This window comes from Nestor notabilis, unplaced genomic scaffold (genome assembly GCF_000696875.1).
Source record: "Nestor notabilis isolate BGI_N333 unplaced genomic scaffold, ASM69687v1 scaffold23641, whole genome shotgun sequence".
Lineage (NCBI taxonomy): Eukaryota > Metazoa > Chordata > Aves > Psittaciformes > Psittacidae > Nestor > Nestor notabilis.
The window spans coordinates 28,415-89,587 of NW_009916397.1; the positions used below are offsets into that span (position 1 = coordinate 28,415).

Genomic DNA, 61,173 nt, shown 5'->3' on the forward strand with positions numbered 1-61,173 from the left:
CTCCTACCTGCCATATCCTGCTGCCTCCATGGAGCAGTTAAGACTCATACAGCAAACTTCATACACAAGTTATGCAAACAGCGTAACAGTAGTGGACAAGACAAAAAAAGTGCAAAACATTTAGAGTCTGGTAGGGCACCAGCAGCTTAGAAAATTCTTTTTGCTTTACCCCTCTTGCTGCAATTGGATGAGTACTTTTTAACACAATCTTTATCACACCTTATTAATGAAAACATAAACACTTTTACTGAAGCAAAATAGTACCATTTCCTAGGATTTCACACCGATTCCTGTTCTAAGTGTGCAAATGCAGATATGCTGAGTTTTGAAGGACCCAGAAGATTCTACTAAATACCCACTAAATAGCCTTTCTTCAGGAAAGGGCTATATGTAGATATAAGGACCACTGAAAGAGTCTGGAAAACACAGACTGTATCCTGAGGCAGTGATGCTTCAAACATGTGCTGAAGCCCATAAAAATAAGTTAAAGGCTGTGTTGACAGACAGGATGAAGGGAAAATCTGTTTCTGGGATTAGTAGTTACAAAAGGTCTTCCAGATTCTGGAGTAATCACAGGATGAGATTTCCAGATGGCTAACCAGGATCTTAGGAAGACCAGGGAAGAGACACACATCCCTAAAGTTACCAGGCACAGCAAGTCTTTTGGATAAATGCTATCTCAGGGGCGCTCCTGAGAATTGTCACATGAAGGTGGCACCCAAAACCTTCTCCATACTGGACAAAATCTCCTCACCTTCCTAGAAGCAGAAGTGAAAACTGCTTTCTTGCCCTGTGTGTCTGACAGGACACCAGCCCCTACCCCTGGGCAGACCCACGTCAATGGATGGGCATGCTGAGCCCTCTGGGGAGGATTTGTCTGGGGCACTGCTGTGACAGACAGTCCCGGTCCCAGCGAGGAGCTGGCGTATGTTTGTGAGATGCCCCAAACCATCTCACTTCTGTCCCCACGCCAGCCGGGCTCACCTGCTTCTGTAAAAGCTGCTGGTTTGGGATGAGGGTGAAGACACTTGATAAGCTCAAAATAAGGCGTGAAGTGCCATCAGGGAGTTACCTCTCTCACAGAGGAGCTGAAAAGACAGAACATCTTCAGATGTGGTTTTACCCAGGTGTTAGTGTGAGACTCAGACATTAGAGCAAGTGAAACATGGCAGAAGCCGTAAGAAGCAAGTTGGTGGCCTCCTCCAAACCACCTTGGCAGCACCAGAGGCCTTCACATCAGGCAGAAAGGTCAGTCCATGAGCATTCCCCCACTCCAGGTCACAACTTGGCAGCCCTGCGAGTGGCAACAGGAAAAGGCAACAGCGAGATGAGAGAAATCAGGAATCCGACCCGAAAGTTTGCTGAGCCAGCCCTGGCTTAGAGCCAGGGAGAAGCGGCAACAGCCACTGCATGAGAAAGGTCTGGAAAACGTTCTGCCCCTGGAATAATGTGACATTTGTCTTCATTGACAGAGGAAACAATTCGGAGAGTACAACAGGTACACAGGCTTAGGACACGGCTGGGGGCCATGTGGACCATGGCAGTCCTGGTCTGTGTGCCAGCACGGTTACGCTGCACAGCTTATCTGGCTGACAGGGCTCCTGCTCCTCAGCAGCAGCAGCATCGAGCAAAGTCCTGTGTCGAGGAGGGAAGGGCCCTGAGGCTGGAGCTGAGGGGTGGCAGAAGAGCTTTGTGCTAAGCTCCACAAAGGAGAAAGGTAAAGGCAGCGGCTTAAGGCTGAATGAGCCTCTCCCCAGGCTCTCCTGGCTCTGCACTGGAACACTGGCCCTCCACAGGTTTGAAAACAAACTCACTGAAAACAATCACTAATGTTTGCTAAACACTTTTCTTTTTTAAAACCCAAATAAACAAACAAACCCAAACAACTTCCATGTCCTTGCATGACTAGCACAGATGAAGTTCCTTACTTCAGGAGAGGCACACTGAGCCCACATCCCTGCACGAAGGCAGGTGCTAGGAAATGGGAAGTATCTGTCTATTTTCCTCATGGCAATTCACTACAGGACCAATTCTTTTCAGTAACCTGGCATACAAAATCCAGGTGAGGAGAAAACAGGGTTTTCTCTCTCCAGCCGGCAGCAGACAGCAGCGTGTTGCTGCCAGCGTGCAGCTCACGCAGAGATGGAGCCTGCCAGTCTGCGGCTTTCCCCTTCAGAGCAAGTTATCTCCCATTCAGGTACAAAACAGATGCAAGAACCCAGCCGGGCCAATGCTCTTGGCTGCTCACAGGACAGCTTTAAAAGCTGAATGACAAGCTGAGGAGCAGATGTTCACCCTTGGCAGCAATGACAGCCATACTGTGGTGTATCATTTTGCTTCTTCAGCTCTGGCCAAAAAGGATGCACATTTCCTCCACGCTGTGTTATGCAGAAGAGACTGAACCTGAATGGGGTGGTATTTGCTAATAGACATCAGCAAACTCCTCCGGTAGGAAACCAAGCACTTTACTGGCAGCTCATCAGTGCCCCGAACACCACCACTCAATGACTAACACATTGAATCCCAGAAATGAGACAGCGGTTACTGTTACTTTATGGTTCAAGCATCATTTACAAAAGGCTTTTGGAAGAGTGCAAAAGCAGATTTCTGGAAGAAGCTGGAAGGGGACAAAAGAGCTGCCTGTGCTTCCCCAGCGCTCCCCAGGCAGGCTGCAAGCAGCAATTTTCACATAGTTTAAAAGAAGAAGAAAAAAAAGTGAGTATTTTTTGCTAATAAACTACAGTTTGAAAAGGAGTAAAGTCAGATTCACAGAGCTGATTTGGCTCAGGATACAGTGTCTTTCTTAAATATACAAACTTGAAGATGAATCACATATGTCTCATAAGGACACTGTTCCTAAAATTTGCTCTCCCATAACCGTTTAAGGTTCCTGCTCTGCAATGAAAGATGATGTCATTATTTATATTAATAAACATAATGGTGCTTACTTCAAACCTAGGGAGCCAGTCTCTTCCCTCTTTAAGTTTAGTAACCATGCTAACTTTCTTACTAGGTCAGAGAGTGTAAGGACTGGCCGGGGTATAAACAGAAAAACAGAAAGATGAAAAAGGTGCAAAAAGTGACCCAAACACATACTTGACGCATATTTCTGTTGTTCTTAGAAAACTGGCTAAGTTAAAAGTGATGTAGTTCTCAATACTCTCACTCTGTCCACATTAGGGAGATTAAACTTCCGCACAGGAGAGCTGCAACTGAAAAGTATTGCCATTATACTAAGCACAAATAGCTTTTTCTTGAACACCGAGCATGCACGTGGCCTCCCCTCTCCCCCCCAGCTTACATTTTATGAGATTTTGGACAGTCAGAGAAAACTCTCCTTCCATATGTTCAGGATGTTAAGATTTCAACCTCCTTGCAGCGGGAAAATAAAGTCATCTTCTTTGTAATGCCACAGCACTGAGCACACACACACACAGTAATGCATGAACTGATCTCTGCCATTGCGGAAAACTGCAGGGATCCCGTAGCAGGTCTTGTTCCTGTCATGTCTGCAGATGCTCTGTTAAGGACTCCAGGGACATAGAGCAATTACTAGGGTTTGTTTCTGCTTTCCAGGAGCAGTTCTGTTTAGGAGAGAATAGAAAGGGATTATTTTTACCTTATAGTTTGGACTTACAGGGTGTGAACTGAATTTTTCTTCCCACAGAGATACAGTGCTGTAATAACTAAGTATTCTAGTTCCTTGCAATGGGGGTTCCTTCTGAGCAGTGTACCAATCCCAAGGGCTAAGGAGGGTGAAAAGCAGGGCCCAATTAGCAGCACAGCTGGGGCTGCAGAGTTGAAAGGACTGATGCATTTAGGCCACACACTGAGGGCTGCCTAAAGGGTTTTCTTCTTTTGTTTTTGGGGGGCTTTGTTGGTTTGTGGGTTTTTTTGCTCTTAGTCTGCTATACTTGACATCTGCTTCTGGTAAAATTAACTCTCTCATTTTATTTAACATTAAACATAGATTAAAACAGTACTGTGAACTGCATTGTCTGAATCTGCAGGCCTGTAGGAAGTACCTACGAAGCATTTTCCACTTGCATGTGTACAGAGAACAAAACATTTAAGTGAAGATAATTTTTTCCATATATATTATGTACATTATTATATACAAGAGAGAATAAGACGAAACAAAACTAGAACAAAGATTCTTTGAAGTTTCAAAAGAATCTTTGTCTAACTTAGCCATAGGGATGGCTAAAGCAAAGCTCCATGGATGAGGCAACAAATGAGGCGACAGATGCATCAAAGGCATCTCACTCATAATACACAAATCAGCCAAAGCAGTACTAAGACCGCACAGAGGATGTGCTGACACCAACATCATTCTTCCTACAGCAGAAGAGGTCCACAGATCTTACCTTCTCCTGACGTAGTCAGGCACAGGTCCACCCTCGACCGTGCTCTACAGCAAGTTCTGCCACTTCGAGCAGTGGAGCTGCTGTAGCAAGGGCCGCGCTCACACCTGCAGTGGCACCAGCCACCACGCAGTGTACTCAGTTGTACTCTGCAAGATCATCTCCACCAAACCTCACCCCCACAAGGTTTCCTGCAGCGGTGACTGCCAGGACAAAAGTCTTTGCTTCCTGGAGACTTCAGCAAGTAAAAAGGTCTAATTACCCCCCCACACCCTGACATAACTTAACTGGCAGTTTTCTTTATTGTTCACCTGCTCTATGCTGTACACAAAGGTTGCAATAACTTGTGTTGTTGCAAAAAGCAGAAGTCTTCTGCACTTGGACAGAGGGAAGCCCCTGGAGCCAGTTCTCACACAGCGGTGGAAGGTGCTGGCTTTGCATGGGCAACAGGAAGCTGCGGGTCACAGCAGACCCACAAGTCAATGCCAGGAAGGGAAAAAGAATGGAGCAGCCTTCCCATGATGTTCAGGCATAGTGCAAGAAGGCAGATACCATCTCTAAGGCCCCCCTCTTGCACAGTGCATCACAGAGCACCTTCCACCTCGCTGCATCCAAAGTCACACAGGGCACGCTCCTCCCTGCCCCAGGCAGCTGGAGGCTCGAGGCTATCCACCACCATGCTGGCTGAGGGAGGAAGGCAGTAGAGCAGCAGACGGGAACAGAGAAGATGGGGATGCTCTCTCAAGGCCTGAAGAGTACTTTTCCCCTCTGAGGTACAACTCAGGAACACCCCCATCCTTCCTGGATCTGCTCACTTTGCCCTTCCCTTCCTGATTACCCCCCATGCCATGCCTCTCCTTTTGCATTGCGTGGGAACTTTCCCCAAAACACAGTGTTTTCCCCTCATTTCCTTCCTCTCAAGACACCTGGAACTTCCTTCTGCCACCCCTCATGGTGACACGGGCCAGGCCACACTTCTCAGGGCAGCAGCTTATTGCCCATGAAACCAAACAATCACGCACAGAGCACAGGGCTGCTGGGTGCACACTCGGAGACAACTCAACTACACGCATGAGGGCTTTTACATATTGAGGATGACAAGTAACTTATTTCAGCAAAAAATAGCCTGACGTATTTGAGGAAAAACAGAAGCAGCAACTACCAACAAGGACTCCCTCCAGAAGGCTACAGGAGAAGGATTTTCCATAATGCAGCGTGTGCTGAAATGTGTGCTGGAAATTTTGTGTTTTGACATCTCAAGCTGTTAGGAGAAGCTCTTTGCTCAAAAGTCAGTTTTGCACGCACTAAGCTATGCAGCACACTTACAAAAGAAACAAAAAATCCCTTCCAGCTTCAACATCAGTTTAAAAGTTACTGGGAGGCAGCCAGTGTATCTGGAGAAGGTTTTTGAACTCCCTCTTGCAAACTAAGAGATGCCTCAGCAGAGATGCGTGCACACAGCAAACACCATGTATCTCAACTCCAACCTCACCCTTCCAACAGGCTGAAATTTAAAAGCTTGAAATAGTTTCACCTAAATCTATCCCACTAAAATTGTATTGAGAAGCACAAAGCTTATCCCACTAAGACAGACTGTGGAGGTAAGTTGAGTTTTATGCAATGCTCTGCTACCCCAACTTGTTCCTGCTACAGAGTTCACTAGAATCAAGAAGCTATGCAAAACGAGAACTTATCATTGAATGTGTAGTGGCAAAGTAGAAGTTGCATAAATACACTCAACATAAATGCTGGACTCCAGCTGAAAGCCACTCCAAAGGCAGACTGTAGTATAGTGAGATGCAAGAGCAAGACAGTGCTTTCCACTGATGGGCAAGGGTTCAAAGCATTTTCACGTGGTTACTGCTGACTACTGGGGTTCAGACCTCCCACCCTGGACACTTGCACATGCTGGAGCAAGTGCAGTCATGTTTAATGAAACCCACTTCTCCAACTCACCAGAACCCACATCACAGCAGATCATCTCAGCCTGTGTGATTGCAGAGAAAACCACAGAGTTACAACCTGGATGCAAGGAAGGGCATTATACGTGCATGAGCCTGTAGACAGCTGTCACTCAGTGATGGGGCAACAACAGCTACAACCAGATAGCAGTCCATTTGAATCCAAAACCTCCACAGATGCAGCACTGAGCTTGAGCTACTTTTGAACAGGTAAGCTACCTGCACAGAAGATTTACATAGCCACAGGTCTCTGAAGGGTTGGCTTTCCCTTTTTCACATTACAAGGGTCCACTTTCTACCTCCATTAGTCAGAACCAGGAAAGACGAAGCAGTGGTGTCCCTAACCAGCATTAACAGGATGTGACTCTGCCCTGAGTCATCATCCTCTTTCTCAAGTGGAGATAGCTGCTCACACCTGGATCACTGGGCACTTACGGTAATACTCAAAACAAACAGACTGCTCTTCCAAGTTTGCTCTTCAGAGGCTACAGGAAGCAACCTTCACATTAAAGAGTTAGAACTTTACACTTTCACAGTATCTTCACAACCAAAAGGACTGACGACCTCCAGTATGCACTCAAAATCTAAAGAGTAATACAGCAGTTTTCTGATGAAGTCCCTGGGCCAGCAGGACCCAGCTGAAGCCCTACTTACAGTCCAAGAAATTAAAATATACAACCCATACAGCTGTGAAGTATGATTAAATACCCAGGTATTGTTCTTTACTTTGGAATAAAAAACTTACCATGTTTTAGTAATCTCCAGTGAAAGGTATTTCATGGGAACCGGGGACCATTTAGACTACATGAATGAAATGAACACCACTGTTAGATGAGTCCATGTGCATGTGAGCAGAACTGAGATGCCTCAGTTGAGAAAGATCTCTGCCAGTACAGTAGTCTCATCTTCCATCTTGATACGTGTTACATCAAAGCTTCACTGATAAGTCTCCTTGCCCATCTAAGGACTGTCAGTAGCAGACACCCAGCAGACCCACATTCCAAGCAGATGCAACATCCTACGCATCTGACAAAGCAATTCCGTTCTCACCAAAGAAATATCCCAGAAGTAGTCATTCTGCTGGAATTATTTCAGTATTTGTTTCTTAATTACCAGCGGAAGCATCAGTTTGGGGCAAATGATTTTTTACCACTCCTTCTAGATTCTAAATGAGAAGCACCATGTAAGACACTAGGGATTTATTTTTTTTTTTACTATTTGCCTACCAGGTCTCCTCCTGAACAGGGGCACAGATGTGCCAAGGAATGCCCTCACTCACACTGCCAAAGCAGTCTTCCATGGTAAAGTAATAACGGGAGACTGACCATAATTTGTTATTGGCTGGGACATGATTAAGGAATGTTATAACATGATACTACCCTGCAGGTGCACCATGGCAGCAACTTCGAATTTACTGTTTAAACAGATGAAGAGAGCCCTTCACATCTGAAAGTACTGCAAATTAAGGAAGGGTTATAATTCAGAGAAGTCTGCAGAGGAAGGAGGTACTACTGCTGCTTCATGTAGTGCAGACACCCCAACACCAGGCTGGAAGTGCAATTACAAAAACTCACTGTGAAGTTGCTGCAGGCAATGTTTTCACTTATGTGCCATTACAAGAATTACGAAGTGGAAAAAACCTGAGCAATGAATGTCTATTACAATGCCCAGCTACGGCTGATCACAGAGAAGTTCTGCATCAGAAAAACTGCCAATCCACTGTGACTGCTACAGACAGCAGCAAAACCAAAGGTCTTTAGAATCACAGCCAAAGAGCCTGATCACACCCAATCACACCCTACTGACACTGAACCTTTAAAAATGAGCAATGTTATTACCGCCTTTCACCTATAACATTGCTCAGAAACAAACTAATTCAGTGTTTGTCTCCTCAGTCTAAGAAAGAGCACTCTGCACTGGCATTTGGGAGACAGGAATTCAAGCTGAAGTTACTGGTAGATGTTAGGTGCTACCAATTGTATCCCACGAAAAGCAGCCAAACGGACATATTTAACACTTTTTAAAGGCTTTGTTATTTTTCCCCTCCAAAACCACCCAAACTCTAATGCATCTGGTAGAATTTTTTAATGTCAACTCTGATTTTAACTTTTTAAGCAGAGAAATAGCAGCAAGTTACCTAGGCTCTTACACCAGGACTTGCCAGAGCCTGGAGCGGAACCATGCTTAAACTACACCCAAGGGTGGATCCAAACCACACAGCAAACAGGCAGGAGACTTCCCTTCCTTAAACTTGCCGAAATCTTGCTGAAAACTATGTAACTGACTCAGTAATGTCCCTCTCCTGAGTCAGCACTGAAGCAGAGCTCCGGAATTGCATGTGATTGCAGGATTGTTGGTTTTCTTAAAGGATGATCTGTGAATCATAGCCTGAGGGTGTCTGGTCACCAAACATGTAACCCTTGCATGAACTCATCCTCTGTGTTCCAACCCTCCTCTCCCTGGGTTTGCATGCAGACCTGTTGGAGCACGGCTTTACCACCTTACACAGAGGAGGGGAGGTCACGTAGCTGTGAAATCCATTTGTACAAAGTAAACAGGTAAAGAGATTCCAATTTTAAAGTAAGTTTTAATGGCTTTCATCAACTATTAACTTGTCGTCTATTGCAACAAGCAGAGTGCAGCAGGCTGTTCCGAAGTGGAGTGCTGGAATTTGGAGTAAGGCTGAATGAAAGACTAGGTACAATACAAATCAGCTTTCTGTTGTGTTGTAGATTTATTCTCATTTTTTACCATTTATTCATCCCAAAAGACATATTGCATATTTGGAACATTTTGAAGTACGAGCCACTGAATTATTCAAGACAAGTAGTTTTGTCACATCGAAACTGATGACATACCCAAAGTATTTTCCAGAGCAAGAACTCCTTACAAGGAATATAAATAGATTATAAACTTCATAAATGATCTAGCATGAAAATATTAAAATACTAAATCCATTCCATACTGAAGGCAGCACTTTATCACTCATAGTATGTGTGTGGTGTTGCCAAAAAAATAAAGAAATCAAACAAACCCCAATTTCCTAACAGAAGGTACTGAAACAAATACAGGCTCGCTTCTGGATAAACTCTATTCCAATAGAACAGAACAAATTGATCACTTAACCCACTTCTCTTAAATTACAGATTAATATGATCAGGTAAGAAAAAGTTACTTTTAGTTTATCCTAAGGTTTGGATGCGTTCATCAGATACAGCGAAGCGATGATGTTCCTGGAAGCACATCCACATTTTCAATATGTCGCCTGATGTGACAGAACTATTATATCTCCATACTAACATCTCCATTCCCACAGGTGGGAATTGGGAGTCTCAGTTACATCCCCAGCCTCATGGCTAAATGCAAGTCATGATCAATTTCACCACATGCAAGTGCAATCTCAGAACAGCAATGTTTACACATGCACACACACCCTGGTGTGTTAGAACTGTTACATTTCCAGCACTGGGAATAACGCTGAGCCGAACAGTCCCATCAATAATTTAGAATTAGACACGCCTTACACAGGGAAGTGGCAGTAATGGGCAACAGCATGATTGGGCTAAGGGAAGAGAGTAGAATGTATGATCCTGAGAAAAGGGCTGGTTTTGCTTCACAGGAAGGTCTAAGCAAATCAGAGAGTAAACTATGGGAAGCAGTCAGAACTAAACTCAAGAATGTAGAATGATTTTTGCCTGTCAAAGCACTTTGAAAATAAAATTCCATATTTATAAGCTTTAAAAAACTTGATTGCTGTTAATTAAACCAAGAATTCTGCAAATAATTTGACTCTTATTGAAAAGTGATCACTACTAGCACTTTAACTAATAATCCAGATTAAAAACCAGATGACAGACAGCAAAACCTAAGAGAATGAATTATTCTATGTATATTTTTCCTGCTGTACTGCAGGGATCTGGTTTTGGCTCACTACTGTTGAACAGTGTATGATCAATAATCTAGAAAAGTTTCAGCAGTCATCCCTGTTAAAATCCAAAGGGGAAAAAACCCATGGATGAAGTACTGAACAGTAATGGGAACGGGTTGTTGCCTTGGACTGCTTGCCTACAGTGGCTGTTACTGAAAAGTACTGCACAGTCAGATACCACGGGGCTGAGGCGATGCAAGGAATGCACAGATTTGATTCACAAGATTAAAACCCACGTGCTAGAAGTCAGTGAATCCCAAAAAGGGTTTTGTAGACAGCCAAATACCAAAGCTGCATATAAATCTTCTTATCTATCTATATGATGTAAGGAAATTACTGTAAGGACACGTTCTGTTCTGGCATCTACTCTTCAGAAAAGAACATTCAAGAAAAAGCTGACAAAAAACTAGAGGGCTGAAGAAAAAAAATTAAATTCAGTCCATATAAAGTAAGATTGGAAGATATTTGGATCACAGTATGTCAAATCCCTGGATCACAACATTTGCAGTAGTAGAACATCCTCCAAGAGAGATACATTGAATCCAATGGTTGGGAGCCAAGGCAAGACGAACTCAAACATAGGGTTGGGTTTTGGTTTGTGGGTTTGAGAATACAGTAGTTGCTCAAGTAACACTCAAGGACACTTACCTACAGAGGTGACTGATTCTTTTTCTGAAGTTCTTAATGCAAGAATTCTTTTTCTAAAATACGTGCTTAACTTCTTGACATTATGGTCTGATGTTGAAGCAGCCAGTGAAGTTTTATGACTGTGATACCTACAAAAACGGTCAGATACAAGTTCCCTCCACCTTTACCAACAAATGGAAATTTGAGCCTCCAATGGCCCTTACCCCCAAAACCTTTGTTTCAGTTACTGGTTTGCCTTCTACTTCTGGGAGCCTTGAAGCAAATACTGGTGACACCCAGTTTCTAAAGCAGTAGCGGGTGCATCCCTTTCTCCAAGCAGAAGAAGTTGGCTGCGTGGGCAAACCTTTGTTTGTCAATTTGAACATCTGGTACAAACTAAAAACCCAGGAAGGCAGGAAGAACTGGGAGACCCATGCTGGAGCCCCATTTCCCACCAGAGGAGAACGAAAGGAATTTTGTGTCCAGAAGCATACGCAAAGAGGGACTGGGATGAGTAAACCAGCTGGATCTGGGGAATTCAATGCAGCTGTTGGCTGGAAGCAATCACCATTCAAACAGAGATAGAAGCACAGGAGAGAATATGGCTTTTAATTCTTCCATATGATCAATTGCTATATTAATAGAGACTCAAAAACCTGAGACAGTTGCTAATGAAATAGTAATGGTGCATGAAAAGCCAGAGAGAAAAAAGGCCCCTCGTGGAAACCGGCCAGGCCCAGCTGCAGACCTAACGCAAACTACGATGGCTTCCCAAAAGCTGTTGTGGTGATCTGGTGGTTTAAAGCACTCAGATGCTGCTGGTGGAATGAATTTGGCAGTGGATTTGTCATGGAGAAGATTCAAGTTGAATAAATGATTCTTGCAAGTGGTAGAACCCTACAGATTAAGGCATGAGACATTCAAAATCTAATGTAAAGCACTGAAAATTTGAACAGGTAACATCCTTCAGAAGACTTGATTACAAAAAGAAAAGTAACTTGGGAATATACCCCACAAACACATGCACAGATGATTACCTTTGCTTCAGCCATCAGGCATTTGATACTAAGTCCAACTAAGAGTCTTTTATGAGAAAATTCTGCAATGTATTGTGCAGGATCACAATATTGTGCAATAAGTGTGCAGGGTCCATTTAGCACCAAAAGATTTCCAGAGATTCTGCAAGCAGGATGAAGCTAAGACTCTGGAAGAACATATTTAATTCAGCAACGAGGAACAGGGAAATTACGCTGTATTTTTTATATATTGTACATTTATATTTTTTAAATAAAAGGCCTGCTGCTGTAGCCCCCAAGTAGGCAGAATTCTTTCAGAGTTTAAAAGGAGGTGCCTCAGTCAGGACATTAGGACAAAACTGAAGTGTTCAGATATTTTATTATATTAAGTCTTCCAAACCGAACTAGCAACTGATAAAACTTCTCAGACTATTTTTTCTAAGAGGAACCTTCTTAAAACCTCGAACTTCAGTGCAAGCTCAGAGCACTTGTTTTACAAGTAGAGCATCTTACACATTTGTGAAAAGCTGCTCATCTTACAGTAACTCCAGGGCTTAGCTAACCAAGCCTCAGAACTAAAAAAGAACGAACCTAAATAAGAGTGTAGAAGACCACACACATTTACCATAAACAAACACAATGAAACACTAGAAAGGTTTGTGCATAGAGTGCTTGCAAAATAACTCCACTAGCTGCTTTAGTATCAAAGCACTGAAGAACAGCAGCTTCCCAGTTATCCAATCCTTCTCCAGGGATTCTCACAACAAAAAAAAAAAAGTGAACTGTGCATTTTAGCTCATTCCTGATTATTTTGAACATGCAAGTATCAAGAATTCCTGGGAAAGGCACTGAATTAGAGATCCATGGGTACACTTGTAAGCACAAACCCCCATGCAATGTGTACTATGCACCTGTGTATATAATATAAATACGCACACATGCACATAATTAAATTAGAAATCTTTCTCCTTTAATACAACCATGTTGGGTCTCAAATTGCAGCTCTCTGATGCTCTAAAGATTTCTGAAAACACAGTATTTGCTTTTAATACAAGAACACACTTATGCCACAGGCAGCGTTACTCAGTATGGGGCACCCACTGCACTGCAGGCTGGCACTGAGGCTGGTCCCAGGGAACGCAGCTCCTTCCCTGCTGCCAGCCAGGAGGGACCACTGTGCCACCAGGCTTCACTCCACCTCCTCACACCATGGCTACATGCTACTGGCAGGGAGGAGGGAACAGGATCCATAGGTAAAGACACAGTAGCTGAAAGAGGGACAAATGGGGAGATAAAGATGCTAAAAGAGAGAGGAGGCAGCATCAGGCTCCCTTCCCCTCAAAGGGCTTTCCACTATCACCCCACTATCTGCAGCCAATGCTCCTCCAATCTCACAACCCCTGCCACAGGCACTATCCACCCCTCAGCTGTGAACACCATTTTTTCCCACATGTCAATATGCTCCCAAGCCTTCCATGGCTCTCTCCTCCCCCCTTTCTTTCTGAAAACCACAGACAGGAGAGAGATCAGCTAGACAAAATCTTAAACCAGTGCAAGTGTGAAACACAAGGTAAAAAAAAGTCTTTTGCTATTATTACTGGACATGCTGCAGACATTGTGCCTAGTAACTGTAGCAATACCTAGTGCAAAAGAAACTTAGCATGAATCTTTTGTTTTCAAATGACATTCAACTCAAACATGCATAGGGAGAGTAAAGTTATTTTATTAAATCATGCACATCACGTGTGTTAGTGCAAATAGTTTAATCTGTACTCCAGAAATTCTATTGTATTTTTATATCTTTACAAAATAGATTTAAAACAATTATTTACTTTAAAAAATGTAATTCTGAAGTTAAGCATTTCAGAACAATATTTGCAATAACCTATATACAAGAGGTACTAAGTACCACTGGCATACGAGTGTTCTGCGGTTGGGTGGCTTCCTGCAACTGAAAAGGATGAAATGAATGAACTAAATGACAATATATAATTTCTACAAGTCACTTGCGGACTTTTTTTCCAACTAATAATCCTCCCATTAGTAAATCCCATTTAACTTAAGACAGAACCTTTAATTAAAGGACAATGACCCTTAAAACCTCACGAAGGAAATTATATGCTATATTTCTATTTAAATATTTAAACTATCTGTAGATTGCCATAACATTCTTTAAAGCCAATTGAATTGCTGAGATTACCTCCCTATTTTGAAGTTTCCTTTAGCAGAGCCATTTTACTTTACCATTCTTTAGCATATTATTTAAGTCTTTAATAAACTTTTTTGACAGAACTGTTGAGCTGAACAAGACAACTACAGTCTACATTTAATTCAGCACTAACTACAGTGATTCCCACCAAAAGTCAGCAAGTAGCAATAGTTATAGTACTTAGATAAGGAAAATAAACTTTGTAATGGGGACCACTGCATCATACTTACAGCCATGTGATGAGGATGCACAAAATTTTACTACCAAATTAAAATCATCTTCACCTGACAACACTTTGTCAGGTACATGATTCTAATTTTGTAGTATTTTATGTATCTTAGATTTTTTCAGCTAATCACAGACGTACTGTAGCAGTTCTCTTAATAAAGTTACGTCAACAAAAGCTTATCTAAAGAGCATCTCCAGCTCAAGTCAGAAAGTATCAAATGACTGAAAAAATAAACTGATACATGTGATATGTGAGAAAGTATTCATACTTTTAAAGAACTTATCTCTTTAAATATATGAAATTTAATAAATTACATTCAAACTAAAGTTAACGTAAGTTGAATCACTGCACTATGTCCATCAAATGACCAAGTACTTGCTCCCAGGAATACCTTAGTTCACTCAAGAACACACACATGCTTACACTCGCACACGCGCACACTAAATACTTTAGGCTGATCTTCACCATCAATCTCTCTATCTTTTTAAGGCTGGACATGAATTGTGTTTATTCCCAAAAATTATTAATAAAGCAATCCTTATTAAAGAAAATACACTTCCTTCAAAAGGTGTGATAAGAGACGTCTTCTTAAGTCTTGTTCCCAACAGCTCAGTGACTTAACAGCAAGTAAAATGGTATACTAGTTTGTATAAAAAAAAATAATCAAAAAAATCAGACTGGAAGGCACTGAGCACACTGCATCTGTTTACCAAGTATCTGCAAAGTAACTTGGCTCGGGTGTCCAAATCAGAAAGGTATTTTTCCTCTTAAATCTGGCAATCAGATTCTAAAGTAAGTGTCCACAACCCTAGCCATTATAAATAATTTGGTACCGAGAAGCCTACTTTAGGCCACCATTATAGTATTCAGAATCCCAACATACTATTTTAAAACTTGCATGAAATTGTAAGCAAAAATATTGCTCACAGTATGATGAATCACAATTTTATTCCCTCTTTATAGACAGATACATTTTATACAGTTTAAAGCAAATGACCCTACTGCTGTTCTCACGCAGAGCTGTGCTGTATTAAGAGGTAAAAAGGAAGAGAATTAATCTGTTTTCCCTCAGTATATGAATGTTGCCAGCTTCTAAAGGGAGGACGGTGTATGGATTCAACAACAGTTCTCATGGAGAAGCTCTGGTTAGGCCTGGGTACAGCACCACGGCTGTTACAGCAACCAAAGCTGCCATCACAGGCATCCAAGGCCATTGTCTCTGTGTGGAGAGAAAAAAAAAATCAATATCATATTTGTTCTAATTCACACTAATCAGTTTACCCCGTGGTTCCTGAAAGTCCTGAGTTCCTGTTGATAGGCATCGCTAAAATGTTACTCATGAAGCTACTGAAGGCTCATCCTGACTTAGAGCATCACAGTAAACTGTGTTTCTCTAGCAAAGGGAACTCCACAACTCTTCACGACTGAAGATCATCAGGAGAACTTTTGGCAGTTCCGTACTTCCAGCTTCATTACTGTATGCACCTCAAAGAGATCTGCTATTAAACATGTGAGGGCTTAAGATGTTTAAAACGTTGCTTGTGCCAAGTAATCGCTAGATACAGGTTTGTGCAGTACTGACATATTTAACTTAGCTTTTCAGTGTTTAAATCCAGATCTGTAAGTTTGTTTGCAGCAAATCCTAACAACAGCATTTCTAATGGACTGTCACAACATTTCAAGACAAACAGCACTTTAAGGAGGACACACTGAGAGACATTAGAGAGAATGCAAGCTGAGAGGTCAGAATACAAACCAACCACCTATTTATCATCTTGTCTTTTTTCCTCATCTTCTTCATAGCAATAGTGAGAAAAAAATAAAGTGTTTAGAGCCAGAGAGGAATTTCTTAGTCCATAAATAGGATCCAAAGCTGTTCACTTTTATTATTAGAGGCAAACTCTTCATTTTTCATAGTTAATTAAGCAATTAAGTTTTCTTACAGGCCCTAGCATATAGCAGTATTGTGCAAAAGGTAGCCCATTTGCTAAAGACAATCCAAGACCAAGTTAGAAGCAGCACATTCAGAACCAGTTAGAATGAAATTCATTGTTAGAATTAAGGGAATCACACAGATGTTAAATGATAAGTTGATTGCTCCGCTCGTCAGTATCAACAGAATGGCATATTAAATGAAGGGTTTGCTTCAGGTAAAGAAATACCTGTGTATTTCACCATGCACTATTTTATACAGAAATGGCACAAACAGGTGAGAGGGACAAACATACATTGACTGAACAGTAGTGCTTGTACCTTTCGCTACCACAATGGGCCGTAACACCAATACAGGAAAGCCAGGATTAGGCCGATGAATACGGCTGGGACGGGTTGTAATATGGAAGGCTAAAGAAGGGAAGGGATATTAAAAATCACTTTGTGCTATAAATCAATCAGGTAAAGATGATTTAGAGAGGGGAAAATAAGTCAGTGAGTTTTGTTTTAATTGAAATGTATTAAAGACATCTAACACAATACAGCATTACCTAATGTGGTATACAAAGTTAGTACACCATTCTACTCAAATGAACAGGGATGTTTAAAAATAAAGGGAAGTAAGCAGAAAATGTTCTAAGAAACCTCTTGTCACAACTTAAGAATTTAGCACTTAAAACCAACACAAATCTTAAAGCGATTTGCCTGTATCCTATTTCTAGGTGGTTTTAGTTTTTCTAAGTGACAGGAAATCCCATCTGGATTTCTTAAGGTACAAAGACTTACACCAGATATTGAATTTTTCAGCTACTTCTTCATTCCTTGCTACTTAGCCTTTCCCATTTTCTATCACCAGCCTCCAGGAAAAACAATCCTTTTCCTCTAGTAGTGAATCAATCACAACTCTGTCCACAGGCAAACCCAGTAGCTCAGACATTTCTGTGAGATTATAATGTGACTGTATAAACATCACTAAGTTACTATAAAGGAGGGAAGTACATCTTGATTAGAGATACCACCAAGATCAGCATCTCTGGCAGGTCAGCAGCCTTGTGACCAAATGCAATTCTGAAAATTGATCAAATGTTGGAGCTGGGCCAAGCTACCAGCTGGCATGATTGCAGGGCTCACTTAGCTTATGGCCTCATTAGAACCATCTACACATTCTCTCAGCTACATTCAATTAACTGTGAACTACTTCACATTCTGAAGGGACAGCCTCCATCCTCAACATGAGAAAGTAAAAGCAAAATTTGACCTAAATGCTTTTTAAGCTGTCCTTGAAGACATCTGCTTTCTCTGTATCCTAGCCTATGTATTTGTGCACACACAAAGACACACAGAGGTTAAGTTCAAACCATGCCAAATATTAAGAACTTTTTTGTGCTGAAGCCACCTTGATTTTGTTCAAATAACTAAATAATAAATTAACGTTTGAAGAATTTCTAAAAACCTGTGATTCATAAAAAAATTGCATCCTGTCATGAATTTGCGGAAGTCACTTAATCATAGAACCTCTAATATGGTTCAAAACACAGGAATCTTAGAAGGTATTCTAGTCTCTGCCATTCCATTCAGATTTGTTTTAATCAAGGCAAATATTTAATAGCAAAATTATGTGTAACTATCAAAGTAATTTTCATGCAGGATTATTTTTGCGTCATTGGTGCCACAAATCAGAGTGCCACCTTCCCACAGAAAGCATGTTGGTAGAAATAATCACAGCAGTGTTCAGAAAAGTGCCAGAAGTTTAAGTCAACCAGAGCAGCTAATGTTCTCAAACCATTCCCATCAATAAATCTGTCACATAAAGCACAACAGGAAATAATCAGTGACTACAAGCATGCAAGCACAAGTAGTACACCACACTGCTAAGCATTTTAGAACACAACACTGCAACTTATTTTAAAAGTCAAACTTAAATATAAAACCTTAATATTTAAATGATATCCCAAATGGAGCACAGAAGCCTTGTCTTTTCTAACGTTTGTTAGTTCATTGAACAATTCCATGGATTTTTCTATTATTATTGGGGTTTTTTAATTATACACATTCATGGCTGTGGCATCTTGGCAAATGAAGCAGATGATAAACATCCACCACATTCAATGAAATTGCCTCAAAACAACTAAATTTTCCCCCTCATGAACTTAGCAATATTTAAACAACTCTCCTTATTGTTGAGAAGCATTTAACGATGTGCTTCACCAAAAATGTGCATCTTCTATCAGAATATGAAGATACGCAAACTCAGATACAGATGAGCTGGAAAAAGGAACAAATCCCACAGTGGGAAGTCCCTTTGTGAGTCACTGTTCTCAGACACGAAGTAGCAGATAATGATTCCGGGATAAGGGGACAATGGTACTTGAAAAATTTACCTTGGAATGCAGTCAGTACCAGTGATGCTTCAAATAATCCACAAGATAGAGATATGTTTTATATTGCTGATTGTGAGCAATGCTTGCTTGAACAGCAAGTTTGTACTGCAAGTTCTTAAATGGCTGGATGCTCTTCATCATACCCTGACCTCCAGGTTTCAACTGTCATAACTAACTCCTCCTCTGGAAACATAATCGGCAACTGCTGCGGTTCCTGATTTCATCTCAATACTCACCTTAATCTGCTACCAAAATTTCCCTTACTTTCTAAGCTCTTCCACTTTTATCATATGCTCCAATTCCCTTCATAGTATTTCTTTCCCTTTACTATCCACCTGTTTCCACTGACCACTTTAATACTGAGGTTAATGCTTTTAACATAGCAGAAAATCTCACATTCACAATTGTTTATTCAATGTGATCCCTCCTATTAAAATGGGTGGAGTTTTGGTTGGTTGTTTTTGACTTCTGCCTACTTTAGTGACCCAATATTATGTGAGCACTGCAGAAGAATTCTAAGCAGGAAGCAGGTTCCGAGAGAATTCCAACATCGTATTCCTAAAGAGATGGCTTTGCATTCTTTAAATCCTTGACAGCTCTACTATGTTAGAGGTTTACATTTGGTAATTGGCTATGGCAAGAGTATTCATACAAACTCTGGGCATCTAGCAGCTAGCTGATTTTAGAGGAGAGCCCCTGTAAAACTTTCTTTGTAGTCAGAGAAACGTTTTCTAAAAGGCTATTACAGATCATCCGTTATCCTCCTGTTTTGTACTATCCACTGTAGGAGTTGTTCATGCTGCACTGATCATAGATGCCATACAGAGGTAATATAAACCAGCCATCCCATGGTAATAAGGTATCTAAAATAAGGCTATGATCTTATAATGTGTCTGCCACACCCTTAACATTTGGAGGATTGCAGAAGTCTCAGTATAAAAAAAGTAAAAATAAATTGTCCTTAGCTGTAAACTGAATTCTAACGATACAACCTCTCCAATTAATTGCAATAGAAAAGAATATTTTCATTAGTGAATAGAAAGGACAGTTCAACTGCACTGTTCAACGCACGAGCCAGTCAGGGATAACCACTGTTAAGAAGCATGAGCAAGAGTAAGGAGGGAACACCCATTGTAATAAATACTAATAAAAAAAATGTTGAAAACTATTGCTTAATTCATATGGATACAGATTTCTCACCTTTTACTTGTATCATTCTCTGAAATTAACAAGTTTTACTTAGTTCTGGTTCACTAGTATTTAAGCCAGATGTTTTCAAGAGAGCAGATATCTAAGGCCGTATTTAAAACTGTCACACATCTGTAAATTTAACTTGCATATTTAGTTGTAACAGTGTAATGACCTGCAAATTTGCACAGATAGTACCAGAATGGAATTTTGCACATATGGTTCACAGCCTTTTTTTTCCTAGTCCTTTTCTATTTGACACTTGTATATTCCCTCAATCAACAGAAATGCCAGTGTCATAACCCAACTTCCCCACATTATTTTGTACAGACTTACGTTGTTTCCTTTTTCTTGTAGCAGCTTCAAGTTTTCTTTACATTGTCTGAGCTCTTCTGTGAGTGACTGGTTTTCTTGTTCAGCCATCTCATACTTCGCCTTTAGCTCCGAGAGCACGGTCTGTGTTCTTTCATACTAAAGACAAAGAGAAAAGAGTCTGCGGACCCCTGGACACCCAACACATGCTTACATTTGCTTAAAGCACATTTCCTTTCCTGTCATCTGCCTAGAGTAACTTGCCTTGTATCAGCACACTCTCTTTTCATAAAAGCAGGGTAGAAAAATCCTAGTTTAGATTTCCTTTTTTTTCAAATGAAGATTTTTGTTCCTGATACTGAAGGACTAGGATTACTAAGTACAAGCAAATATGAAGTAAATGCGAGTCCTTAATTCATCTCTCGTACCAAACTACTCATTATGATATTGGAAAGAAGTGTAATAACTATGAAGACAAAATAAGAAATAGGGGAACAAGGAGTCCTTTATGTTTAAATAGTGGTTTTAAAATCTAGTCTGTAGCTTAAATATCTATGCCAATCAAACGGGTGCAAAAAACAACATTCTACATGAAGTAAATCAAACCCTCTTCCCACACAGCATAAGAAAGTCATTAAAAAAAAATCATGCCTTATCACTAACATACCATAATCCTTGGTGTGGGTCAAGTACAAACTATACTGGGTGAATGTGTCCCATGTTCCTACCGTATGAGCAGCTTCTCCTTTTTCAAACTCATAACAATTTTTTCTATAGATGGCAAGCTTTCTAATACTCATGATAGGGATTAATAAGGACAGGACCAATGACTTTCAGTAGTGGCATTTACCACAAATTTAAAAGATTAGGCATCTTACAAATACATCTGATTACAGACCCACAGGCTAACAAGACTGGGTTTTTCCAATTCTGAAAATGGTAAGGAATGTGACATGGATGAATTAATGACAAAACAAAGAAAAGGACTGCAAAAGAAATTAAAAGCAGTGACTGGGGAAAACCTCCCTCAAAATGCTCTTAAGAGAAAGCAAGGAACTGCTGGAGACTATGACCTTCCAGACATAATCTTTAGAGTCTGGGCAGATGAAATATATGCTGAAAATGTCAGCTTTTCCTTATGCACTTGCTAATGATCTTCAGCAGCCTAGTGATCCAGTAAGATGAAAGGAGACCTTTGAAAAAATATGTAGTCCTGTTGTCAAATACAAGAGCTTAAACCTAAATAGGAAGAATACACTGACTAAAAAGATTTGATTTTGACTCGTAACAGCTAATGAAACTGTATTCCACAACATTCAGGAAGACTCTGAGTAAGGGTTTACCTATCTGAACAGCTTAAAAATAAATTCACAAAGGTAATGTATGGAAGTAAACTTTAGGAAGTTCCCCAAACACATACAAGTCATTTTATCTGAAAACTTTCTTTTCAGATGTAACCTCCAGTTTATATATTGTTAGCCACCAGAAAAATAAAAGCATGAAAAGATTTAATTACTGGGAATGGTGTTTCTTTCCTTTTCTTTTAGTTTTGAATTCAAAGTCACTGAGCATTATATTCTCTCACAACAGAGATAATGTTCTATGTTACCTCTTTCTGAACATCTTTTGCTTGACTCTCAGCTTCACTGAGTTGGCTTTTTAGACTGGCTGCATCCCGTTGATGCTTTTCTCTCAAAGACCCCATCTGATTTTCAAGTTCCTTTCGAGACATTTCAAGAACACTTATATCGCTGGTTAGCGCTAAACTCTGCTTCTGAGAGCTGAAAAACAAAATTCAGTTGATTCCTCATGTGTTTTAAATGCAAACAAACAAGGTATTTTTAAAGCACTTTTCATCCTCCAAAGCTTCACACATTATTTTTATTTAATATGGAAATAGCTTAGAGCAATCATAGAAGTAGATAATCGTCACTGCCACCCTATACAAAGTACTGACAAAAGGCTGGCCATAGTCTTGCTTTTAAATATATGTGTACATCTTAGTGTCTGTAATTAATCATATAATTTAAATAATTTATTATTCACAATTTTAGCTTCTTACTTTACTTTTTGTTAATCATCACATATTTATGACATACTCAAAAGTATTTTGAAGCAAATTTATAATAAGTCTGCCCTAGGCTGTCAGAGGTAAGTTACTTATTTGCACACACGCTTCTGCTTACTCCAGTTGCATAAGCTAATAGCTAGTATCTTCTTGAAATGTTTAGTACAATTGTGTAATAGTCATGAGCCATTACAAACTTCAGTGTAATAACCGAGTGGTGTTAATTTGTGCCTGTGCAAGACAAAGAAAAGTAAGGGAGACATCTTGCATATCTCCATTATGCAAAGCCTGTATTTGCTCATGCGACCTGCCATATAAAAAACCAGAAAAAAACCAAAGCACAACAAAAACCCCAACAACAACCAAGCAACAAACGAAAAGCAACAAGTGGAAATTGGGGCATGATGGAACAAAAAAAGGTTTGATTCCTCTAAAATAACACACCAATAGAAATGTTCTACTGTGGGAAATTCCCATTTTTCAATGGGATCTTACAACAGTGAGGAAGCCAGAAGGAAAAAATAAACCCCAAATCAAAGAGATATCTAAGCATGATGGTAAAATTCAGATCTACAATAAAAGAAAGTTGCTGTCCCATATTTACTTTGTGAATTGAATTCCAGTATCTGAAACTGAAAAACAATGTAATTATGGCTGATGAAGGGATAAGAGAAGTTACTTTGAGGCAGAAGATTTAGACAGCCTTTAGCAATGTCATGTGCACAAACAGCAAAAGAAATACAGAAAACACGAATACTCCTGCACCTTAAAATCCCTTCTGAAAGATATTACAGTTCTTGTGGTAAAAAGATTTGTATTTCCCTGTTAACTAAAACATGATCCAGAACACTTTCTGCCCGCCATTACTATTTATAATGTGACGGGCTTCCATGAGACACCCTACTATTTGAGAATCATTTTCCAACTGTGAATACTGAGAAAATTTTACATTAGGAAATCTATGTGGCTTGTTATCTTTTAAGTAGAAGCACAGTTGTTAAATCTAAATACTTCCACAACACATGCTTCCAAGTCCTTATTAAAAGCTGCAAAATAAGTCAGGTTACCTTACAACAATATAACATGACAGATAAGTAATACAGAAGCATTTGCAAAACAGCAAAAAATAGCTGGGTATAACAATTCGGCATGAAAGCGTGCTCAGCACAATACTATGATATAAATAAAATTTCAGTGCATTTATTGAAATACCATCAGAAATTTAGAATCACTTTTGGGAAGAACAACAAAAAACCCCTCTTCAGCTATTATGAATCCCTCCTACACAAATCCTTTGTGCCCTTACCTAGAAAGCTCTTTCTCTTGTCGCTGAAGTTCAGATGAAAGCAAAGTATTTTCCTTCCTTAGTGTAACACATTCAGCTTCCAGAGCACTCCACTGTGCCTTCAACTTTTCAAGTTCACCTGTAATGAATAAAATTTAATTGCATTGAGTAAAATTATTTTGTGACTGCTTCAAATATCACCAACTAATAAATGGAGGAAAAGCTGGTATCAGTCATCCATCTCAAATATACTTGATTATAGTCACGCCACATGAATTCTCTCACAAGCACCTATAAAACACTACAATATCTTCTACTGTTATGAGGTTTGTGAGCCATTAAGCAAGGTAGTGCTGCTTTTTTTTTAATACAAACTTTTTCTAAAGCACAAGGAATAAAAAAATAGTCTATTTAGGGGTCTACTCTAGCAGAAACAGTTGTTATATGTTTAGAAACAGTGACAGAAAAGTGTATTTGAAGGAAATAATTTACCAGTCTTGAAAATAGCAAGCAACTAGAATCACTTGGTACCATGCCTGCTACAAAGAACAGAATGTTTAAAGCAGTAACTAAAGCGTCAAAATGAGACCTTTTTGAAATAGATCAGTCCCTGGCAAAATAGATAAAAATCAATGTTATGTATGTCTTAGTAATACAATGACAGGGGCTGCAGTCTGAACCGGAAAAAGGCTTCTCTGACATCTTCACAAAGATTGACCAATTCAGAATTTAAAGCATATTTTACAGATGTCAGTTTCTACGTAGCACATACGAAGTTTCAGCATAAGCTTTTGATCTCTGTTAGAAAGTTCTCCAAGACCCAAAGCTGTAGGCTTGGAGGAGCGGCTCACAACCAGTCCTCATGAGATGTAGGTGCATTACATGCCAAGTGAAACACAAATGAATGAGCCTCAAGGAAGCCCTATGCTGGCTCAACACAACATATTTGTGTATCTCCACATCAAGCATCCAGAATAAAGCTTTAAATTTAACATTTTTATGTTAAAAATGAGATGGTATCAACCGTTTTATCAAGCCATAAAATACAGTTATTTTTCTTGAGTGAAGCTTCGCTAGGAAAATCAGAAGGTGAGAAGCTACCCATTTACAGGCTTAAACTATACACAAGTTACACAAGCCCTTTTGGAAACCCGTGGCAGCATCAGTGGCAGCCTCAAACAGTACAAGTTTTCCATGTTTCAGAGTGATCTACTCTTTATATTGAAGGGTACCTAAGCTAATTTAGGCATAATTGACAATTACTATCTAATGAAGTACACAAAACACCTTTTGTTACACTACAAGCCTTGACAATAAAAGCACATGTACCTGTATAGAGACACAGGAAATGACTATAGAGAGACAAAGTGATTTGAATAACTGACATCAGATTGAGAAGGATGCTACTGTTAGGACTGGCCTGTGATACCCTTTTAAACAAGTACCTTTTAAGCGCGTAGCCTCTTCCTTCTGCTGATCCTCGCACTGCTGGCATCTGAGCTGAAAACTGGCTTGCAGACTGACAATTTCTTTTTCATAATCTGAGGCATCTTTCCGCCACCGTTCAAGCTCCGCTCGCACTGTTTGCAGCTCATCTTGCAATGCAGAAATATCTGTATCTCTTTCTGATGCTGTCTTTTTTGCTACTTGTTGAAGTGACAGAATCTCATTTTGGGCACTGACTAGTTCATTTCGAGTGCTTGAAATTTCAGTCTCCTTTTCCTCACGAAGATTCTCAATTTCTTCTTGTAACCTTCGCAACTGAGCTGGAAAACATACATTCATGTTAATATTTTTAGAAACTGTATTTACATAAAATCTGAAACACATTACTCCCTTTCTCAACTTGCTGATGTTTAATAGGATAAAGAATCTGAAAGCAATTGAAAAGTATATTAATCTTGACAAAAGCTATACCCTTAAAGAGACACGTATGTGGAGTCATGCATTACAGAGAGTCAAAAGAAACAAGAATTATGGTTGGACAAAGCTTTCTTAGACAGGGTTGTGCTATGTGTGTGATACTGTAGCAACTCTCCAAAATCTGAAACCAAGATTTAGATCCAACTTCACTGTAAGCAAAACAAGTATTATAGAACACAGGACGCTGCACGGTTCAGGGACAAGAAGAAAAGCAAGGCAGCTCCTGTGTCAAGCCAAACGCCTGCAAAGCTACATTGGAAATGTTTGCCTGTTCAGCAGTCAGCCTGTGATGTCTATAAATATTTGAGGCTCAGAGTCTAATTTCTACTCGTCTCAACATGCAGTGAAGGAAATAAAAATAATTCCTTGAAAAAAGCATTTTTCCAAGGATGAGAGGAATTTTTAATTGAAAGGGACAGATGGGAGAGATGCACTGAAAATACTGAACAAAGTCCTTCAGCGTTTACAGCTTACAGTAAATATGCAGCAGTCATGTACACGCTAGGCTGCTTTAAATTTCTGCACGAAGCAAACCTTATGACTCCCATTCAAACCTGTTTCATTACTAAACACATCTCTGAGCACAACTATTTTTCATAAACATGCATGCAAACAGTTGGGAAAAAGAAAGAGTACAATGCAGAAGAAGGGAGGATGAAAGAAAGAACATTACAGTTAAAACCCTGCCTGATGGAAGCAAAGTGTTTAACTTGCTCAGTGGTTTTGTTTTGCTTTTTAAAGAACACGTATCAGAGTTCACATGTATTTAATTGATTTTTAACATGGGAAAAAGCAATTACTAAATTAACAAAGAACTGCTCTGAGAAGAAAAGTGCGAAGTTCTTAACATCACTTGAAAACCTAATTTAAGATACTGCAGAGGGTCAGAATTCCACATTTAAAGTTCAGTGTTTCAGAAGCAAAGGGCAAAATAAGGACAGTGGAAAGTGTGGGGAAGATAACCACTTCTGAGTAACCTTCACGGATTACTTGTATTTATTTTTGTTCTCTCCATCCATTACAGAAAATGACATGGAGAATGTCAGCGACTCTTGTTGTAAACTGATATAGCATAAAAGCTGCTCAAGAGAGACTTGCACTTTCATCACGATTACAGCTCAGTAGCTACATATACAGTACTGTAGGCAGAATTCATATACGAATACAGTTTAGAAATTCTGCTGTTAACTGACGTACAGTGAAGAAGAAAAATGCAACTAAACAAGCTTCAGCAAGACATTTAGCTCACTAGATAAAAAGCTTATAAATTACCCGGTTCCACATTCTTGAGGAAAAAGACAGTATGGGAAAATATTATAGTTATCATATATTGTAATACTTAAGAGCTATTATAGACAACAGTTAAGTTAGATTTCACAGCAATTCTGTTTAAGATGAAACAGTCTGTTCTGTGACAAAGACATCTGCAGCATGACTGATTTCTAAATACAGCATCACAGAATGGTTTGGGTTGGAAGGAACCTGAAAGATCTTCTCATGATGCTTACTACCACTTTGTTTGTTTGCAGATAGTTTCTACAGGCTTACACTAACAGAATGACAGTGATACAACATAGTACATATGAAGAACTGCCTTTCCATGTGTCCTTACATTAGAAGGCTTGAACCTACCAAATCAATATGCTAGGAAACCACACGTTTCTAAAGCACCAAGAATTATGACTTGCTAACACAGCAGGTGCTCATTAATAAGCAAAGGATTTTTTTAAACCATATCTTCCTGATATTATTTTCTGTATCAAGACAAGCTAAATTTCTCCTTCTCAGCAATGGCAGTATTTCAAATAACATTTCCTCCCCACTCCCTTCTTCTGTCTGCATTGTTGATGGACAACTCTCCCTTTAAACGTTCAGGCATTAAAACAAGCATGGTATGACTGAAAAGCCAGACAAATACAAGCAATTCTAAAGTTTGGTGGAGTTGTAGAAAAAACTTACACAGGAAAATTACTACCAAGAATATTGGAATGGTTTCTGAAGCACTAGATGTAATTTGAAAGAAAACTTCCATTACATCTCTTATTTATGTAAGCCATTACCTCAGCTAAACTGAATGCTTCACTGCCTTTTTCTTGTAAGAAGTAATGACAAGTTACTTGAACTTCCATCCTTTACCTATCTGCTCATCTAAAGAACTTCACACGTAGAGACACGATCTCAGTTGTTTCTGTGGCACCTTCTCTTCTCTATGACAAAGCCATGTAGCTCTGGCTTTACTGATTCCATGAAAAGACTTTAAGAAACGTTACTGGAAGAAGCTGCCAGGGTTTTTTTCTCGCTGCCAAGTGAGAATCCTGACATCCTGACAACTTGGGAAAAAGTTGTGAAATGTGTCACACCCTGAGAATCTGGGAAGCAGCAAGCTTCCCAAAACAACATCAGAACACTGAGCCACAATGGAGAGAAGCGGAAGAAACATTAGCAAGACCTCACTTGAGAAGAGTTCAGGAAACAGAACAGTACTGAACTGACAAGAGGCAATATTCTACTCTGATTCTTTTTTTTTTTTTTCCTTGAGTGAGATAAAAAGATTTCTTTTCTTGAAATATTTTTTTAAAAATATTTCTTCTTTTCTGTATAGAAATAGGAAATTCTGATTTCTAAGTTTTGCTACAGCATTTTTTACTTGTCGAGGTTTCAGTATTAGCAGGATAAGATTCAAATTTATATTGCCTCTCTTGTTTTGAAGATTAGTATCATGCAAGCTTCTCTTTCTTACAGGAGCAATGGCAGGAAATGTAAATACTGTTCACTGACATTCATCTAAAATGCTGCTATTATATAAGCTTACAAGTGTAACCAGTGTATGACAAGTATCACATTCCACAACAAACTACTGCCCACACCATAATTTGCTAAAGTTATTTTGATTCCAACCATTTTTGGGTCCAAACCAAATGATATGCTGACAAAGATCTCGAGGTATGAAACTCCAAGTCTCATATCAATGACTGAGTAGATGTGCAAAGGAGCGCTTACTCTAAGGAAGTCATAATAACACCCTTACTCATTTTAAGGCAAGACATCATCTTGACAAATATGCTCAATCATATGCACAGGTTGACCAGTTAAGGTGATACAGAATGTATGTTACATAAGTTCTGTAAATCACTGGATTTCATTTCTGCTGCAGTTATTTTGGGCTGAAAGCAGCATGACTGGTCACACTGTTTTTTCAAAAAGCACTGACAGTGTCTCACAGAAATATTACTGCATACTCTGAGGTTGGACTGATCTGGATTAAAAAGGTATTTAAGAGGATCCTACCAGTGAAGTGAAGCACAAAAAAGGCTAAACCTTCTGAGTGCTCTGAAGATAAAACAGTCACAGTAAGAAACCCTGGACCACTCAAAGCTGAGAAAGACTGAAGAGAGAGGAAGGAGAAGAATTATCTGTTACTGATCACATTTTGCATTTTCTAAGTTATTATTAGAACTATAGGAACTGACAGGAAATGCTGCACAATAAAATTCAAAGATATGGTGAAAGAAATGAGACATAAAACATGCACTCAACCAACATTTTCCTTTATTAGTGCTTATGATACCATGGAAACAGCCAAAGTTATACATTTTCCCTAAGAAGCGAGGTGAAAAAAATACACTCCTACCTTGCAGAACATTTATTTGCTTGTTAGATTCTTCAACTTGCACTCGATAGGCTTTTCTCTCTTCTTCCAATAGTGCTATAAATGAAAGTGAAAAATGTGTCCAAAAGTTTTTTAGTAAGAAGTATTTCAGCTGTGTAATTAATTTTAGTCACAAGTTCCCCTTAACTGAAAAGATTAAAACAATCATATTATTTCAGTAAGTTATCAAAGCTAGTAACTGTGGTAAGTAGTTTAATAAAAAGTTAATATTAAGACATCATTCCATTATTGTGGTAGTATTACAATTAATTTTAAATTAATATAAACTGTTGCCTGATCCAAAAGCTCCATGTGTGCTAAACGCAAACTGGTGTGGGAGGAGGAAAAAAAAGCTGTAAATATACCTCATCGGGAACACTGATCAATATGCAATTAAACTGGACTGTATTTCCTGTCAAAAACAACCCACAGATTTGCTGAAGATAAGGATACAGCCACATATCTGACAGGATGAGCTAAACGCAGAACTACCGCTGAATACATTATGTGCATTATCTGAATGAAAAACAGATGAGTATCTGCAGAAGAATATATAATAAGGATAAAATATATGGAGCTCAAGTATGTATTTAATACTGTGAAAAGATGCTGGTTTATCTTGAAACACAAAGTCAGAGCTCAGACTGTATACAAAGTTTAGGGAAAAAAGCTAAAGTTTCTGACATTCTGTGCAGGAGATGTGAATGCTATTAAAATTTTTTTAATTAGCAAAACTGGACCCCTTGTAAGACTACCTGATAAATACAATTTCAACAGATGCCCTACACAACCAAGTTGATCTGGGTCTCACCTTGAAGTTCAAAGCATTTTTGTTTACTTGTCCTAGCTAGCTCTTGGGCTTCAATCAGCTCCTTGTGCAGTTGCTGAATTTCTTGCTTAGCCTCAGTCTCTGATTGTGCACCCTGCAATTCATCTGATAAAAGAACATTTTCTTTAAAGCATAAATTTGTACAACAGTTTAATTTGCATGGTCATGTGGTGACTGCTGACTTTTTACTCAAATCATCCAAAGTTAGTTAAAGTAAACTCAAAATTGGATTAGGTAAATATTAGCAAAATATTAATATACTTTTACAAGGAGGAAAACATATGCAAACTTTAAAACATTTATCATATATAACATGCAGTATAAAACAAAAAAACCCAAACAAACAAGCATTAGAGCATTTTTAAAAACACTGTATGGATTGACAAGGATTCCTGCATTGACAAAAATAAAGGAACATCAAGCATAAGACAAGCCTTGACTGTGTTTTACATACAAAAGGAAGCTACTCTAACCTCTCCCAGCACACACTCACCAGCAATGGCCCTGCCTCCCCAGCCCACCCTCCATCCTCCTGCTTCTAGCAGCATGTACCAGTCCCGGCAGGCAGTGTACCAGAACATGCAGACCCAGCCTTGTGCTAAGGCTGGTTAATGCCAGCCAGCTGCAGGAGATTATGAGAAGAGTTGCTGCCAAGTGGTTTGCTTGTGCCCATCTCTTTCAACCCTGCTCACCTTCCCCCTCTCCCTCTGTGGACCATAACTACAAGGAAAGGAAAAATTTAGGGAAATTTTCTAAAACAAAATTAAGTAAATGAAGAAAAGCCCACCCTCCCTATTTCATTCAGTGGCCTAATGAATACTAAGCTAAATTTTGCCCTTAAAATTGTTTTTTTCACTACCTCTTAAAATATTATCTTTTAAACATGATCAGATATCTGTGCTTGTTATTTAAACTCTAAACAGAAGCATTCGTTCTTCCCAACTAGTTCTGTATTACCTAAAATGTGTATAATACCTCTTGGGCTTTTAAGAGATGACTTGCAGTTGCAGACAAATTAAATACTTCTAAGGCTGAAGTCTTGTGGGTGTTCAAAAGAGGAAAATTGAGTATTTGTAACTATATAGCAGTGTCCTCTAAGGGGCACACACTAGAAAATAGATGCAATAACAAAGAGGAAGACAGTGCTCTACCCTGCAGGCATCTGCAATGCCAGGAACCGGATCCAGGAAATTCTCATTCACTAAATTTTCCTTAAGAAGTGCCTGTGCGGAAACAGATCTTCCAATAGGCACAAACAGCACTAAGAAACTACAGAGGTAGAGGGCTAAAACTTTATAAAGCCTGTTAGGTGGGAAAGGTAAAGAACAAAAGTCCAGCTGTGCATCACAGCAGAACAAAAATGTACATGTGTCACCCAGCTACTGGTTAATAAACATCTACTGCTACAGACCTCACGGACTGAGGATAAAGGCACATTGCTCAGAATACCAACCCCCCCCCCAAAAAAGATAAACTACTTTGATTGTCTGGACCTTTCACTAATAAGAAAAAAATAATTAAATACAAGCTATAGTTTGGTGTGTCATCATGTTTTTGACATTCATATTGACTACATACGCCACCATTAAAGTAACTATAATTTTTCTTTTTGCTGTTTTATTCATTAAGATGCTTATCCAATCATGCTACATTATTCGTCCTGTACCCTGCTAAGAAAAGAGGTTTTCTTTTTCCTGTTCTCACACTAATGAATTGGTAGGCTCGAGTAGGGGTGAGAACAGACATGCACTTTTAGGCGTTTTCAGAACAAAATTATGGGAGCAGAAAGAACAAAGAGAACTACATATTTCATCCATGTACTTTCTTTTACAGTTTATTAGAGTTCCAAATCCAAAGTTCTCTTTTCTGAATGTGTTTTGTTCTTAGTTTCTCATGGATAAAGACTTGGGGCAATTAGACTTTCAACCCTCTTTAATGAGACTGTTAGAAGAAATGGATGAGGAAGTTGACAAATTATGCTCAAATCACGCCTGATAAAGAAGCAGTGTCCCAAATCCAACAATAGACACCCTAAATGAACTTTCTGGTAGACAGTATTTTCCAATCAGTGAAAACTAACATCATAAAAGCTAATACTCCTTCAAAGGTGATAAGGAATTCAACTTATGGAACAAAATCATCAGTTTAGCAAAGGCATAATCAAGGTAAAAACTCTTTCCTACTCAAATGCAATAAGGGAATTTTCATATGCCTCACATGATTATAAATCAAAAGCCAAGTATGAGCATGAGAAAATAGCAGCTTTTCAGTCTTATCCAAACTGAAAACTTCTTTAACGTTTTTTAAGCAAAGCAAGCATCATTTTTATGCTAAGCCTAGTTTCGAAAAAAATTCATTAATGAGTAGGATTGCTCTATTAATAAATAATAAACCTACTAAATATCATCAGGTTTAGAATTAGCTACATCTAGAAGCAAATTCACATCACAGAATCCTAGTCTGAGAACCAATGTAAAAGCTGCAATTAAAAAAAAAAAAAGTACTTGAGTGATTTCCAGAAGTACTGGCACTGGACTAACTGTTCTCAGAGAAGTCTAAGGAATTCTACCATTAATTACAACAAGGTGCAAAGAAAAGAAGTCAATAACAGTTTGAAAACTCTCATTTATTCTACCTCATAAAAATTTTAATCTGTGATCAGATTGTTTGCCACGTTACAAGAAATACACAATCAGGTTTCCCTTAACATCAACTCTAGTGGTAGACTTAAAATTGTTTAAAAAAATAGTGTGATCTGTATAAACCATTCCCAATGCACACAAAAATTTCTTCTCCTTCAATCTGGGTCAAGTAAAGGAGTCTAATCCATAGCTCAGTTTGGGGCAAAACTGACTACTTTTAATCATTAAAGAATATGAAGGCATGTGAAGGAGTATTTTGCTATTTTAGGAGCTATAAAATAGAATTTCAATAAAACCAAAAGAAAAACAAATCTCAGATTAAACTAGTATGCACAGACATGAAGATATTAACAGAGTTCTGCTTACATGTTTGCCTTTACACTTTTGTTTTGATAACAGATGATACAGAACCATACATAGGCTATGGTCTTAATGGAGCCCTTATTTGTATGTGCCTGGCCTGTGGAAGCAACTTCATGAGCAGGCTGGTATTTCTCCAAGTCTCACAGTAGCTCACTTTGAGAATTTTGCAGGATTTCTCAAGTTATTCCAATGACTAATTTCAGAGTACTCAGATGAAGTCAGATAAACAATTAAACCCCTGAGTTTTTTTTCAGCTTTGTAAGATCCACATAAAGTAAACCACATCATATATTTCAAATAAAGTATCTGGCTATTGCAACATAAAACAATGGTTCCCAAACTTTCTGAATCAAAAGAAATTTGATTTCTTTTGAAATCAATAGCTGATTTCCAAAATTTCTCATGCAAACTACCACTATTCAGCAAACCCTCAACTGAAAATACTTTTTATTACATTCTATGGATAAGACTTGTAGTTACTACAAAAATATAAGGAAGTTGATAAGAACACAATGACTAACCAGCCAGTGACATTTACTGCCTTCCATCTGTTTAACATTTACCTGTTTGTAACTTTGCAGTAAGTAGTCACAAACAGCCTGTCTAAATAGAACTATCCAGGGAACTGTTATTAATGGCTAGTAAAGTCATTTACCTCGTAGGAAGATAAAAAAAAAGAAAAGGCAGTTCTACTAATCTGTGACAGCTTTTTCCCTTCCCCTCTTTGCCAGATTCCAACTTGTAGAAAGTTGAAACAAATTCTGAACGCACCCAACTTATTGATGAGAAATACACTTGGAGGAAACTACAGCAATGAAAAGTCGCATCATTTTCTTGTTCCATTAATTTAACTGTTGGAATTTGCAAAACAAAAAGGAATGTTGCCTTTTACTGCAGCCATTTCCGCATTCCAAGTGGCTGCCAGATGAGAAATGTTCTCACTCTTCCTTAATTATTAGACTGCAGTGGATTTGTTATCCACTTGGAGGTCTTTCTGTGGCAAATAATCGCCTTTTTAGGGCAAAGACAAGCATGTGAAGTAGCCCTCTGACAAAACCTCAAACAGAACTACAGGTTTATAGGCCCCTTCATAAAAATTATGAGGGCAAATGATTCATTATACAGATTTTTTTTCATGGTTTCATGACGGCAAAATAGGGATGCCCATAAATAGCCTCAAGAGAAAAAGTTATTTCAATTATTTTAGTTACTTGCAATATGCAATTCAATAGCAGAGTGGTCTATGTAAATACATATTTTTCTACTAATTTGCTCAAAAGTTCAGTGATGGTTATTGTTTAAGTCTTAAACTGAGTTAAGACAGATGAAGCAATGAAAATACCCACATTACCAAAAGACTGCTTCTGTGTTACTACAGAAAACTTGATTATAGTCCTTTGAAGTTCAATTAACCCTTTCTACCATTCTAATATACCCTGGACAGAGAAAGTATAACTATGCCTGCCCCTTGCTGTGACATGAGACTGCTCTAACCCAGGAAGCAGCATGCTCGCAGCAGCCTTATCTTGGTCTTGGGCTGTTAAACAAACCTTTCTGACAGAAGTTAGGAAGGGTCCACTTGCATATGAGAAGAATTCAGGAATTAGTGGGTTTCAGCCTGAGAGGTCCACGGACTACTTTTAATGTGTCTGCAGAAGGTAACTGAGAAATCCAGCCAATTAAGAGTCTGTACTGAAACTATAAAAATCAGAATTGAATTTTCATGTGAGCTGAATTCAGTTTCTCTATGGTACTGTTTATGTACAAAGGGTTGTTCTGGCTGTGAATTCTGTGTATGTAACAATGCTCACAGGAAACAAACTCCTTAATGTATTCCGATACTTACATGCTTTTCAACTGAAATTTTCCATAATCACTACAAACAACATTAGCAGATTCTACCTTCTAACATCAGAAGTCACTGAATATACTTTCTATTAATTGCAGACATGAGAGCAAAACCCAAATGGAACACACTGAGTATCTCAAACACTCCTTTTTTAACCTGCTTTACTGAACTACTGAATTGATATCCACTGGAAAATATCAAACTCATTTTTAGTTTTGCTGTTTGGAAACATATGTAATGGAAACATATGTTTAGAAACATATGTAATAGATGCAATTTTCTGAAGTCCTTCTGTCATAAAATTAGACAAAATGAAAACAATGACAGAAAAAAAAGCTCTTTTACAGGTCTCCCAAGTTTCATTGTGGTTTACTGTCTTTCTGAACCATGAAAAACTGTGGAATTCTTTTTACTTGTGATGCAAATGTAAGAATCATTTTACAGATCTTATCAAATGTCTAGCTGTACAAAAAGCAGAAGATTTTCAGTATGCTAAATGTAACAACTAATTAATATCCCACAAATTTTTTCAGCTAATCAATACGTAAATATTAGCTCGCTCATCAGGTTTTCAGTACATGCACTCAGTACAAAGAGCAGTAAAAGATTTAATTTTATAGCTATGAAGCTCAAAGATAATGTTCAACAATCATTCTAAATACAGTTACAACAGGAAATTCAAATCTTGATTGTGTTAACCATAAAAAGATTTTATTTTTTAACCCATCAGGTGCAAAGCAACAGAAGCATTTCTGACAGTGGTGGAAGCAAAAGTAAATTTAGTGAAATTTGGTAATGCTTAAACCATGTCAGTGATGGGAGAATCACTCCTCCGCACAGCTATGCGCGTTAACTTAAGCGTATGCTGAAACTACCTCTCAACTCTACTTTGAATTGTAACACATGTATTCCTAAAACACTGTTGGTGAGCACAGAAACTACCTTTATGGGTAAACTATTTCCATACTAACATTCAGAAGTATGCTTGTTTATCACATCACCCAAAGGAATCATTCTTGATATTTAAATGCAACTCTTCCATACTGCCATGATTAAAACATTTGAATCTCAGCACCCTACTTCAATAAACAATTGATTAAAAACAGGCAGACAAATATATATATGTACATGCATAGATTCTGCAACTGGAGTTACAAAAATAGATTTGTTTACCTTTCAGAAGAGCTACTTTAGCAATAGGTTCATTTAGATCTTGGTCATCCATTTGGGCATCTAAAAATAAACCAAACCCCACACCTTTCAGAGAGCAGGTAGACTGCAGATGGTTTTCATACACACATTCTTCAAGCAAAGAGAAGCTTCTACATTCTTCTCACTTTACAATAGTTGACTATGAAGTTGCAAATAGACAGTACTGCTCTAAGCTTGTATCTGGCTCTGCATAATACACACCTTCTCTGCTCTTTAGAAAATGCTTGTGAATAAGTCATTTCATTAAAACTAGTTAGTTGCTACAGGAACCTCAGTTAAACACTCACCTGTAGTGTCGTCACTGCTTTTTTCCTTGCTTGGACTAAGAGTGTCTGACAAATCAGATTCTTTGACTCTTGCTTGATTCTCTGTAAGAAACAAGAAAAATCAACTGCAATCAGTAAAACCTTTGTTCAGTCTCAGTTGTAATTTCTTCTGTACCTATATTTAAGCACTGCTAAATGCCTAGAGAAAACAACTTTGTTGAAGAAACACTTAAAAACCCAGTGGTTGCTTATTTCTCTGTAAGTCTGGGCTAAAATGGATTCAGCATCACTAAAGACATTAATCTAGCATGGAATCTAATAGGGGATGCAACTGTCTCATGCACAGCTTGAACTTTTTGTCAAGGCTGTATTCTTGCCAGCTGGAACTCTGTGCAAAAGCTGATTCATTCAGGGAACAAATAAGAAAAAAAAACACCCTAGAACAATGCAGATACTGTAACAGGTCAGAAAGAAACTGCTGTTAAGAACAAAACTGGGCTTCAGTATTTTTGATAAATAAAATAATAGCAAAAACTCTTGTATATACTGTATTGTTAAAAGAAAACGTGGCATGAACCAGTAGAGAATCACAGAAGTCTAAATACACTTATTTCTAGAAAGAATTTTCAGTTGAAACTTCATTAAGAGGTGTTCTTTGTCCTTTCCACCAAAAAATACCATCATGAAATATCTGTTAATACACAATTCACCACATTATTACACGCAGCTTAGTGAAGCCACACAGTTGGTTTTGTTTTGGGTTTATTTAACCAGTTCTAGATTTTTAATGGAGACCAGACATTTTCAAAAGGAGAGGGGATTTAATTATACTACTGCATCCTTTTCCCACACAGAATTATCTCTGACTCAGAGGAGGCACACCACCTCTGGTGTGGGCAAACCCAGTAAGTCTGCCAGCAAGGAACCATGTCACCAACATGCAGCTGAGGTTACACAGAATGAAGTCTTTCTTCACTGATTTCACAGAGCCTTAGTTTGACAGCATTGCTGCCCATCCAAGGATTAAGAGAGTCTCAAGTCCCAGGTAGAGATAGATATAGATATCAAAAGGCATCATTACAACGTTACCAGTACACAGACTTCTACCATACATGCAGAAAAGCACAGTGAACACAAATAATTTCTTCACATGCAGATAAATACTGTAGACGCAGCAAAAAAGTATTAGGACATGGGAAGAAAGATGCACAGCAATAAATAAATCAAGTGTGTTATACCAGCAGAATTAGCATATGGAAATATGTAAAAAACAAAGGAGTAATGAGAAAGCTTGTGTGAATTATTTTTTCAAGTAACAAGAGAACAAACAGAACACCCCAAAAATGAAAGAAGTGGAAACTGAAGATGACCTGTGCACCTACACAGGGAAATTAGCAAGATGGCAAAACACGGACAGGTTAGTAGGAAAAAAAAATCCTTCATCTAACATAAAAAGTTTTCTATTTCCCTGTGCCAAAGTAACATCCACTTGTACATGAAACAGAAGGTGGCAAGTACAAACCAAGCACTTCATCAAGAGCCAAACTCTTCCTATCCTGATGTAACCGAAATCACTGGAGAGGAAGAAGGGGAAAGCACCCATACATTTAATGCACATTAAAGGTTCAGACCTGGCAGCTATTCCAAACATCTCTCTCATGACTACAGCAGATTTCAAAGCTCAGAACGACTGGACTAGTTAAAATTGACTTGATGTTTAGGGTGGTTCTTTGCTAAAACAGAAAAAGCACTTCCCTATTTTAAGGAATAAGGATTTTAACTAATATCTAAAAATGTTACAATACAAAACATTTTACACATACCAAGGAATCAAGCTCACAAGACTGCCACTACAACCATAATAATCACTAATCCAAGAAATAAATTCTTTTTAAAATATTAAGAAAAGTATATCCTGAAAGCCTCACCCATGTCGTTTATGTTAGCGGCCGATCCAGAAGTGCTAAGCTGAGCACTATCTGTATCCAACTAACTTTACCATATCTGGTCATACATGAAAACGAGCTTTCCTGCTCTGTGCGAAATGGGAGGAACGGTGCAAGTTCCAACCGCTGAATTAATTCTCTCTCCCCCCACCTCCCTCTCATACTCCCCTCCCACCCATCCTCGGGTACACCAGCTTCTTCCTCCCTCCTATCCTCCTACCCCTGAAACAAGAAACAAGATCAGGCACCAGAGCAAAGATGCATCAGTGTCTATATCTGAAACAGCAGAAGTCAAAAAGAAGTGATTTATAAACCTGCTTCCTATTCTGGAACCAGAGTCATAAGCACAAAACTCTTTCCTGTACTATATTATTTCACAGCAGTTGTCCCTATTTCCCATAATAAAACTGAGCTGAGTAAATATAGCCAAAATGCTGAAGTATATTAAAATGTGTTGACATCATACTTACTTGTTGCGTTAGAATATATTAACAAACACTAAAAATAGTTCACAGCCTTGCAAGATAATTGGCATGCAAGTGTTACGTTACAGTTATAGCATGCATTCTTCTGCCAAATATGGCACGTTGTCTATAGCTTACTCACATATAGAAACAAATTAGAGGTGCAATATCACACATTAAGGTAAGAGAAGATAAACTGACGTGTCTCTAAAATATCAGAACTTTTAAGAAGCCAATATTTATTCAATACAGTAACACTTTGCAGAAGGACAGAGGGTGAAGAAATGAGCGTGTCTAGACATTAATAAAAAGCTACAGAAATGGAGTCAGCCTACAAGTCCAAACAAGCTGCATTATTAGGCACATGGGAAATACTGATCTACACACTTTGCAGCATTCCCAATTTTGGCACTGTGAGATAAGGATGACTGTTCCTTGACAACGTAAAACTTTTTTAATTAGCTCCTTATATTTTACTTGGGATTTTTTCCTACAGAAAAGAGTTAAGAGATGCACAGATATATTTCATTGGAAAAGGCACATTTCAGAGATTAATAGTTATTTTAAAGTTATGAGGGTGTAAGTTAGAAAAAAGTCAAATGAAAATACACTTTTATTTTAAAAAATGAGACCAAGCATTATTTCTATTTAGTCCTAAATAAAACCAAAAATCCATTTGAAATTTATGCAGGCACTAAAGACTTAAATCAATTTATGAAAATTATTATTTATTTTTTTTTAAATGCACATTCAGGTAAGAACTCAGCCAAAACTGAGACTATCATTTCATGCACTCAGTGTTCAAAAATCATCTCCTTTAAATCCTTTTACCCTGCAGTAGCATTTGAAGCAAAGTCTAGTAAACAATAAACCTCCCCTTTATTGATTTTTTTCTTATGTGAGTATTCAACACAACTCAAACTGCTAGTTTAACACAGAACATGCACTGAAGTGACATAAAAAACATGCTTCAAAAAACAGTTAGATAATCCAGAAGTCTAACCTTTCAAAAGCTTTGTTTCTTCCACTTTGGTTAGATGTCCTTCATCTATGATCTTGTCTGCCAAACAAAATAAGTGTTACTTCCAAGCTCAAATTAAGCAAGCAAAAGCTCTGCACGCATCTATGTAGACTACATTCCATGACCAAATTAAAAGCTGATAATATTACTTCCTACTCAGGCTTGAACAAAAACTTTATTCTGGCATGGAATAATGAAACAGAGCACACAAGGCTACTGGAACTTTGTGATACAGTGCATAATTATTTCTTCTGCAATTTATTAACTTACATTATTAATGCTTCAGTTCACTAATGAGAACTTGGGAAAATTCATTTTTATGAACTTTTTTTTGAACTCTAACTGGGAGCAATAAATAATACATTTCTCATGTTATCAATAAAGGAATCCTAACAGCTGGTTGTCTGAAATAGATATCCACCTGATACAGCAGAAATCTAGAAATATGCCACAGTAAAACAGCAACTGAGAAGCTCCCTTCAACATCACAACTGCTTTAACAGTGCCTATGAAAGATACACAGAAACAGCCTTCCTAAGCTTAAAACTTTCAGAGAGCTGCACAAAATTCCACACTCAGGTTGACAAAAATTGAGTTTATGGATAACACTGACAGGGAAGTCTATTCATGTATGCCAGGTGTATAAAAACCTAAACCACAGATTCTGAGACTATATTGCTAACTCCATCCTAACACCAGTAAGGACAGGAAGGCAAACAGTAAGAACAAGGGAAGAACTGGTTTAGATTAATCAAAGACACTAAAAGAACTATTAAACCAGTAGTTAATTTATTTTTCAGGGATGTCATTATTTCAAATTCCTTAAGAAGGAGCCAGCAATGCCAACATGCAAAATTATCAAGGGTCACATATCTTCCAGATCACATCATCAATTTCTACACAGCAGACCTTGCAATTTAGACAAAGTTGAATTGAAAGCTGTTATCACCCACTGAAGCACCCAGTTTGAAGTTGCTTCTGCCTCCTCCTGTGCCCTCTCTCTGCCAGATTCCCATTAATCAGGCAGGGAACCGAGTTTGCTGGTTACCCCCTGTGCTATTAACAGGTAACTGAGACACTGAGAAGACTGCAAGAGCAGCACATAGAGGAGAGTTCAGATGAAGGAAGCTGGATGACAGCAAATACTTTCCAAATTTTTTATCAAAAAAAAAAAAAAGTCATCATTTGCAGCTGCAAGTATCTCTGATGATTAAGAAGTCTCTGTACTCCTCCAATGGCATGGCGCTGTAACCATTACAATCTAAGGACAGAGGCAGGACAAGAATTGCGGGGAGGTATCTTTTTCAACTCCAGACAGCAGAAAACCTTCCAGATAAAACCTCCTTGAGGTCTCAAGAAGGGTTTGCACGGCCAAATGCTTGTCCTGTCCCCTTCCTTCCCCCACAGCTAGACAAACCAGCCTAAAAGAGCTATTATTCCCTTCACCTACTTTATACATCTACAAATACTGTACTGCATTCCTGTAAGTTTTTACAAATAGCTGTTCCAGAAATGCACCGAACAGCACATTGGATTTTCAAGATTGGCTTCAGGTCTCAAGCAACTGTCGGAGATCACTCATCATCTAAGTTCAGAACAGCCACAAGTTCATCAGAGGTGGTGAAAGTTACTGTGCCTAGATTGAGGAAGGCATCGCGGAGGGAATCAAGTTACTGCAGCTGCAAGTGAGGAGTCACTGAGTGGTATCATGAGCCCTCTTCCATTTAAAAAATAAAAATATCTAAACAAAACTCCTCATATGTGATTATTCCAGGACTCAGCGGAGGCTGGAAGAGGGATGGGGAGGAAGGAAGCAAGAAAGCAGCTAAGGAATTCTGCCCTAATGTCTGAAAAAATTAGCTGAATGCAAAAACCGTACACTCAAAGCAGCATTCAACTGCTTGATCTGAAGGGTAACACCTCATCTGTGCTAGACTGTTAGCATAAAATAGGCTTCTAGAATCAGTTCCCAGAAGAAAAGTGATCATTAGAATTGACAGATCTTGGGGTTTTCAGAATTCAGTAACTGTTAAAACCAGAATAATCCTAGTATGAAACAAAGAAACTAGTCTTCTGGACCCAGATGGTTTTCCAAACTTTTGCAGTGGCTTTTCACATTTTTAAGAATTGTCAATTGTTTGACTAAAAAATCTGCAGACAAATTTTGGTGGCTTTACTGGTTTCTAATGTCCATTATGAATTTCAATTTTGTACAGAATGTTTCTTCTTGACACTATTTCTTCAGTGAAGAACTTCAGCAGTAACACACAAGTCCCCTTGCCCAGTGTGACCCAAAGCTGGCGCAGCCAATAGTTCTCACTTGGTGGCAGACATCTCTCCCGACTTACCAAACAAGTAAGCATTCTCTGTGTTTTAACAATAATAGCATGAGTGTATTTCAAAGCTAACAGACACTTGTTTATTTCAGCATCCCTGTGTATATTTCTGTAACAAACAAAAAACTGGATGACTGATGTCACTGAACTACATACAATCTTATTCTGCCCTGCACCCTACTCACTAGAAATGGCAGAATCCAGACAACAGAAAGAAAAAGCAGATGTACCTGTATCTTTTAAACTTCCATTTTTCAGATCTCTGCATCTTTTCATGTTACTATTTCAGAAAACTTCATGAACATGATTTTTCTTTTAAATCAATCTACATTTCCCCCAAATTAAGATATGCATTTTTTAGCCACCAAAATATAAATTAGGGTGAGGATCCCAGCTTTAACTTCTGGCACAAATAATTTTTATCTTTCATGCTATCCAGGCACAACTTAACAGAAAACAAAGAGTTACTGACGTGTATCATGAATAGTAACTTTTACCAAAACAATCTGCTTTGAAGTTAAGCTTTTGGTTCATCTTTAAGATGGTCTATGGTTCTTTCTGCTGATGAATGCAGTTCAAAGGCAGCTTTCCCTTACATTTTTAGGCATTTCCTATCTTTTCAATTTAAGAACTCCCTTTAGATTTAGGTTGCCTATCACTATGTGTAATGTCACATGCCGCCAGTACATCTATGGTTTTGTACCAAATTAGTCTTTGAAGGAGGCCAGTTTTTGAGACCAATGAAAGGAAATGTGGCCCTCAACATTAAAATTTCAAACCATCCGAACCAAAGTGATACTAAGCAGCTTTAACTTCACTTGCCACCTGCAAGTCATGAATTCATGGAAAAGTTGGTAATAGCCATTCATTCCATCCAAAGCCTATTGCAGTTTAGATAGATACATAAAGAAATAAAAAAACCTGAACTTAGTAAAAAGGCAAAAAAAATTGACTTGCATTCAAAATTATAAATGCAACAATCACAAAATGAAGGAAAAAATAAGGACGCAAATAAAAGATGACTTAGAGTGGAGTAAAAGACAGGAAGCCACCAGGGCATCAGCTCTCTCTTTCATCTACACACCGTCACCATTTTGGTGGTAACTCATTACCACGTACTAATCAAAAAGAAGTACCATAACTTTTGCTGTTGATGTCAGTGGTTTTCACCAGTAGTTACTAAAAAAAGTGATGAAACGAGCAACAAGTGAACTGCATGTAATGATCAGAAAGTAACAGACTTCCCAGATCACCGAGAGAAAAATTTCACAACATTCTACAGATGCTGTAGATAAGGACAGGTTACCGGATGATATCGTAAGCCATATTATGCTTAAAAAATAAAAATAAATAAAAAATATCTTTAAAAACCTACAGAAGCCTGATTTTACAAACCATGCTACCAAAGTTTAGCATTTGAGCTGCATTGCAACTCAGATTTAGCATCCAGTTGTTTCTCCCCCACCAAAAAAATTCTAGCTCTAGTACCTCAAAAGGCCTTGACCACTCTTATTAACTGATAACCACTTTCAATTCACTTCTATCTCTATAGCAACTGTTTTGTAAGGAATACTAATTGTTTACTCATCTTAATTTTCTTCTTGTGCTACCTTACATACCCCACTTCCTTGATTCAAGCTGGTTTTGCCCATTTCTCTGCTTGTGCTTACCCAATTTAAGTGCTGCTTCTCCAGAACCATGGAGACGTGCACTTGCCCCACTGTACCAGCACAAGTCAGAAGTTTTTCTTCTGGACAAACTGTATAGTTGTCTCAATTCTCCTTTCTTTTTAGATTTCTCTTGTGGTTTGCAGACTCCATAGTTTTAATTCCTTTGCTTCTATTACAGAACAGTAAACCCTACATAAAACTACTTCAATAAGTGACTCCTGTTTCTGGGAGTTTCATTGAATTCCTATTTTTTAAATAATAAACCTGGTCCTCTCCCAGTACATAAATCTTGGGGCAAAAAAAGCACAGCATCACACAATGAATTACTTATTCTTTCTCAATATTGCCAATCTTTATGATATTTTTCTACACTTAACTATTTGCAGCACGTCTTAAAACTCCAGTTCTTGGTGATCTCTGGAACTACTCTTTTTGTCCTCACTAATTCCCAGCCCTCACTGCTGCAGAGAACAAAGAGCAGGAGTACTGCTGAAGGGTAGCACTAATAGGTCTTGCAGTTTAACCGCATGGTTAGTTGGGCCTAACTAAACATATTTGAATTTGGGAAAAGTAAACTTTCAGTCCAGGAATACACACATGACTTGGAATCTTTTTTGTTCTTGATTAGATAGTAAACTAAATTACACTGTTGCAAAAATGCAGAATACTGAACCCTTTGACCTTGTATTCATTCTTTTAAAAATCAGGCAATCAAGGCCTTACAGTATGTTTACTGTAGCTTTCACTCTTTCTAGAAAGGGGAGGCATAAGTAAATTGATCTTTAGTTTATTCTCTTATTACTACTTCAATTGCATGTTAGAATCTTTTACTAGATCCTGATGGTAACTTCTGCTTCTCAGTACTGACAAGACTGTTCACATATAGTTTGCAGAGGTGACAGTAATACAAGTTTTGCTAAAATAGGTTAAGTTAACATCCAGACAGTGAAATCAGGCAACCAATTTGTATTTGAACATCACTCATCATGCTCTTCATTTTCAGTCTAGACACAAAATAATTTTACTCATTTAACTTCAGTTCGTTTTATACACCAAATAAAGAGGATTATCCAAGATCATTGCAAAATTTAAGATTATTTTAAACTTCAGCCTAACAGAAGACAAACATTAGCAGTAAACTGTCATTCAGTTTGCAGCACTGCAATACACATCAGAAGGAGTAAAGTCAGTAACTCTGTTACACTTCCTTATCGAAATTTAAATGGGAAAAGCAGAGTCCAATGGGCATAATGTAAAAAAAAGATACTGTCTTATTCCTGCTCATCAATACTTCTCCCTGCTCAACGCTAGGCAAATAGTATCCATAAACTCTGAACTCAAAAAATAATTCTTTATGCTACAAATGAGTTTTCTTTGAAGTTTAATAGCACTTTTCTCTCCTCATCCTAATGACATTTTTCTCCCAGTGGACAGAAAGTATTAACATCTTAAGTTTTTCTTTAATTACAGGTATTGAGATTGCGCAGATTCACCACACGTTTTCAAAAGCCATTTTCTTTGAAAAACATTTCTCATTCCAGAATAACACATCTTTCTAAACACTGGCATTGCATATTTGCTTTCTATTTTTCTTAAAAGAATCTTAGATTTCCACATAAAATTTAAGGTTTTGTTTTCCTTTTTGTTCTTTGTAACAACTAATATGAAGAATGTGTAAAGCCTTTAATTATCAGATAAATTGTAGGTATGTGAAACGAAGAAAAGGCATCACTACCTATCTCTGTCCTCCTGCTGCCTGTGCTGTTTGCTTACACTGACAGTGCAACAATTTCAACTTCTTATTTTGTAACAGGTGAAAAATTACACTCAGTTTTAAACACCATGTGGCAACATTACCACCCCTTTATTGGTCTGAGGATTAACTGCCAGGAAAAGACAATTTGATCATCGCTTTGCAAGAGCAAAGATACACTCTTACTACTACTTCAGGCACGTGCTTACTATCCCAATGCCACAATTCTATGCATAGAAATTTTCTGCTACCACAGAAATATTAAAATAATAGTGACAACTTCTGATTTTTATCCACCTTTTCTGGGTTTTCTGTTGTTTTTAAAGCAAATGTGATGAACACTCTTGTACTCACTCTGACATTCTATGAACTGATGAATAAAAGTGCAGTCCCCTCCACTCTTTGAAAGAAAGTGCTCTAGTAAAGAAAGAAACACTTAAGTTTACATCTTCTTATAATTTTTCAAATTGATGCAACAAAAAATTTGAAAGGTATCTTAACAATATTTGTAATTGTTTATTTACAGTGAACTTTTGAAATCCAAGTCAATATGCAATCAAACAAGACATATAACTGAAATGATGTCTGAGTGATACTAGAAAATAGATCACTATTTTGAACTGATCAGAAAACTGAAGTACTTTAACTGCATTTTCAATGGGTACTTTTAAATGCTAAAATCTAATCCCAGTTCTTTAGCACAAAAAAGCACCCCGTACCTCAGTAGAAGCTATGTAAAAAACCCCAACTTTATTTAACAAAATTTAGGAATATCCAATTATTAAAAGTCCAAACATTCTGCATTTGGCATTGGCTACATTGCTCTTTTAGATTAGGTGATAACAAATGACTTCCACTAAAATTCCATGGACAACTTCGTATTTTTGGCAAAAAAGATTTAATACACACAAGTGATATTTGAATCACAATAAATCTGGAATACATAAGATGCTACACTTCTGAAACATGCAACTCCACAGCACTGATGCCTCTAGTTCCTCTGATTTGTTAATTCATAAATCAAACGTGGATAATCGCAAGTACCAAATCCAAGCACTGAAGAACTAAGGAAACAGTAGTTAACCTATATTCTTCAGCATTTTTTTTGTTAAGTTTGAAAGGGCATTTAAGTTTTTCTTTAGCCTTCATACTTATGTTCCCTATCCAATGCCTCTTTAAATGAAAAACATTTATCTTCAGTGTTGCTTCACATCGCCCTTTGCTTTTTAAACAAAGTTTCACTGCACTGAAATAACATTATTTGAAAGGACAGTGCTACAGTAGACATCCCAAAACTGGGCTCTGTTTCCAGTTTTACCCAAGGCCTGCTATATAACCTTGTTCAGCTTCCAACTCCATCAGAATCTAACATCTCTTCAAGTAAAAAGGTGCTAATGCTTCCCTCCTAAAGGATGTCAAAAATCCTTTGACCTCAAGGGCCTAGCAAGCTGAAAATGTTGCTTTTTAGTATACAAACTGTCAAAACGTGTTACATTCTAACAAAAGTGGTCAACCCCCAGGTTCTGTAATCACAAGCTTAGCTGTTAAGATCCAATATGTAATGTTTTACTCTGTTTCAAAGCCACTCTAAAAAGTAAACTCTTTTCTAACCCACAGGGACAGGGCTTTTAAAAGACAGCACCATGGCTATAATATCTGTTTTCCATATCTAAACTTTTTAAGCCTTTTTATATGATCTTCTAAGTGACAGTATAGAAAATTCTCCTACCTTTCTTTACATAATATATGGCTCACAAAACTTAAATATGAAAGCCAGGTGTGGTGCAAGTCTCTGAGAAACATACCGCTTACTGAAATAACTCAGTCCTACACAACCTTTATCAGTGGCTGATACATAAGCAAGTTACTCTCTTCTGCACCAGAATTTCCATATGTGCAATGAGAGAAAATGAATGCCTGACCATCACCATCTTAATAACACTTTATTATAAAAAGCCTCTAGAGAGACTGTAACACGAGTTCTTAGTTCCTCTACTCAGAGTATAGGTCTTTTAATGTTATGGACAGCCACAGCAAAAAACTAATGTAAAATCCTTATTCTTGCAACAGCTAGCTAGTATGCCTATGAACACACCTTGAAGACTTGACCTGAAGTTTTGAAATAGAGACACAAAAGGAATCTTTAAAAGTATTTTACATGGGTTTTCCATTTTCCCCTGACAGGAGGAGGAGAAAGGTATGTATACCTTTGTATACAAATAGAGGAAACTGGGTTTTTTATTCCCTTACAGGCTATATGGCACCAAAACAAATTGAATTTCTCACTTCTGCTTCTGTCCTCAACTGTGAGCTCTTTTCCTTACACAAAATATCTACAAACTCTTTCACTGATAAAGTTGCTGTATCTACGTTATACACCCTAAATTCCTAGTTCTTATAAAATAATGCAAGACTACTCAGCAAAAAGACCCCAGGAACTGCCTCCTGCTGCTTTCAAGAGAACAAAATCCAAAACCTGGCAGAGAATGTTACTGCCCATCTGTCATTACACGACTATAGGACAGGAAGATACAGAAAGGCACAGACTGTCATGAAGAGACACAGGCCAGCAAGCCATAAAACGCCAGGGAAACGTGGATGGACCAGGTACAGCAGAGATGCAGAAGAATGTGGTACAATGGACATAATGATGGAAAACTACTAATAAAGAATATTAGCTAAAATATAAAAAAAATAGCAAGGTAGGTACGTGACAGAAGAAGGTGATAGACTGTATGAACACACAGAAAGCCAACTTGAATGAGCAGTTACATGTTGTCTATATTCATAAAGAAGAAGAAATTGGCAGACAGCTTCCTAAAACGCCGAGGTTTAAGCAAAAGTTCTGCTGTTACTCATAGGATGGAGGAGTCTGTATCTTCATGCATACATCCGATGACACTTACTCTATGCGATCCAAAATAAGTCAGAAAGAGATTGCTTCTTCAACTTTGACAAAAAGTGAGTATGAGTGATACAATGGTATTTTTTACAATCACATAATAATGATTTCAATTTTGAAATGGTATTTCAGACAATTTTTAAACTCAGACTGATAAGAGGTAGCAGTATTTTAAAAACTAGTTACACATTCCTACCAATAACTTTAAAACAAACAAAAAAGTGTTTGTTAAAAAAAAATCATATTTAGTGTTATGTTACTCATTATTTCTCTACAAAACTACATGTATTTGCACTTGGAGCTTGAAAGCTTTTACTGAAGTTTCAGTTTAGCTGTAGGCTACTCTTGTACACAGTATTGCATGTTTTTCTAATAACCTCTAACAATCTAGCTTTCAAAATCTTGCTATTGTTTAAATTATTAGAATGAAGAACCACAATCCCTGCATATTACCCCTGTTTTATTTTGTAAAGAAGTTAACTATTTTGGGGGGGTGGAAGATTTTAAAAATAAATAAATAAAAAGAATTCTCTCTTGACCATTCTATCAAGCATTAAGAGTATTACCAACCTAAAATTATGCATCAGCAAGATTTACCAATCTACCTAAAGCCAAAATATGGCAGTCCAGAGAACTGGGAACAGATATTATTAAGTGTCCTGGTTTCCAGTATCAGAGTACATCTCAGTTAAGTGCCTAAAATGCTACAACATAAAGGAGTAACTAGAACTCAGATTAAGGGGGAGATTTTCTACAGTTCCTGTCAGTGTTTAACAATTTCTCCTCCTGCTCCAAGTAAGAACTAGATGTGAGGTTATGCCATGATTAACTTTTTATTTTGCTATTGCTCTGCCTAGTTAAGAAACTCTTAATATCTAATGAAAAAAGAAATGGGAAAAAAAAAAGTAAAAAGCTAAGAATTAGAGCATAAAGAGTTGTGAAATTTTGTTTAAAAAATATATACAGTAATCCTTAAACACTGTATTAGTTGAAAACACAAGTTCTCTATTGAGGTGCCCCAACCTTCCAACTAATACTAGCACTGTTCCTCAGAGCTTTCGCTAGCCACCAAGACACAGCAAATCCTCACAAAAGCTACATCAAGGAAAAATTTTAAATTAACATATGAGGACAAAAATATCCAATGGAACAATTTAGTGACTCTGGAATCATAACTGCAATAATCTTTGCTATATGTGATATCGGGCACATTCTTATCAGACAATTTTATTTAAAAAAAGAAAACAAACTTCAAGTATATGTTAAGACACATTAGTTAAAATACTGAGCTTTAACTAATTGGTCTTTAATAAAAAAATCAGTTCAATTTGTGTTCATTCCTGATTAACATAAAAGATAGCACTCTGGTTTAAAAAGTTAGTTTCCACTATTTCTGTATTTCATACACTCACATTTTTTGTAAGTTATAGTTAGGAAAATATATGTTTTGTTGACCTTACTTACCATACCCAATTTACTAGAAAAATGGTGTATGTCTGTGTTGCAAGGAAAAATAAAATTAAAGGGAAAAAAGTCAATGAGTTTTCCACTTTCTCGTGTCACAAGTCTGACATCATTCAGCAGACTCCTACTGATTCCAGTGAGAGCCCGTCAAAAACAAGCGAAAAAAAAAGAAAGACGACTTCCAAGTGGGTTTGTTACATTTTACAGGACTTTCTGAAAACACCCAGGCTGAAAGTCTAAGCAAAAAATGCTGGTCAGAAGGAGTGGACAAATTCAATGCCATTTTTTAAGAGACTATCATTCAAAGTAAAACTTTAAAGAACATTTTGAATTTGTTCAACTTCAACCATCAACCGTAAGAAAAAAGGTAGCCTTAGGATACACTACCTTTCTCTGTGCTCCCATTAATTTTAGGTATGAAGTCATCAACTTGTATGCCTAGGATTAAGAAAGGGTATTATTTCTGGAACCAAGCAAAATGTTTTGGGTTTTGTTTCTTCATAAATACACCATTGTGAAAGGCATCTGGCTTTTCATACTACCTTCTCCTTCTAAGTAATCTAATCAAATGAAACAGACAAAATTTGTTTTCCCTTGCACTACAGATCATGTTCCTCTTTGTTCAAACGTTTAAGAAGTTAATACCATACAAAAAATTACTGCCTATCACATATATATTTAAAAAATCCTTTATTTTATATATATGTGTATAAAAGCCTTCAAAAGGTTGGAGCTGAGAGGGCTCAATCAGCTCTAAATAGAGCAATGAACCACAACTGTGAACACTCACAGCAGCAGCGCCCTCTACCGGCATTCTGCTGTGGTCACATGTCTTCCAGTGTTCTCAAGTGGTACCAAGAACGCCGCGCTACTGGGATAACACTAAAACGTTTATTCATTTCCCAGACACCCAGACTACAAGATTATAATAATGAAAGTAATTGAACAGAAAATCTGGAAACCATCTTGAAACAAGAAACTGATCACACCTACCTAAGCTGTTGTGTTCTTTAAGTGTTTTCTCTTGAAGATGTTCTAACCGTACTGTAAACAGAAGTCCAAAAAAAGATATTTCACAGATTAAAAGAAAAACAAATAATCAAAGTTTCTTCCCCACTAGTCACTAACCTTGTAAAGCAGTTAGCCGCTCATTGGTGAAGTCATTGTCAGCCTGCAAAGCTTCTATTTTTGCTTGAAGCTCTTGCTCTCTCTCTTCCATTTCATCTATTTTATGCTGCAATTCCTTTTTCTCAGCCAGTCCTTTCTGTTGGATTTCTTCTTGTCTTCCTTCTGCTACCTGCTCAAAAAACATTTAAAAAACCCCCAAACAAATCAAAATTAACATGCAAAGGAACTGAGTTCATTCCCATTAGCTCTAAGATATTTCGGTTGAAAATTATTTGGCTGTATAAAAGCAGCTAAATATAAATTTTTACACCATAAATAACTTTATATTACAATATATTGCAGTTCCAAAGATATGGTAACTTTCAAAGTGAACAAAAAGAGAAATCTTTGTAGCAAATTACTTAAATGATGACAGTTTCAAGTACATGAAATGTAAACCAAAAGATTATGTAAAAGACAATATGCATCTTTAACCTGTTGTTTAAAGCTTTTTAATCTTTGATAGCTACATTAGAAATTAAATTGTACTTGTTCCATGCACTATAGTATCATCATAAGTCACATGAATTTCTGTCATTACCTTTAGCTTGTCAGAAAGATCTTTAATTTCATTTACAGCTCCATTGTACTTATTAGCTAATTCTCTTAATTCTTCCTGAGTCCGCTCATTCATCTCTTTCAGGTGAGTACATTCATCTTCTGTATTACTTAAACTTCGCTGTAAGATAAGAAAATAGAGACTGATAATCTACCAAACACTGAAGTTGATGTATTTTTTCCAAACAGTATATGTAACTAATCACATTTAACTGCTTTGTTCCTAATGAGTAAGGCTGAAAAGCACATCAAGTCCTGGCAAAAATGCTATCTATACAAACCTTTGTAATGTTCTGCTTGAAGAACAGATTATGTGAAAATATACTGGCTTCAGGCACGTGTAAACAAAAAAAAAACCACCAAACCAAAACCCCACAGTAGGTTATATAATTAATTATGATTGATAGGTATAAAGAACTGTGTGATCTATCTCCCCCATTCTCTTCTGTTTTATGCTGAACTATGAAAGTTTTATAACATTTTGTAATTCAATGTAATCAATAGATTTCATGACACCTTTCATCCAGCAAAAGAAGATTTAACACATCATAAAAGCCAAATGGCTCCAAGGAAGTATCCTAAACCTTTTTCTTTACTCCATAATGCAGAAAGGCATCTAAACTAAGATCTCCTTACTTAAGAGGCAGCTGGGTCTTCAGGAGGCAAGGAATGCTCCGGAAGTTTGCACTAGCTGGTGGCTGCAGCACAACTAAATGGTACAGAGCTTCCTCCTTATAGCTCAAGATTTGTTTCTTCAGTCATACCATGTGTTTTGGTTTTTGTTTAGGTTGTTTTTTATCTTTCGGTAACAAGCTCTGACTTGGTTCTCCTTTATGACCAGAACACCTTTACACAAAAATGCATTCAAAACTACATTATATATTAATTATTAAAGGACAACTCTCAACCAGCAGCCAATGATTTTTCTGTGTGGAGGAAGCACTCAAGCAAATCCCTTACTCAAATTAGTATTTCCTCCTCCAAGACTTAAAGAGGAAAAAGTAGAATAGGTCAGAAGATTCTTCTCCTAGTATAGTACTGAAAAGGAAAAGTAGTAAACATAACCCTCCAACCATTAACAAACCTACCACGAACTATTACAATATTAAAAGGTGGAGTTAACTGACAATCTCGTAAGGTTATTTACTATAGCACTATATGCATTGCATTCTCTAAAAAACATGACAAGGGTAGAGACTTTGTGCACTTAATTTTAAGATATTTCTTGACCTAAGAGAACACAGCAAATAATGATAATGGAAAGAGAAAATAAAGGAAAAGATAGTAATGAAAAATATTATAGGAGCAGAAATTTTATTTGAAGAAAGTGTTCAACATTTTGTAATCTTAAAAACTCATTCTTAAGTGTAATTTATATGAGTGGTTATTTTTGTTTCCATAAATTTTACAGTTTAAAGAAGGTCTAACAGCATTCTTCCTAATGCATGTATATAATTTCCCCTCACTTACTTCCCACACATACATTTCCCATTCATTTCATGAATTTTGAAATCTGGCAGAAAAAGTAGGAGTTTAAGGAACAGTTTCTCTTTAACTGTTTAACAATCCAAGCGTTGTCCAACAGAAGAAATAAACACTACTACTTAATATACTGCAAATGCTGCAATACAACAAATACTGGTGTATTACAGGAAACAAAACAGGGATCTAAGCAGCAGCAGTTACAACTATTTTAGCATTTTCAGAAGACTAGGCACAAAACTTCAATACCTCAACTTCAGACAGTTTTCTGACCACTTCAATTTTCTCCTGAAGGACCCGCCTCAGGGACTCTTTGGCTGTTGTCTCATAGTTGTGTTTGTCTTCTTGTAATGCTATAAGCTCTTTTCGTATACTGTCTTCTGTTTGATTCTGTACATATAAAACAATTCGGATACAAAGATAGAATATAAATTAGTATTTTGCTGATTAAATATATTAGATTGTGATAAGATCTGTCCTATTCAAAATATTTAGCAATTTCTGGTAGATGGGAAAATGTTAGGGACAAATCACTGATCAAAGATTCTCGACATCATTGGGTATCAACCAGTTGTTTTTTGAAGTGTATATACAGCAGCACACATTGAATGATCACCTGTGATTACAAGGGAACTATGAAGGTTTTCTGGACACTGCTAAAACAACGTCAAGCCTAGAAGACCTACAGTTTGACAAACCAGAAACCTAAGAGGTCTTATCTGAAAGACCTCAAACAGGACCTGCAGAAAAAATTCTTACCACGTAGGTAGTTGAGAGGAATCAAAAGTAATATAAAATTAAGATTTAAGGCAGGCATAGGAGGCCTAAAAAACAATCAAGGCAGGGCATAACTGTTAGTCTATCTCTGAATATCAGACAGCACATTGATAATGCCTGTTTTCAAATCCCTATTTGGAAAGTAACATCCACAGGAAATAGGACACGATGGTTGTTTCTTACCAATGACAAATTCCTTTACTGCATTTCACTACATACAAGCTTATATCTATATATAAAAGAAATCAGTTTGGGGGAAAAAAACCCAAACAAAACAAAACTACGAAGCAGCCATTTATCTCAATTTGAAGTGATTCCATGAAATACAGAACAGATCTACAATTTTGATGCTATACAGGTTATCAAAATAGCACAGGGTCATTTCAGAAAGCTTATCTTCCAACTGCTCTCCTACAACTAGCTAATTGCAAGACACTTCAAAAGAGCCATCTTTCCTAACATTCAACTTAAGGTGAACTACTTACCTTTGAACATGCCTGTAATTGATTTCCCATAACTTCTAGTCTTGATAGCAGCCTGTCTTCATCTATTAAAGCCTAGCAGAAAAGAAGTATCGCCTTAGTATTAACATATGCTTTATGTACTTCCAGTAGAGTTCTGCTTTAAAGACTTTAATTCTGCTGGAGTACTCACTATGAATAGTTATTTCAAACTGGTACATAATCACTGAATTTACTAAGCAATATCTTTTACACAGTTTAAGAGAGCCACCATAAGCTTTCTACTTTCTGCTGTTTTCTCCCCTCCACCATTTGTAAATTAATAGCTAAAATTTATGTCACTGCATATTTCAGTCCATAAAGGAAAAAGATGTCTGCAGATACCTGCCAACTAGTATCTGAAGCCTCTTGTGTGACAGCAAGTAGTCGCTGAAGGGTTGCCAGCTTCTGTTCCAACATTTGTTCCCGGTGTAAGGCTTCCTATGAAGAGAGCAGAGCACCAGTCAGTTCAACTAGAAAAACTCCGGGAAAGAGAAGCAACAGAAGAGATACCAAAATACAATATAAAAACAGGCAGTGTGAGTAGCAAACATTGTCACATACTCAGAATTATAATAAGCCCATCCCATTTTACCTATCCACACGTTTATTTGGATATTTTAATTAGAAAATGTTCTCATATAACCTCAGTTTCCTGAAAACCTTCATTTTTCATGCATATGCTGCACATGCTGAGTACACGCTGTAACAAGTTATTCTTTCCAAGACTTAAAAACACTTTAACTTTCATCAATTTGAGTAACAAAACTGTAAACACCAAAAGGCAGCTTGGCAGCTCCCATGCAATAAGATGTGCATCCTCAAAAAAGGTCACAATAGAAAAATGTCAAGTAAGAACTACTATTTTTGTATGACTCCTGTTTTATGACAGTAAGATTGAAGAGCATCTTCACATAACAATTCCAGGATACAAAAAATGAGCAGACTGGTGGGTAAGTATGTATTTGGCCTCTCAAGAGCATCTGCTTGAGCTGCTTCCTGCTATGTCAGCGAATACATATAAAGTTACTATCTGTCTCAAAAGTCTCATCACTGATGTGAACAAATAAAAATTACCATTACCAAACATGAATGGCCAAAATAAATCAGCAGACCTATGCATAAATGAAACCCAGACAGAATGTACCAGTAAGAATTTTTTCATGTATTTTCCAGAAAGCTGATTTTATGATCTTGTCGAGAGACTTTACTTATATATATTAGCACACACTTTAATACGTGTCCTTTTGCAGTCTAACCCTTTTGTGACATGAAATCTTAGGAAAAAGCACACTTATTTAAAGTGACAAAGGAGCGGGCACAGAAGGGATGGTGATGCCAATGACGAAGAAGAGCTGCCAGCACTGTCCCCTCCTTTATACTTTCTAATAGACAAGGGGACAAAAATATTCACACCAAGAAATTATCTCCACAGAAGCAAACTAGCTCTTGACACATAGAATGACCTCTTGTTTTTCCTTTCTTTCATTCTACCAAAGCTTTTATACACACACAGAGTATATCCACGCAATGGATGATAACAAAAATACTGTAGGCAAAAGAAAATCAGGGACAGCAAGGTAGGAGAGGATAAAGGACAAGAAAAGTAGATACATACCATTCAGGGAACCTTCCATAAAACAATGAGCTTACATGTTTCTTTTAGAAAAGTCATAGTTTATACTGTACATGCAAAACTCACAGAACTATACTATGTCCAATTACAACATGTTTCATATTATTTCACTGTAGTTAAATGTTTATCATGTTCAGGTTTACAAAACACAAGCTAAACAAAGACATGCAGAACACAGTACTTGTGCTTTGAACAATGAACATTTAGCCAAATTAAATGCTGTCAAGAGAAAACCTACCTGTAGATACTGTGAAAGCTGAAACAATTCCTGAGAATACATACTGGGAGTGTTAGCAGCAACCTGAAAAATAACGAGAATTTAAGAATCAAAATGGGTTTGGATTTTTCATTAAACTCAATGCAAAATTTGTTATCTAGTCATGAAGGTACACTGAGGATTATCTAATAATGGCACTCTCATTCATTCCTTGTTCTGCTACTGTTTATTCTTTGGTTTAAGATAGGACTTCCCAGCACTGGACTGAGGACTCACTGTGTAAATGTCTAAATGCATCAAAGAGTTTAAGGCTTTTGTTTCAGATCAAACTGACAAAAAAAAAAAAAAACCAGAAAAAGAAACAAGGTGCACCAAAATGAAGCCATTCAATCCAAGAACAAACAGAAATTAGCGGCTTCCAGAATTGAAAGTAAGATCTCTCATATTCCAGTTCAATGCCATCATCACACACACATTACGATCCCACATTTCCTGTTGACCTACTAGCCATCATCTTCATAATTTGCCTTTTTAAGTATCTAGGTCAGATTTGGGAATAGGAGGGTTGGTTTTGGAGTGTTTTTTCTGCAAATGTATTTACTAATTCTTGTAGGCTCTTCCTACACTGACATAATTTTGAAGCTGGTTTTCACACTTATACCTGCACTCCCTCCTCAGAATTTCTGCCCTTGTCCTGGATTCAAGCTACTTATGCTGTTCCGAAACCTTAACTTAAATGCAATGTCTATTAACTCCTCAGACTGCTGACTTCACAGGTTTCCTTATTCATAAAACTTTATCCTTCACGTTTAAATACGTTTGGCTCAGACTTTTAATTCTTCTTTTTAGAAGATAGAGAGACAAGCAATTCCTGATCACCTGTCTCAAGGGTTTATCTATTAACAGCTTTTCTACAAGTCCCCACATTATCAAAATTAAGTTTAAAAATGACAACTAGACATTAATGACTCCAGGCCTCTACAGTGAGCGACACTGGCTATACAAGACAGTCTGGTCCCAATCTTCCTTTGGAATACGCCAGAGCACTTTCCAGCCCGTGCAGTGCAGCTTCTCCTCCATAAAGAAAAAGATACAAGGACAACAGACTTTACCCAAACACCAAATCATTAGCTACTCTAGGGTCCCACAGAACTACTATGCAATATCAAGGATCTGTTAGTCAGTATCTGGAACTTTAACCGTCTTAATATCAATGGCTTTTTTTTTTGGTCAAAGCCATGTTTCAGGTGTCATACCATAAGAAGTCCAGGTACCTTAAAACGTACACTGCAATACTGTATTACCTTCTCTACCTTAAATGGGACTCAGAATATTAAACTAGTAAACAAACTGGCAGTGCAAAATATATCTAAATGTAACTAGACTCCTCCATTTCTTCATCTTTATAAGAAGTCAGAAAACAGTGTGTGGCTAAGGCAGAACACCACAAATTACAGAATTACCTTGTCAACAGGACTTGGTAACGGAGCATGGATAACACTAAAAAAAAAAAAGTATACATAAAAAGTGAATACAAAGTGCAGAATAGCAATACTGTGCATTTAATCAAGATGCTTTGTATTTTTATGTTTATTCCTCAGATAAAAATGAAGAGTTACTATACAAACATGCAAAACCAGTTCATACTATGCTGCCCAACATTTTCAAAGTTACAGAACTGTTTTCAGATTATAAATCCAAGGTCTATTCTTTTACTTCAATAGTTACATAATTGATTCTTTTAGAACTGATTCATTAAGATTTAAACCAATTTACATGCACAAAACTATATGAAAAGACAGTGGATGTACTACTCGTTTACAAATTCAAGCTGTATAAAATAATAGTTGGTAACCTATAGAATTTTGTATGCTTCCACCAGAACAAGATTTATATTTACACATTTTCATCAGAATGAAAAACTTAACACCATATGTTTTTACCATTTTTTACTAGAACATACAATTACATGGAAAATTTCCTGTAATAATTTGACCTATCTTCTGAGAAGCAAAGACACCCTAAAGCTTCATGCAAGTATTTCTGGATACTAATGATAAAAGAATACTTAGATAAGCAGTCAAAAACATACAACTGGCAAGATTGAAAGATGATTAAGGTTATTAATATGTCACTTGTAATAGGCACTCACTGCTGGAAACAAAACATTTCATTTTTTTGTTTCTGCTACTCTGAAGTTTTCTCCATAACACGCACATACATACAGAAAACCCTCCCAATATTCATCTGAGTTTCCAAACATTATTCCATCCATCATATTTTAAGAATGTTTTTCTCCGTGCCAAGCAAAGCTTTCTTTCATTGTGACACGAGATAACTGCACCAGGAGGATGTTACTGTATTACTTATCTGAAGAATATAAACAGCGTTACACATACACACACAGAGACACCATTAACTTCACTTCAGTAGAGTCTATGTGTATTCAAAGGAGCAAAAATAATAAACCCACATTGAAAAAAAAAAAAAGAGGGAAGGATAATTTGCTCATTTGCTTTCTTTTTCCCTATATTCTTCTGTTTATAATACCCATTCCAGCGCACTAAACCACAGCCAGTCAGAAAAGCCCAACCTGATAAGAACTTTATCTTTCATAGTTGTCTTAATTTCTAAAAGCAACAAGCAAATGAGATTTCTTTTTTATAATGCCTGAAAAGGAACCATGCTCTCAGCTACTTCCTGTATGTGAAAATGGGAAAATAAACTGTTCCGATGCTGGTTTTAAACATAATATCTATCAAGCCCTCATTATACAGTAGTTTAATTTTGCTACATATGAATAAATACTTATTCTTACTCTGATCGCAATCGAGCTTCCATTCCATCTGGAAGAAACAGTTTGATTGTGGAGACTATACATCCATGAGTAACTGAAAAGAAACAAATATTAAGTCATAATGATTCATTATTATTTAAGTTCAATGGTTAATGTTATCGTAACCAAGCAAACTGTCCTAAGAAACTTTGAGGGAGGGAAACAAGAAGAGGCATGAGTGCCTTCAAGCACCAGTGCCCGGGTCTGCCTTCTCAGACCTCCTCCAGAGCCTGGAAGCTTTACCATTAGAAACTGAAGAGGTGATGCTGTGTATTTCATCCTGGCTGTGAAGAACTTCCAGTTCCAATTCTTCCACATACAGCAGTACCTGCAAGTTGTCTTTACTGAGGTAAGTTAAAAAAGTTCACCATATGGTTTCATCATAAAAGGAGGAAAAAAAAAAAGCATTCCCTGTGCTGGGTAATGTGAATCCCTGTAATGGGAATGCAGAAGTATGAACAAAATAATGAGATACCTTTTTGACAAGATTCCTATGAGGATACCTAGGGACTTAAAAGGTAACATCCAATTTGTATAACCAGACACTCACTTCAACATGTGGGACTTGCCAAGTGATTGCTATTTACAAAAACAAGGATCAATAAGGGAACACAAAGGAAGAGCGCAGGAATCACCGAGAAGCGCACACACACCCTCTTGAACACTGAGCAGTGTCATTCAAGACCATGTATCTCTATTTTGGTGTGCTTATAGTGCACACTAAATGCACAGCCCTAGACAAGTGGCCTCTCACTTCAGCAGGATGCAGGACTAAAGTCAAGATTCTTTGAACTCAAGAAGAACCTAAAGAATAAGAGGAGAAAATGCAATATTTGATTCTTCCATCAAGTTCAGCCTCTCTTCACAATATTTCCCAAAAATGTCACTGGCACCATCTTCAATGACATTTAAGTCAAATTACATCTGGTTTGGTTTTCTTGTTTATTTTGGGAGGGTTTTTTGGTGTGTTGGTGGTTTTGTTGTTTCGGGGGTTTTTTTACCCTTTGTATGGTTCTATAAACTGGAAAGTAAAAATTATTTCCAGTTACATGGAAGGAAAGATAGACATTGTTCCCAAAATACTATCTCAAGCTAGATACAAATAAGTATATGGTCATCTATCACCTGCCACTATACCTGAAGCACCCACCAACATACAAGTAGCTGCTCTACTTTCATGGTTATTAATACCAGTAAAACAGTTAATCTGGCTTTGGAAAAAAAAAAATAAGGTAATGGGTGTTTTAGGACACCAGTAGCACTCCAGGGAAATAAGACAGGTCTTTGAGGAAGCTACCTCAATAGAATCTAAAAATACAGGAGAAATGATCCAACTGAACAGAATTGTTCTTAACCTTTATTCAGTGCTACAAGCTAATAATGCTCTGGAGAAGTATCTTCTTGGCTACAGCACCTTGTTTTTTCAAGCTGACCTGGTAAAGTATTAAATTTACATGCCAGGGAAGAACAGCCAGGATCTCATTCTCAAAACAGATTAATCCACAGCTTTTGGCATCTTTTTTTGGCTTTAGACTTGGGTCCCCAGAATTCCCAATCCTGTTCTTGCAAAAACAACATTGAAAAAAAACCCCAAAACATTAGCAATGTTAGCTGTAGCATGTAATACTCACACAGCTTTTGTAATGAAGACTCTTTGCTTTAATGCACAAAGAGGAAATTAATGAGTTCAAGAAGAAAGTGTTAGGGTACCTGAAATTAAAGACCAACAGATTGCTTTACCTTTGCGTCATGTATCAGGTCGGTCTGCCTAGGATTATATAATTTTGAAGTTTGTTCATCAATACTCAGGCTAAAAAAAAAAAAAAAATAAAATCTCCCAAAAACTGCAGGAGCTTTATTTGTGTAAAAAATTAAGAAGTAAAGCACGTTTAACAGAGGGTCTCACACAGACAGTGACTGTGAAAAGGCACCGGGCATTTTGATAGGTTTATAACATAAAAATAATATAAAAGGGAAAAAAAAAATCAAACCCGCAGTCTCTTCTTTAGCTATCAGTTTATTATAATTGGAAAAATAATGAGAAAGCCTAAGGGAAAGGTAAAGCAATATATAAAATATTATTTCAGTGACGACTGGACAGCACAGTAATTGTTTCATTCAAGTCTATATTATTGCTTTTGGGGAATAATTAGAAAGAGCAATAACGCAAGCTGCGGTTGCAGTCGCGATGGAGCAATCTCTGCCCAGCCT

The 61,173-nt window shown here is 37.6% G+C and overlaps 1 protein-coding gene across 2 annotated transcripts; it reads right to left on the reverse strand.

The window, feature by feature from the left end:
• Positions 1-15,262: 15,262 nt before the first annotated feature.
• On the reverse strand, positions 15,263-59,013 carry SLMAP (sarcolemma associated protein). Of its 2 annotated transcripts, XM_010024560.1 has the most exons (19): positions 58,945-59,013; positions 57,590-57,626; positions 56,148-56,210; positions 54,619-54,714; positions 54,259-54,330; positions 53,246-53,386; positions 51,498-51,635; positions 50,918-51,086; positions 45,778-45,840; positions 39,647-39,703; positions 36,255-36,335; positions 35,929-35,988; positions 29,884-30,006; positions 29,055-29,129; positions 24,946-25,266; positions 23,522-23,639; positions 21,757-21,928; positions 20,172-20,306; positions 15,263-15,553 (listed from the first exon to the last, which is right to left on the reverse strand). In XM_010024560.1, exons 1-19 carry the CDS (start codon positions 58,965-58,967, stop codon positions 15,464-15,466), a joined length of 2,034 nt encoding a protein of 677 aa, XP_010022862.1. In that variant the 5' UTR covers positions 58,968-59,013; the 3' UTR covers positions 15,263-15,463. The 2 variants fall into 2 exon arrangements, with proteins under 2 accessions (XP_010022862.1, XP_010022863.1); XM_010024561.1 differs by lacking the exons at positions 39,647-39,703; positions 45,778-45,840 and adding an exon at positions 16,588-16,677 and having other exon boundaries at positions 15,278-15,553; positions 58,945-59,012.
• Positions 59,014-61,173: the final 2,160 nt, after the last annotated feature.

Bases quoted from the DNA above. Each gene is read 5' to 3' on its own strand.
- SLMAP (XM_010024560.1), bottom strand. From the start codon at position 58,967: ATGGAAGCTCGATTGCGATCAGA. The intron at 45,841-50,917 runs GTTAGTGACTAG...TTTCTTTACTAG, and splicing joins GCGGCTAACTGCTTTACAAG to AGCACTTTCTTTCAAAGAGT. The intron at 36,336-39,646 runs GTTAGACTTCTG...TGTTTCTTACAG, and splicing joins AGAAACAAAGCTTTTGAAAG to AGAATCAAGCAAGAGTCAAA.